Source organism: Nansenia antarctica, assembly GCF_963989245.1.
Source record: "Nansenia antarctica genome assembly, chromosome: 5".
NCBI classification, from domain to species: domain Eukaryota; kingdom Metazoa; phylum Chordata; class Actinopteri; order Argentiniformes; family Microstomatidae; genus Nansenia; species Nansenia antarctica.
Window position 1 is genome coordinate 57236869 of NC_137690.1, and position 72089 is coordinate 57308957.

The window sequence follows — 72089 nt, forward strand, 5'->3', positions numbered from 1 at the left end:
TACCTGTGGGTTGGTGGCTCTGATAGAAATACTCCAGCTTCACTCCAGAGGAAGAGAATGAAGACTCATAAGGCACTGACTTTCCTAAGGCACTGCAGTGATGTCAGATGTCAGGTTGAGTACACGTATTATGCAAATTAAGAAACCATTTAGGCAACATAACATCTTCAAATCTTGTGCATAAGAGTAGTAGAGCAGTTAACATTTCCAAAGTTGCTAAAGTACCCTCTGTTTGCCTTCCATATGATGACCTTGATCTCATTGAATCACATTTAAGGGTCATCCAAATACGATTTTCTGTATCTATTTTTTCACAAAAGCTCTCTACAGGAATAACCGTGCTGTGACTCACTCAAGGCGACCCCATTACAGATCGTAAAATAGCAGGATATCATTTTGAAAGGGCATGCCTTTTTTCAAGACAAGGCCTGTCCCCTCTTGAAGGAGATTAAAGATGGTTTTTTTCATCACTGTTTTTTGAATAAAATCCAAGGGTCACTTTTACCAGCTGTTTATACAACCCTGTCACGCTGCCAGATTCGTGCACATTCTGTTTGCCCAGATTTACATATTGGTTGCAGAAGATACCAATTCTATCATCTCATCAAGTCGCTGCTTCAGGAATTAGTCCTGAAGCAGCGACATGATAAGATTATAGAATTTGTATCTTAGAATAATATTCTCATTTCATAAAATATCAGCTTGCATATTCATTGATGGTGTATTTCTTCATTTACTATTTTTGTTTGTAATAGGCAAGGCAAGGCAAGGCAAATTTATTTCTATAGCACATATTCATACAACTTAATGTATAGGCCTACTCATAGTGCTTTGCATGAACACGAGATAAAATAACAATTAATGTGAAAGTGAAAAATAAAATTATATCATAAAATTCAGTACAATTTAAATACAGATACAGTAATAATAAAACATTTTCAGGTTTAAAAAAATTAATTAAGAAAATTATATATATATATATATTATAATATTCTTCTTTAGTGTATTTCCCCTTGCAGTTGCAGAGGTTGTTTGTAATCACACTGTGCCTTTGTTAGCTCATTTCCACACGCTGGACTCTCTGCCAGCCAGACATCAAGAATTCAACACCTAAGGTCATATCCATTGAACATTCACACAGTCTAGTCTCTATCTAATCTATTCTTCTAATCAAAACCCCTCTGAAATGAAGTCGTATCAATCTTTCAATAGTGTCAACACTGCTATCCCCCTAAGGCGAGCTTTTAAGCATTCCTCTCTGCAATATTCAGTTTCTCTTATCCTATAAAGAAAAAAATGGACAAAAAATCAGCCACTGTCAAAATAATTCATGAATATCAATACCCCAATGGTGGCACTGCTTTGAAGTGCCCTTTGAATGCCAGATATTTGTCTCGCCCTCCTGTTGCATACTCAGCACCCTGCGCGGCGCCTGCCTTCATCTGTCTCTCTGATGTACTGACACGCTGACTGCTCTGCTGGAAAAACAAACCTGCACACCGATTAAGACTTAAAGAGCTGTACTGGTCTTTGCCCCTCCTCTCCAATTACTAAATCGGGCGTGCTTAGAATGCAGCTGCACTCTAGACACCTGTTATTAAACCTCAATTGAGGTACTACTGTTTCCTTTAGTACTGTTTTACTTTTGGAGACCCAGAGGTCCCAGAATGACATATAAAGAGCACTCGTTATGCATAAACACTGTTTCCGAGTCACCAAAGGCCCCCATTACTAAAACAGCTTCTGTGGGTTTTAAGAACAAAGAAAATCAATCAGTGATCTAACCAAGTAAGAGACATTTTCCTATGTTTGAGATGGGATTACTGTTAACTTCAGCCATAGTATGATGTGGTTTCCTATGAGCTCTGGGAGGGTGCAGACATCCTCAAAAGGCTCCCTTAGGAGCAACTGTCTGTTCATTATGCAGGGTAGCGACACATGCCTAAGTGCTGTGCATATTTACACAAACTGTTTTCTTTGCAGAAATAAACAACAGATGACGATTATAGAGAGAGTAGTATGTACCTTCGGATTAGAATGAATGTGGGTGTCATTGAGAACCACTGACAACGGTAGGATTGTGTCTTTAGATTGAGGCTTTGATCTTGGTTACATTCAGTCCTCCTTGAGGTCCATTTCTCAATATAACAGAATCAACAGCGTGAACAAAGTCTTGAACACGCTGAAATGGCTGACCTATGTCACGCTGTAGTATCTTGCACTACCTCCTCGCCTCCTCGCCTGTTGGCTTGTTCTGTGTACCGTGTCATTAATAAACTGTGGCCATGAATAACACTAGGCATGCTTGCCAGGGACCAGATGCTGGGGCTGTCGACTAAAAGAAGATGGAGGGAGGAACCGGCGTAAAAGTATAAAAAAGAGAGGGAAAAACATAAACATGATTAATACTAATTAGCTGTTTCTATTTTCGTGGACTCTTTAAGTAATCATTAACCAGAGGAATGTTTACTGTTTACTCTCATAAATAACCCTGCTGTTAGAGCATGATAAAGATTCCCTCAGGGGGATTTGGGTGGCCTTTATAATGTTGAGGTGGCTCAAGGCAGTGTATGCATATTCCGATATTCAAATTTCACAGGTGCAGGGATTGCTTCAGGTGTTTCGTGGCATGTAGGGTGACTGCACTCTGTGTAATAACATTACTTAATAGACTTATAATGAATACATACAGTACTGTGGGTGAAAGTGGTTGACTACTCTCAAAGAGCCAACCAGTGGACAGGCATATCAGTACCATCAGTAAGATGGCATGGTAATTACCGTTTTGATGATCGTGGAAATAGGGCTGCTATGCTTCCGTCATAAATGTAATATCTGTCAATGGATGAGTGTGATTCATCAACACAGGTTGAGTGTGTAGATTGTGCTTTCTTATCACACCACACAATAACTGAGGATAAGATCTAATCGGATCAGGCAGTCGGCAGGCAACAAGCAGTCGGCAAGTATCAAGTCGCACAAATTTTGTTTTTAGCATGTTCATTGCGTGCACAAAAAAAAGCATGTGTACGCATGTTTGACGCAGATTTTGGGATTTATTTAAATACCAACTTGCCGTGAAAATGTGTGGTCCTCCACACACACTCTGATCCATGCGTAGGCCTATGCACAGAAACTGGAGACATGAGCAACTGCGACTTCGATGGTAAAAGGATGAAATTTAAACGAAATTGAAACGCTTTGAAATTGCTACCATTGTGTAAAATGAATTGAGATATTACCTCTCACGTATTATATATAAACATATATAGGATATATCCTAACTGTACATATTGTATTGATATCCATGTTAACTGTATCTTCGCCCTTGTCCTGTACATATCACACTCTACATATATCTTTATTGCCATTCATGCACATATATTTCAATATTCAAATTCATTGCACGTATAGGCCTACTAACTTTATACTAATTTACTAATACTCCCTGTAATGCCATAAACCATGCACTGTCCGATACATTTATGGCTTTTGCACTATGCTCTATCTGCAACTAGATGCTGAACTACGTTTCGTTCGTTCTTTGCTGTTAGCCAACAAGCTAGGTAGTGCGATGGAGCACAGTCAGAAACCAGTTTGTTTCTTTGTTTTGGTTCAGGGCGATTTTCTCCGCTAGTTGAGTTGAGGTGTACCAACATTCATATAAGCATATCTTCGTCAAATGTATGACACATCATTTGAAAGCTTAAAACCTGCGCTTTCATAATCTGTATAAATAATTTTAAAAAAATAACTTTTCAACTTGCCGACTTGTTACTCCTTTCACCAGCCCTGTCACTGCATTTCTTATACTGTATTACAGTATAAGCTGTTTCAAGGTTACGGATGCATCTCCGCTAAACAAATGTCCAAGTAAACAAGGATGGGGTGTGTCGTTTATGTATATTACGATGGCCCAGAGTGGCAAAAACAGTCTTTGCCCCACTGGGCCACCGTAGGGTAAGTGGATGTATTGTATGTGCATGTAATTGCCATGAGTGAATGCAAAATATATCTTCAAGGGTCAAGTTATTTTGAGCCTCACCTACAGTCTATAGATTTGACTTTCCTCTCCTCTCCAAAAAGTGCAAGGCTCTGTTTTGATTGTGTTGTCCTTAAAACTAAAGTGTAAAATGGCAAGAAAAAGAGCCTGGAGTGATTTTGACTGAGAGAGAGCAGAGCTAACGGGCCATTAAGCAGAAAAGGATTCTTTTGATGTGAGTGAAGGGAAAGAGGCGAGGGCGGTAGAGAGGAGAGAACAGAGGGAAGGTGAAAACATTAGCAGAAAAGCAATCATCTCCTTGACATCATCTACTTTAGGATTATACCCACAGAACAAAGAGTGGCTTGGATCACTTCAGACGCTGATCTGATTTTGGATCTTTGATCGGCTGCTTGGTTTGATCTGTTGATGAGTTTCAAGTAAGTCATGGAACATTCTCTCCAAATCAGAATATGCACTCATTATGTACTCTCTCTCTCTCTCTCACAGATCACATAGTACTAACAGTACAGTATATGTTGTACTGTGGGCTAGTGAATACTGTATACTGTAATACTACCTATTGTACAGTGAATGTGATGGGGTTATATGGGGTCTTACAATATGTTGTTATACCGTACAAACAGATAATACACCTGATAATAAAGAATACTGCATGTTGTTGATACAATACTGCTGCAGACTCAGACTCAGTAAATATTTAAACATCTACATAAGCCTGTCTGAGAGGCTCAACTCCATAGGCTGCTTTCTGATGAGCTCTGCTCAGTTGCACCATAGATGGTTTATTCTATTCCCTTTGGTTTAAAAATGATTCATTGCTGGCTTAGAAATTATAGACGGGGAAGACTCTACTCATTGCTAATACTCTTAACTGCTTGTGTTTTCAAACAACCCAGTGGATACGGTTGGTGTGTTTTAATGGGAGAAAAGACCACAACAGAAGTGAGGTATCCTGTCAGTACTCATCTGCTCAGCAGTAACGTGGATGTGGTGATTGATATACACTATATACATTCGATATTTCAGTGCACCAAAAGTAATGGAACAATTGGCTTGACAGGTGTTTCTGGTGTCTGGTAGTCAGATGTGTTGTGTCTGAGAATGTGTACAAAGGATTGTCGAATAATAGCTGAGAACCTATACTTTAATCTCTAGTAATTTTTGTATGTAAAATCTTCTTTTGGATGGATTTTTATGGCGAAACAAAATCTCTCTGCAGAACTGCTCCCGTTGATGGGTTTTCTTTGCATGTTGGAGGATCATTGTGTGATTGCAGCATATAGCTGGTCTGCATAGGAGCACAGGGAATCAAGAGTGAAGGATCAAATTAAATGTGGGTTCCATAAAGAAAGAGCAGAGCGAGAGAAGAGGGGGAGAGACTGAGAGGGTGCAGGGGAAGGATGCATCACAGTCAGAGACAGAGAAAGAGAATAATGGAATGAACGGGCAAGCAATAATGAGAAATAAAATAATGTTCACCAAAATGTCACCTCTCAGATAGAGATCCTTGAACATTACTGCCATGTCTATGAAATGCAAATTAGCTCACAGCTAAATCTGGCATATTTACTGTCACCATACTTACTGTATATAATATGTATACATATATAATATGTATACATAGGGCCTATAACTTGTATAAGTGACTGTTCATTAATGTGCACTGTCCTGACTAAATGAACTATCTATCTATCTATCTATCTATCTAAAGCCTTCAAACCCACCAATTTTAGACCCAGGTATTCTCATCAAGGAACTGGAATATCCCCTTGAGTGTAAGTTGTATGGCAATGTATAGGGAAAAACTTCAGTCTTCCTGACTGACTGGTAATTTTACTAATAGGATAAGGAGTGAACACCCCTCACCCAAGAGCACATGTTATGGGACAAAAATGTAACGTATATGACTGCAAATGGCCCCTGGCCCGAGCAGAGATTACTTTTCTTGCGATGACTGATGATGATTCACTTACTTTGTTGTAAGTCGCTTTGGATAAAGGCGTCTGCTAAATGCCAAAAATGTAAATGTAAAAATGGGCCAGTATGGAGGACATTATGATGCTGCAGGTCCAGCTTTACTGTAAGTGAAATACTGCATGACCTCAGGAATAGAGAACATGACAGACATTCCCTGTCACTCAATGCAGTCTTCGCACAAACTGAGGGCTGTCTGTGGTGAAATTGATCAACTCAAGTGCAGAACCAATTATATTAGATGTGTGTGGGTAGCCACATTTCATTCCCGGTTATCAATAACTATGATTATGATTGGAGTAAGACAATACAAGCAATATCCATTCACAACATGACAGTTTTCAACCCAGATTTTTCTGATCTCTTCCTTTGTAAGGAAAATAATGATTGGATTCTGTCTGCAACTCTGTCTGCACAACTGACAGGATGTGAGATAAGCCGTTAGACAAACTCCGTGGTGGAATCAGCACCACATGTCCTTACCGGCGAACAAATAAGTCCTCAGATCCCCTCGCTTTCATCTGCCTGTTGTATTGTTTTCCATGCTGCAAGTTTCATATGAATGCAGAACTCTAGGATGGAACAGTTTGCTTGTGGGGGTTTTCTGAAACGTGATGTTGTCTGAGAGGAAAACATGTTTTGATGACAAACAATTTGATGGGTGTAACTACTCCTCTGAAATTCTCAGAATCTCACTAAAATAGAGTAGATAGAAAATACTATCAGACATTCTGCTGAACTTGATTTACTTCAAAATAAGTAGGGGTGGAGTGGGTGGGGTTTGTTGGAGTTGGGGTACAAATCAAACATTTCATTTTGAAGGCATGAAGGGATCCACGAATGTCCCAACAATACAAATAAAAAGCTTAATTCTGAAGGTATTTGGAATTCTAAATGCATCACAACCAAGATGAAGTACTGATCCATTTGTCCCCTGAATCCACACTTCGCCCTCCAAATATGAGATGCAAATTAGTGGGGGAGCAGTTCATTATCTTTAATCCTTCATCTTAATTTGGGGGGAAATCGTGTTTGCTGAACAATGAAATGCTGATTAACGCCCCAGACAAAAGAGTCTGTGATTGACAGGATTGTATTTAAACAAAGCCGGGCGGTTAATCGCTTCTCTCTGCACAAGGGCACAGAGCCTGGTATTTGTTCTCTATCTCTAATTAAACAGAATTACATCCAATATCTCAGTGTAAAAGCCGGGGCGTGTTTCCGCCCTCTTCCCAAATACAAACTGCTAAGTAATTGAAGGGAAACGAGAGTTCACGTAGGAGAGGGCGGGAGCAGGGAGGACATATGGCGTGACTCAGCATGTGGTTGTCTCCATTAGTAACTGTGTTTTTAAAAGCAATACAGTTCCGTTTAACAGTGAGAGAGAGGTGTGGAAAGTGGACATGGACAGCTGAAGAGGTGGTTTTATTCACTGCCCACACATTATTTGCAATTTGGCAGACAAATTGCAGGGACCACTGTTTCACCCTTGATTTACCAATTATTTCAGTTGAATAATATTATTGCTTCATTGCCTGCTTCCTCATACAGAAATATTTCATGGATTTACATGACTCTGCAAACAATATTGCAAAAATTGATTTTCAAAGGAATCATTTGTATCACTGATCTGACAGCGCCAGCTGTAGCGTCAGCCTCATCTCCTCAGCCTCCATCGGGGAGGCGAGACAGAGAAGGGCCACACGGCTCAGTATTTACTTTTGGTATTGTTGTCATCAGTGCGAGCTATATTCTGGTATGCTTTATAATCCTTTGATGTAATGTTTTCTGCTATAATGTGACATCTTTCTGTAGAGCACACAGCAACCAATCCAATCTGGAGTACCCTACATACTACCCTACATACTCAAGCTGTCTTGACCTTGATGTTGCCAGAGGACTCTGGAACTGCCAGACAGCAGTGCGGAAAGCAGTGGCTATCACAGCCTTTGCCTCCTTTATGTCCCTCCATTTCCAAGCTCTCACTCAGACCCTTTGGCCGAGGGGGTGGCATAAGGGTGGATTACATGCTGTTTCTGTTACTTTCCCTGTCAAAGCTCATATTGTTGTTATCTATCGCCCCCCAGGTCACCTTGATGACTTCCTAAATGAGATGGATGTCCTTCTCAGTTTCCTCCCTGAGGACGGCACAGCGATCACTCTCCTAGGTGACTTCAACATCAAGTCAGAGAAGTTTCACTCTTCTGGCTTTCATAACCTTCTCACCTCTTTTGACCTTACCCTTCCTCACTCTCCTTCGACTCATAAAGCAGGCAATCAGCTTGACCGTCACCAGATCCTGCTCTACCTCCAAACTTACTGTTACCTTCTGGTTTCTGACCATCATTTTGTATCCTTCTCCTTTCCCCCAATTCCATCCCCTCCCACTCAAACCCTACCCATACTGTTACGACCCGCTGCAACCTGCGAACCCTCTCTTCCACCTCTCTCTTTTACGCTGTTTTATCCTCCCAAACCTATACAGAATACTTCTCCCTTCTGTCTACTGATTCTGCCTCCTCCATCCATTTGAATATCTCTGTCCACTCACCACTAGGTCAACACAGTCCTCTCCATCTGCACTGTGGCTGTCTGAATCCCCGCAAGCTAGTAGAACAGGGCTTCAGGCAGCTGAGAGGAAATGGAGAAAAACTGACCATCCTGATGGCCTAACCTTTTATCACTCTTTCCTCCTTAAATCCTCCTCCTCTCTGCCATTCTACATGGCTCTTCTCAGTGTTGGAGCCCCAGTGGTGCAATGAGCTTCCCACCTCTATCAGGACGGTCACTAATAATGAATTATAATTGGTTTATTGCCACTCAATCAATTTGTCAGTCAATTGTTGGAATTTGGTATCTAGGCAAGGGGTCAACCATAGACAGTGACCCTGGAGCAATTAGGGGATCAGTGCCTTGCTCAATGACATTTCAACACGTGGCCAGGTGGGGTTTGAACCTCCGAACTGCCGATCATGTGATCATTAGACGCCAGCTCTACCTCCTGAGCGTTCCGTACTCAAGACGCATCTGTTGAGGCTAGGCTACACCTAGGCTCCTTCTCTTCAAACATGTACAAATGTACTTATTGTAAGCCGCTTTAGATAAAAGCATTTGTTAATTGACTTACCGTATTAAGAAACAATATTGGTAAATATTGGTAAATAAGCGTAACCCTATTTAAGCTGTTGCATATCAACATCAATAAGAGACCAAATCCAAATAAAGTGTCACCTAAAGCAGTTAGGAGGATACATAAGAGGGTTAAAGCCCCCCCCCCCCCCCGTAGTATGTTGTATGAAGTTGATAATGAGCTACGTATGCAATATAGGAAAGCTAACTAATGAGGTGAAACAACAGCGGTCAACACATTGAAGCATTTTAAAACCGAATACAGAGGAACAGAGGGAGAGACTGGGAGCCACACAAACAACCCCCGCCCGGTGTGGCTCTGATGCTACGATAGCCATCTCAAAAACAAGCTGGCATTCTTGCAATTTACCACAACATTAGCTTCATTACTACACAAAGGAAGTAATGACATTGATAATTAGATTGTTTAGAACAGGCAAAGTGGCTGCCAGAAGCGGTGTTCTAAGAGGCTGCAGCCGCCATCATACAGGGATGTGTGGCGATGGGAGGTGTTGTGGCTGGGTGACAAGAGCCTCCAGACTGACACAACGAGACAGCTTTGTCAGGCTGATATCACAGCTCGACAAGACCATTGTTCCCTCACCTTGATTGTCTCAGGAGGGCTGTCTTGACAATCTGTCACAAATGAGCCACATGGAATTTGTACGCTGATGTATACTTATGTTATGCTATCATCAGCATTTTTTACAATAAGGAAATCAATACCTGAAAATAGATAAAGAGATAATGGAGCTGTTCTTGTTTGCATGCTGATGACAGGTTTAGAGAGACTGAAATTAGACAAGAATGCAATGACGATAACACATGTTAGATTGTACTGGTCGGATCCTGGGGCCTCATTTATAAAGCGTACGCAAATGAAACAGGAAAAAAGTATTGAAATACTAACTGAAATTAATGCAATACTTTGTGGAGAAGCCTTTGTTTGTAATGACAGCTTCAAGGCGCTTTCTGTATGAAGTAACTAATCGCCCGATTTTGGCCCATTCCTCTACACAGATTGTCTTTAAATGTTGAAGATTGCGGGGGGCCCTCTTGTGAATCTGGATCTTCAGATGCTTCCACAAATGTTCAATTGGGTTTAAGTCAGGTGATTGACTGGGCAATTCCAAGAAGTAGATTTTCTTTCTCTGAAACCAATTGCTGTATGCTTTGGATCGTTGTCCTGCTGGAAGGTCCACCCACGTCTCATCCTTAGCATCCTGGTGGATGGCAGCAGGTTCATCTCAAGAATCTCTCTGTACATGGCTCCATTCATTGTTCCTTCAATGATATCAAGTCTGCCAGTACCATGAGAGGAGAAACAGTCCCACACCATGATACCACCTCCAAACTTCACTGTTGGTATAATGTTATTCGGGTGATGTGCAGTGCCATTTCTCATCCAAACATGATGTGTTGTGTGACAGCTAAAAAATGTTGGTCTCATCTGACCAGAGTACATGCTCCCAGTAGTTCACTGGCTTGTCCAAATGTTGTTTGGCAAACCTTAAACAAGCTTCAAAATGTCTTTTTTTCAGTAGTCTTGCAGGCTGAGCCATGGCGGTGGAGTGCATTGCCTACTGTCCTTTCTGTCACAGTTGTACCTGATGCCTCCATGTCTTTCTGGAGCTCTTTCCTAGTGGTCCTTGGCTCTTTGGCTACTCTTCTAAGTATCCCTCTGCGAGGAGCTCCTGTGCATGGCCGGTGATTGGTGGAGTGATGTTGCTTCCACTTACGGATAATGCCCCCAATGGTGCTAACTGGAAGATTCAGAAATTGTGAAATACGTCTGTAGCCAATTCCATTTTCACGTTTTGCTTAGTGTGTTCAATACTTTTTTCCTGTTTCATTCCACTTTATTACACATAACTTTATTTACATAATGGACTTTAATGTTTAGATTTTAGGTCTGGATTGTTTGAGTTAATACCAAAGTCTGGTGCAAATTTCACTTGAATAGGCTCATTGGAAATACATTTACTGGAGAAAATATTGATGTGTTCAATACTTATTTCCTCCACTGTATATAGACGAGAGAAGAGTTTCATATTGTTATGTATTCGTTGCGCGGAACTGTTGCGCAGAAATTGACTGGGTGAATTTAAAAAAAATTGCCGTTCTGTCGGGCGTTTCACTGACCTATAGGCAACTATGGGAGTTAAAAAGGGTGGGGCAAGATGCTCGTTCACATGTGCAAAATTTAGGGTTGATTGGGATTTATAAAGGGAAGCAGGCGCGGGACTAGCGGTGCACAGATTCCACTCGCGTGCGCACCGTTTTCTAAATCAGAATCTTGGTGTGCGTAAATGTTCTTGCTTTGGGTACATACGCAAGCTGTTTAGTTCTACGCAAAGCTTTATAAATGAGGCCCCTGACCTCTATATTTGACAGCTACTATTTCCATTTTCACTTATTCAGTGATATACGACTAGACGGAATACAGTTTTTTTTTATAAAGGACTGCAAAAATAAATGCTGAGCGGCAACACAACAAATATGTATTTCTGGCCATACTGTTTAATGTTTTGGATGATTACCTCCATTCCAGCACCAGTCAGTGCTGACACGTTGGCCAGTGCATCTCTTTTTCCATGCTGAGAATGGAAAGACTTAGAGGGGGCTAAGGGACCCAGATGTACTGAGAGGCAAATGGGCTGTGATGTGATGTGATGAGCCGACGACAACAACAAGTGCTGAGGAGGCAACGACCGACAGACAGAGACTCCTCTGGGACTGACGGTGCATTAGTACATCCTTAACAGTGAAAGTGCCCTCTGTCTCTCTATAGTAAGAGACAGATAAGCCTTTGAAGCACTGTGTTCCATCCTGTGACTCAGACACCTCATCGTTGTGTCATGGATCAGAGGTTAAGCTCTACTCCTCTTTAATACCAGGGGGAGACTTTATATCTGCACCTGGGGGTGTGTATGCTGAGACTGTGCGCGTCTTTGTTTTTCTCCAAGAGTGAAACTTGTACTGATCCTTGATCTGTGATTCTTCGCTTCATAAAAGCATTCTAGATTTAAACAAATTATCTTAGGTTCCGGAGGCAATCAGATTCAAAGAAACAATGTAATGGCAATTATGAATCATTTATATGTTTCTGACTTTCAAGTAAAGCACAATTTCACATCTCCAGAAATGATTTATTGTTGATGAAGATAATGAACTAGAAACAAGAAAGTAATGCAGGGCCGCTGCTGGCCAGAGACTGGATGCTTCGGTTCCATCTGCCCAATGGAAGCATAGAGAACAGGGCATAACTGTGATGATCTTCCTGGCCTTCCTCTTACATCTATCAGAGTACATGACATGGACGACAGCGAGCTCATAGCCCATGATGGGCTGGGCCATTTTCACCACCCTCATGAGGATCTGGGGAGGGATATGACGAATTTCCTCAGCCACCTGAGGAAAAAAGAGACACTGGTGCTGTCTTGATAACTGTATGGGAGTGGTGTGACTATATTAGTGATTTGTTGACATTAAGAGAGAGATTATTATCTCTGCACCAATCAGCCAGGACATGGAAATGGACTGCACTTATATAGCACCTTATTCCAAAGCACTTTACAATGGCCTCTCATTCACCCATTTACACACACACACACACACATCACGCATACACCAATCTACCATGCAATGGGAGCAATTTGGGCTTCGGTGTCTTGCCCAAGGACACCTCGACACGTGGCCAGCCAGAGATCGAACCGCTGAACTGCCGACCTTGCGATCATTAGACACCGGCTCTACGTCCTGAGCCACAGCCGCCTCTAATTGATCTCATCTATCTAATTTATCCATCAAATCCATCATTTGTGCCATCAACTAACTTGATGATGGTTTTGGAGCTACAGTATGCATGGCCACGCAGTTCTGTGTGAACAGGGAGTAGAGCAGGGGACTGAGTACACAGCCCTGGAGAGCCCCCGTGTTGAGTCAGAGTGGAGGAGGTGATTCTACCTATCGTCACTTTCTAGGGAATGCCCGTCAGGAAGTCCAGGAGGTGGGAGGTGTTGAGACCCATGTCCTTGAGTTTAGTGACGAGCTTAGAGGGGACTATGGGGTTGAATGTTGAGCTGTAGTCGATAAACAGCATTCTCACATAGGTGCCCTTCTTGTCCAGATGAGATAGAGCATTGTGTAGGGTGAGGTCAATGGCGTCAACAGTAGCTCTATTGGGTCGATATGCAAATTGGAGAGGTGCTTCATAAAGCCTGTGTTTATGTATTCTTTTGTTATTTAATTTGTTAAACTGGGATCAGCTGTTTCTATATTTTTGTGAACAGGTATTTTTTGTTGCCCAAGAAAACTGCTAGGATATTATATATATATATATATAACAAGGTACCCAGTACATTCTCTACAGAAATCTTAGCTGCAGAAGAAAAGGGATATGTTAACAAGTGCTCCCCTGAAATGGATATTGATTTTATGCTCATGTGAAATAAGTATAGACTGTGTTCATAATTTGGAAGTCCAACCTTTAGATTTAATCTGTTCAACAGGCACACAATCAATACATTTCATCTCCTTCAGCTCTCCGTTGTATAATGCCTACTCTCATTTCAGACATACTTTATTTCACCTATGCTTATAGTCTGTGCAGTGAAAACCTGCAAAATCATAACTTGTCGACTCACCACTCTTTGTCGCTGTAGTATGTAAAAATATAACATAACAATATAACATCAAACTTACATCTGAAACAAATGGTTTAGAAATGATTGCAGTTTGCTGAAGTGAAGGTGTTGTCACCTAACACTTCACCTAAATAAAACGTCTCTATTTTGTTCAAGCATCAGGTATGATAATGACCTTGATACACATAACAGACAGCCATTTCATCTCCCCCAAAACACCACATCCGTCTGAAGCATGCCTTCATGTGTCATTTCTGGCTGGCAGCCACTTTACAATTCTGTACACAGCATTCGGAATGAATGGCACAATGTTATAAAAGGGAAATCAAGGCAGGCCATTTAGTCACAAAGGAGTGTTATTTGCAGTACACATTGTGACAGCAGTGACAGCAGCTGGTGAAACCGGGAACAAGTCGTTTATGTAAATAAATGTCAATGTTGTTGAAAATCAATGACACACTCGCTAGTCAACTAACACAGCTTGTTTTGTGAGTCTGCTAACATTGTAAAGTAGTGTTATAGTTAACTAGATAGTAGAGGGGATTACTCACCGAATCCATTGCAATGCAATGCTTTTGGCTTGAATAGCGAGTGTGTTTACACTATAAAATATTAATACTGTGATCTGCATTGCTGTCTGATCTGTCACTGACCTATAGAAAACAAGAACCATCTGGTTTATGACCATGCCAATTCAAATGTTATTGATTTACCTGTCCTGTCTCATTCTCTTCTCTCTCCCTCCCAACCCAAATGCATGTTCATTTGCTCTCTCCTGGGGAGATTTCCTCTCAGTGTATATCAGTTTTCACTATGTGTTCTACTGAGCAGTCATCTCTGTTCAATCCCTGTTGGTCTGTGACGAGCCTCCTGACACCGCTGGGAGTGACAGAGATAATGAGATGGACGGACAGGCTAGTCTGTGACTGCAGCACCCCCTGTCACACCTGATGGCCTGCTGCTGAGAGATGGCTATCCAGGCCTGACCCCTGCCACCACGTCTCTTTGAAAGATGTAGGAGTGGCTGATGCTCCGTCTCCCATAGACCCCCTTCATTCTATGCGGATCATGGGGTTACACATGGGGAGATGGGTGTTCAACTCACATGGTTAGTCCAGCCAGCCAAGGCCCCTCGATGATTGCACTGATGAATGGCATCCATCAAACATAAGGGTTCTGGCTCCCGTTTACAGGCAACTCTGTCACTTGTCAATTACGATTATTAATCTGTTATTACCCTCCCCCCAACTCTAGACGCCCAGCTTGTCAGTCTCCAAATCAAATTAACTCAGAATAAGTGATGGTGTGTCTTGATCCATTTCTCCAAGGACCAGAACCACACTCGTCATCCTCCCTGCTATTGGCTCAGCTGAAGAAGGAGGGATATTTGAATCGATGAGTATGTGTATTGGTTCTGACAGGCTGGGCCTTTTGTTTAGGAGGGTGAGACAACAAACCATTATTGATTGTTTGGTATTCTGATGGTTTAAATGACATTGTTTTTCAGACTCCACACGCTCTCTCTCTCCACACTGTTTGGCTGGTCTACGGGTAGGGCATGGTACACTGAAAAGGTGAATCTTCACTTCATCTGGTCAAGCAGTACCCATTAGAGTAAGAATAATAGTTTGGACGATGACATTATCTCATCTTTTTCTGAATTACCCTGGGTCAATACTGAGAGGCTAGTCTCCTTCCTTGAAGGTTAACATTCTTCTTAAATAGGTGTCTCCACTAGTGTTTCTGAGACATGCATAATTAAGTTACTGTTGGTTTGACCTACAGCGAGGAGTGCTCTGTTTTCTATTCAACATCTCCATTCCCACATCTCAACATGCCAACCCCCCCCCCCCCCCCATCCTGGTACTCTCTCAGATGTGCACTTTGTAAGCCCGTCACTCCACTGCTTCCCCTTCAAACGTCCCCGTTGTCCCATGAGCCCTCAGCCCCAGCATCCCCGTCCCTAGCCGTCTCATTAATGAACTGTAAATACTCTGTCCGTGCGGCAGAATTGATTCACTCGAGCGAGCTTGACGTTGGGAGGTGAGGTGGGAGCTAGGATAACAAGATGTATGTGCCAGGAAAGAAGCGCAGCTTTTTGCAGCTTTTTTTTTTTTTTTGCTGCATCAGTTTAATTTATGACTCGACGGAGGCGATTACACCAAAAAGCTGGCTAGCTTCCCAGGCAGAGCAATATGCACCTCATGAATATATGAATATGTCAGTGCTTATCTATTTATAGATGTCTATCTGTTTACCTGTCTACAAGTTTTCTGTCTTTATTTCCTTTTTGTTAGCTTTGGTTTCTGTGTGTCCATCAATCTTATTAATCGGTAAACAGACAACACACGTGCCTGCATATCTCTGACAGCATGTCATATGTAAAATAGGCAAGCAGTCTGAAGCCTGCTGTCTGCACTGTTTTGTCAAGGCTGGAGCCTTGACAGGACTCAAATAGAGTGCAAAAGGGCCTTTTTGTCGATCTGTGTTTTCTGTTGGACTCTGTGAGTCAGAATTTTAAAGTGAGAGTAGTGTAAAGGCTTGATGAGATTGCCCCCTAAGGCACAATATTGTCAAGAACTATATCTCTATGCCAAGCTTTTTCAATCATTTGAGCAAATGAAGTGATACATACAAAATTAGTCTCCAAAAGTCTGTCTGCATCTCATGCAATGAGAACATAATATTTGATAACCCATTTTGGACAGCTTTGTAGCACTTTGTTCAGGAAAAGACTTTGTCAAGATAAGATAATGTTTCTGTGGGGTAGCTATACTGCGGAACAAGATCCAGCAATTTTCCGGATATTATTTTCTTGTGGGAGAGACAATATTGGACATAGAAATTGGATTTGTGAGAGTGAGTTTCTACAGATTCAACCTTTTGTCTTTATTGCTATGACCTGATATCTTCTTTCTTCTTGCTAACAGATACTAGATTCCTGGAAAGTCAATATTACATGGTGAATGCGACACACGGTATCTCTCTCTTTGACCCCTGAATCAGTTTATAAACTAAGGACAATATTGGGAAGGATCACAATTGGTAATACACAGTACACGGTCAGGGTTTGGGTGGAAACCATCCCATTCTATAAAGGCAGCACAGTCCGTGAGAAGACACTGTGTACTGAATCATTTTGTGAAAAGTTTCATTACATTTGGTTGTGCAAGTTTAGTCAGACCCTGTGTCATTAACCCCTCAGCAACTGTATGGGAATGTACACCCATTCCTCACCACAGAAGCAGCAAACCACTGGTCCAGGCACTTGTCATCTCCAACCTAGACTACTGCAATTCACTTCTAGCAGTGCTCCCTGCCTCTGCCATCAAATCTCTGCAGCTCACCCAGAACGCTGCAGCCCGTCTAGTGTTTCAATCTCCCCAGATTCTCCCATGTCTCCTCCGCACCCTTCACCGGCTCCCAGTAGCAGCTTGCATCAAATTCAAGACCCTGGTGCTCACCTACAGAGCGTTAAAGGGAACATCCCCAAACGATGGTCAGTACTCATACCTGGCCTGGATCTTCCACCTCTGCTGGCCGCTTGGCACCGCCATCTCTATGAGGACATAGTGACTGAAAATAGAGTGAGACTGAAATACAATCATAAACATCAGTTCTCTTTCAATCTTGAAATAAACTCATTTTCTCGGCTGATAACAACATCATTAATTTTTATTACGAGCCACTTTCACTTCGCATGAATTACAGTAGGCATTAACGTGTTCGAGTGCAGCTCACATGCCTGTAATAACACCGCATAACCAGTAGGTAATGTGCGTACGTCAAGTCAGCATTAATGACAATTTTTTAATCTCTCTCTCTCTCTCTCTCTCTCTATATATATATATATATATATATATATATATATATATATATATATATATTGGCATTTAATGGCACTTTGGCCCCATCCTGCAAGGTAATTAATCGCCTCAATTGATTAACGTCCACCGGTTTTTAATCGTTATTTTACTGCATCTGTTGTAATCAAGTGCCACTTCCCTGCTCCTCCACACATATCACCTTGTTTCTCTGAGCCTTTACTTGCAAACATACTGTATAATATGTTGATGACAGATGTATACTATCTGACATGGTTCTACATACAGTAGGTTTCAAGGTTATCAAGTGAATACTGCTATAAATTGTTTTAAACATTTGAAGTGTAATGTCCCTAATGTATTTCCATTAATACCAAGACAATGAAAGCTTGTCACTTCTGTGAGATGATAGCGAGGGGAGGGATTATAATTCATACAAAAGAATAATAGTATTTTCCAGTCCGGCATGTACTGAGCCTGCTACAGTACATACAGTATGAGAGCTTTGTTAGAGAACAGTGCAAGTCTCTGAGAGAACGTATCTCCTAGCTTTAATAAAAACCATTATGTGATTTTGGGTATTTAAGTTAGAAACTATATTAGAAAACAATCCAGTTGATGTATGCTGGGGTCCTCTGAGGGTGTGCGGTAGGAATGAAAAGCATTGCTTGGATACACATAGTGTAAGACCAGGAGTGGTGTTGAAGAGGCAGTAAAGAGCTGTGAAGGGGTAAACATTGATGTGGTGAGTGGGAGAAACACCTTGGGGAAATCCCCAGGCAAAGGAGGCTCTCATAACCAGTCATTTCTTGTCACCTGCAAATCAAACTGAAAATGTGTTTGTTTCTATTGAGTGAGGGGAAATACAATAGTTCTAACTGAACAACAAAGTTGTGACATACAATGTTTAATTGTGAACATCATCTATATAGAGTCATCTGTCTCACAACTAAAGAACCCTGACGGAGCTATTCTGAGATGGCAAAAACAATTGCAGACATCAATTGGAAAATCTCTCTGTCACTTCTTATGTCTCTCAAACCCACTCTTTCCCTTTTACTTTCCTCATTCTCTCACTCTCTCTCTCTCTCTCTCTCTCTCTCTCTCTCTCTCTCTCTCTCTCTCTCTCTCTCTCTCTCTCTCTCTCTCGCTCACGTCCCCCCACTGCCTCCCATAGGGTCCTGCACTGCAGCTCTGGGTCTTTGTGATTCGGGTTGTGAAGCCATAACGCATCTCCGACCTTTACATTCTCTCCTGCTGTTCCACTGGGATGTGCAGCAGCCCCTTAATAAGGATGTCTGCTCTGCTACTGATAGGGGTCCCTCATGGGCGCTGATGGAGCCATGGGTGGAGAGTGCAGCACACAATGGTGGAGAATGGCTCTGCAGACATGAGCTGGCAGACCTGAACTCTCCAAACAGACACATCTCTGTGTCCCTGACTCAGATCATTCTGCTAGGTTGTTGTTGTTATTGTTATATATATATATATATATATATATATTACGAGCCACTATATATATATATATATATACACAGGTAATACAGGTATACAGGTAATAGCCCTAACACCCCAGTGCATATCCACTGGGGTATTAGGGCTATTACCTGTATACCTGTATAAATTACCTGTATACTAATTATTTATAAAGTTAATATTCAGCACCTTATTGAAAGTGGGAATTTTAAGAAAAACATACTATTTGTTCCACATGATTACTCATGAGTAATATTGATGAGTAATATGTTCCACTGAGTCATTGAAGTTTATACTGTAGCTTGCAAGAGCAAAGTGTGCAGAATCTGACATTATAACTTTATGTTAATGTTTGAACTTTGAATGTGTGCTTGATCTCCAGCTTTAAGGTCAATGCAGCATGTTATTGACCATCCAAAGCTTGGTATTTGTAGAATTTACCCTGCTAGAATGTAACATGCTATTTAAATGGCCTGTGCAATTGTATTTGGGAAATGGTAATTGTATGATTGTATTTTGAGTGCCTTGAAAAAGGCTGTTTTGCCTATCATAATCTCGCTGCTGGTATAACTATGCATAATGAAATCCCAGACATACTTACAGTATTTCTAATCAGGTATCAAATACCATTTTAGGAGTCGAACTGAGAAATCCAGCCATCAAACCTTTTCAAACTGGGAGATGGCTGGACAACATAGCTGCCTATTTAGCTAGGGAAATTGCTTTTAACAATAAAAAATCCTTGCTTATCACAAAGTTTCTTCCACTATCCTTAATTGAAAAACATGCTACAGGCAATATGTTATTGACGATTGATTTACTATGTTATTGTCTTCTGTTTACGAATTGCACACCAATTCTCAGCTGCAACACTGACCAGCAGTCTCACTGTCACAGCACCAAACTCTGAAATCTTCTGAAAAACCTGGCACTGGAGTAACAGGATTCAGGAATAGCAGTGCCAAAAGTTAAATGTGAAATATAATTCCATGTATGTTCCCAATAGTGCCATTGGTAGCTCAAAGAGATCCACCAGTAGGCTATGAGTTTTTTTGTAGGCTTTCCAGATTTTCTGATTTTGGCAATGGTTTATAGATTATCTCGTTTAATGTTTTTCCTTGCCCATTGATACAAACCTATTAAGACCAAAGTAAAATATACAGATAACTGTATATTATGTATATATATATGATATACTATGTTCTAAAGTATAGGCTACATCTCTATTAAGCACAAACAGATTGCAAAAAGTCTATTTATGTACCTCTAGTTTATTTGTATTGATTATCAGGAAATATACATATGTGTAACCTATGTGGTGAGGGAGTGAAGGGGTGCTATGATTATCTTGCATGTGATTATGTTTTACTTTTCTGCTGTTACTTTATCTTGTCACTCATTGTCTGTAAATGAGGGGAACCTCAGTGGACCTTCGAGTTTAAATAAAGGTTGTATGAAAAATAAATCTTTATTTTGCAATAAAATCGGTAATATTATCAGTTTATACTGTAACCTAATCAACCAGATGCAAACCTAGATAGGCTACTCTTTTGGAAGCAGTACACTAAAAGGTCTATTACCTCTCTAAAGAGTAAGTATTGGGCTGTTTGAGAGAAGGTGTGAATCTTACAACATGCCCAGTGCTGAGTGTAACCTATGTTGTTTGAAGAACAGTATTCCAACAATGTTACTGTAGCAGCAGTCAAAACTGAGTGTGAAAAACCCTGGATTTTAGGTCTGATTTTGGAATCATGGTGCTCAATTGAAATCTCTTGGCAACTCAAACATATCTAACTTAAAACATAGTTTTTTGTATTGAATCGATTTCACCTTTCAAGATTGATTATATCACATGTATGGGTTATTCAACTGTGACTGACGTTTATTTCATTTACGTTTTTCAAGAGAATAATCAGCAGCCTGAAATCAAATGCATGCACATTTACATTTACATTAGTTGGTGTAGTACTAGTTCAAGTTCACCTTTCTTTCTGCAAACTTGAGTCATAAAAATGGCGGATAAAAAAAGAAAGAAAATTGTATGAGAAAAAGAATTGATTTTGAAATGTTCAACTTCTCCAATTTCCTTTGAACAGCTTGCATTTCCAGGCATTTATACACAATCACAGTCCTTATCCCACACTTCAAAAAACTGAAAAGAGATCAATCTGAAACCTCCCAACTACCAAACACAGCAGGTGAGGCTTTACCACAATGGACGAATTTAGTCAGCTATGAAATGTCATCCTGCCAGCTCTATGCAATTCCAGTACATTACTCTACCAATGGCATTTAATGTCAAAGGCCCTGCTTCAACTACTTTGTTCATTTTGTATTCAGGCAGCCATCATCTGTTCTCAACCAGCCTAGTAAGTCTATCAGTAGTAGACTAATACTGTTGTTCGTCATCACAGCCAAGAATATGTTTTGTTGGAAGTGTAGTTTGTAGATGAGTTGCCATTGTGTTCAAAGGCCAAGGCTGCCTCTTAGTTAAACTGTATCATAGCATCTCCTAAAAGTGGTGACAAACAACTATTTGTCAGCAAAGGCACTTTGTGAGGTATGAAATAAAGAGAGAAAAGAGATTACTTTTAGGCAAGAGTTTAACTAGTTTATTAATGGAACGGAATCAACCTAATGGAATGTTGACAAGGAACATTTTCAATCAAGGGATAGGCCCATATTAACAATCTGAAACACTATCTATTTTTTTTTTTTTAAACAATGAATGTAGAGGTAGGATTCATGGCAATTGATAGCTAGCAATCGTCATCAATGGTCGATATGAGGAGAGAACCATGATGTCTAGCTAAAGTAAGGTATTATAAGCATGTATTTGAATTAAGTAGTATGACGTTTCCGTCACCATCTTCATATTAACTTCAAGTATAGTGGGAGCTGCTTCATCACAATACTATGTCATACTGGCTACAGGATTTCTGCCTGTGTGAATGGCCAGAGCTCTAGACACACTTCAAACCCAAAATGGTTTATTTTGGGTTTGAAGTGTGTCTAGAGCTCTGGCCATTCACACAGGCAGAAACATGGATAGAACATCGTTCCAAGGAGCCCAAAAATAATATAATCTTACAAATTGGTGAATCTTGAATCTGTCCTTTAAGCAGTAGTGTATTTGCAATAAAGCTTGTGTTCCCCGTTATCAATTTTTCGTTTCCACATAAGTAGGCTGGGGTGCAGTATGTTACTATTTGGTGTGGGCCCCTCTCCAGGCTCAGCATTTGAGCTGTTTTAACCTTTCTATCTATATATCTATATCTCTGTATATATATACGTATATATATCTCTGCAGTGACGCACTGGATCCTTTGACTGAGCTTTATTTTCATATAGAGCAGATATCATCTGTCTCAATGAATATGAAATGAATATGAAATGAATATGAAAGCCAATGATTCTGTGTCATAAACATATTTTTGTACTTTATACGGTCACCTTGCTTGAACTCATCAAACCACCTGCGAAGAGAAAGATTTAATCTCTTCTCTGTGGCCTCACCTCATTAAATCTGAAATGGAGAACAAGAGGTTCTACGTACGGTTAACATCAAAATAATGAGTCTTTTTAAATTGCCTATCACAATCTTCAACTATCAGAGTTATTCAGGCGGCAGCAATTCATTGTAGTTCAATCAGACAAATTGAAAGAGTCATTAATTCTTTGTGTCTCTTACCTCTCCACACTGCTCTGCTTCAGATTTCGAAGGCTGTAGTCCAGTACGTTTTCCCTTTAACTAACTCTACCCTGGGTTCAACTACTTCTAGTACTGGTAGGTTAGTTTTGATTTCAAGAAAGAGAGGAAGAAACTGGCATGTTCATTCACAGTTAGATGCTTGGAATAATTTACTGTATCCTTCACTTGTCCCTACTCTCTTTCATCCTGTAATAGCATGACATCACCCTCAAACTGAAGATGAATTCAGATTCACACTCCAGATTGAATCCTCTTTTGGGTCAGTTCTTCTAGGCACAAATGGTTATTCGTTTCTAATGTTAGCTAACTACCTAGGGTAGTCAATAATCAACTAGGTACAGTAGATCATTGATCATTTTGTATTCCAGTATTTATAAGCATGATCATTTAAGAAACATTTGTGAACATTTACTGTGTTAAGCATTGATAAGCAGGTGCACCCATGTGCAAGGGCTTATTCAGGAAAAGTGCAAAGCAACATAGTTTTACCTTTTAAATCTTTCATTTTCCCTTGAAAAAAAGTGTGAGGGAAAACATGTGAGGTCCTCAGAGTTACAGCATGATGCAGGGGTAACAAGCACTTGTATATAGAGTATACAATACATACCCTAGGGAAATATACTATCCCATGGTGCAGACTTTAAAGGACAGATTCTATATCCTGAGCAATGTTCAAGTCATGCTATACTTATTATAATAAGTCTTTTCATATACTGTACTGTATGTGTAAGCATGAAATCCTAAGAGAGGACACACAGGTGTTATTTGACATAGTATATTAAAGTCTGTCCCTTTTGTGTCCCTCTTTCAGGTCTACTACAATAAACTGTCCCTTATTTCACCCTCAGTCATAACTCTTATCTATGTTGTTAGTGCTGTTCTCTATCACATCCTCGCTTTGTTTTACTCCCATGAAAGAGTGTGCCGCAGCGAGATAGGTAAAAACTATTATGCTAAACTTCTGTTCATTTGAATATGTCAACACGCTTGCATAATTACACAAATCATAGAAGCAGTACAATTATTAGCAAACAAGCTTCAAAAATACATTCTCTTGGATCCGCTCTTCTTTCGAATCTCATATAGCTTTGCGGAAATCCCATTGGGAGACGTTTCACACTGAAAGCAGAGCCAGAAATTACCGAGACAGTGTCTGTGAGACGACATTACCTCAGAGAGAGAGAGAGAGAGAGAGAGAGAGAGAGAGAGAGAGAGAGAGAGAGAGAGAGAGAGAGAGAGAGAGAGAGAGAGAGAGAGAGAGAGAGAGAGAGAGAGAGAGAGAGAGAGAGAGAGAGAGAGAGAGAGAGAGAGAGAGAGAGAGAGAGAGAGAGAGAGAGAGAGAGAGAGAGAGAGAGAGAGAGAGAGAGAGAGAGAGAGAGAGAGAGAGGACTCTTGATTTCCTGGCCATGCTATCATTATCAGGTTCCCACACAGAGAAAAGCCTTAACCATGCACACACACCTGGTCCCAGGATGGATGTTCCACTGAAGGCAGGAGAAAATTGATCTGCGGCTCCAGAAGGAGTGTTGTGGCGGGAGCAGCCGATACTATCAGGTGTCATGACTAATTGGCTCTGATGGGATGTTGATGCATTGTAATCGTTAAACACACAAATCCTATTCGAGCAGCGTGCAGCCAAGGCAGTAGCTTCCGTTGGAGGCTCTGCCATTTCCTTTGCTGCATAACACATGATACAAATCTATGATCAATAAAAAAAAATAGCAACTTAATTCAGTGGTCACACCAGAGCTGTTTGTATGTATATGTACTGTATAATGTTACAGGGTGTGTTCATTTGATCCTCTCATTTAATAGTACTTCATCTAGTGATCGAGTTTTGGCCGCTGCTGCCACAGTTATTGCATTTGTGTTGATACTTCAATTAGATATTCTTAATGTAAATATGAGGTGTTGTATGTTTTAGGGGTGGGAACATACAGTATGCTAGGCTATATACTGTACAGTATACTAGTGCTCATGTAGTGGTCTGTGTGTGAGAGATGCTTATGTATGAGACGTACAGTATGTTCAGTAATGAGCAGTCAGAACAGTCTGTGTGTAGTGCTTTCGTGAGCTTAGAATTATAAGGTTCTATCTCCGTTTAGGGTAGTTCAGAGATATTGAGCGTCAAAGTTTTTACAGTCAATTATGTTTTGTGAGATGGAACCTTTGTATTTTAGGAATTACTAACTCAAAAATGTAAACATTTAAAAAAATAACACCACACAGGCATTAGTAAACACCTAATGGATCAGATTATCAATTTTTACAAAAATGGAGATAGAACCTTATTATTCTAACGTCACGCTTTGTCCTTAGGGTGACGTGCAGCAACAGTAAATGAATACAGTCTCATCACCTCATCTTCTGTGTTGTCTACAGGGCCCTCCATTCATCCGTCACTTTGAGACATAATTTCACCTTGATAACATCACTTTCTGAACATAATAATAATAATAATAATAATAATAATAATAATAATAATAATTGTGTTGTTGTGTTGTTATGCCCAATGAATCTCAAGGACGTTGAGGGAGAGAGAGTGTCAAAGTTGGAGTTGTATTGTGTTTTAATTTCCTTATTGGGGGGGATTGTGTGTATTAAGGGCAAGGAGCTACTCACTATTCTTCTCTAGCACCTGGTCCATCTGAGAGAATCTGTGTCATCATCACGTTTAGACAACATCTCCTTGACGACTTCTTGTGGCAATTTAGTCAGGAAATTGTTTTGTGTTTGTTTATGAACCATGCAGTCCCTGGTGAGATTAATCTGCGTGAGGAGAAAATACAGAGGAAGGTCGTATGCAATGCAGACAGTGGTTGTTGTTGTTATATAATATACACGATTCACTGTTCTTTACTGATTTCAGGTTAAAGTAGAGATAACCCAGCTTTTATTTGCTGAGAAGCATTTTTTTCTTTTGTCTCTGCACTCCAAAAGTTTGGATTTTAAATCAAACAATTACTATAAGGTTAAAAGAAGTGGAAAAGTAGAGATTATCAGCTTTGTATTTGAGTACATATTGGTTTCATCATTCAGATATTACACCACTTTCTATGCATATACCCTTCAGAGTACAACCTTCTAGACGCTGGGTATCTTCTCTAGTGATGCTCTGCCAGGCCTATACTATGGCCATCATCAGTTGTTTTAGATCTTCTTTTTGCCTAAAATCTTATCATCAGAAAATGTAATGTATGTTCAATTGGATTTAAATCTGAAGATTGAAAGTCAAGACCTTTCCACCTTTTGGCTCTGGAAAAACTCCCTAATTGCTATGGCAGTATGTTTTGGGTGTACACAATGCCATTGCCATCAAATAAAAGTTGACAATCTCTACTTTAGCTCATAGTAAATGTTTGAAGGTTAACTTGTGTGGAGCCAAGAAAAAACATGCTTCACTGTCCCATTACTTGTGACAGCAGCTGGTGTCAGCATTGTCGAACATCAATGACACACGATCTAGGTAGTAGTGGGGAATACTCACTGAATCCATTGCATTGCAATATTTTGGCTTGACTAGCGAGTCATTGTGTCATTGATTTTCAACAATGTTGACATTTATTGACATTTTTCAGAATAAAAGCCCAAACATTCGGTCAGTTGCCGACTCGTTCCCGGTTTTACCAGCTGCTGTCACATACTGTGTATATTCACTCTCCTCTATTTTTCCATTCCAGATAAATCAGAGGAATACTAATCAACCTGGGGATTGACCTGCAGAGGATAACATTGGAAATTACGTTTACCTTCAACAAAGCTCCGGTGCTCAAGGACCCTCAGAGCCTCCTCTCGCTGTTTGATTATTCCCTCATCCGTTCAGGGATCTGCTCGTGGTTGTTGGCCTGCATTGTTAGCCAGTAAAAAATTGATGATAGGGTCTAATCTTCTCAGGGATTTCTCCTCACACTTCATATTTTTCAACTGTTCCCAGATTCATTGGATTGACCTTTAAACAGTCTGGCTGCATCAGTCAAGGAGTGCCTTAGTCTGGCTAATTCTCTCCTCCAAGCAATTCTACCTTACCATTCAGTGTCAAACACTTTATGATAGAAAGCAATATATTGCATACATGTAGCTCTGTCACAACAACAATGTAGAACTGTATAGCCCAACACAGGCTCCTAGCAAAACGTTTAGGCAGAAATTATAGTATGGCCACCATAGCGTACACATCTGCACATTACTACTGTATAGTGTAAAATCTGTAGGCCTATATTTCCATGAAGCACTATTTTAAAAACAAACACAACTGCCTAGTACTTTGACTTACAGGGCAGTTAGGCAGCAACAGGCATTAACTTAGGTGGTAAAGGTAAGGGTAAGGGTAAGGCGTTAGCCAACTAAAAGCAAGTCGAAGTAAAAATTGCTGACGTTCAGGTTGCAAGTCTCTACACACTCCCCCACTCCACAGCATCTTTACAAAGCATTCTTCCTTTTGTGCCTTCCTGTCGGTTTCTATTGCCTGATATGTGAATGCACACGTTTAGCCGGTAACTACTAACGCGTGCTAACCTCGTCCCCAGTCTATTGTGCATATAAGCCTAGAATAAGAACAACTCAAAGCTGGCATTAGTGTGAGTCAATTTACTGAGTAAATGATTGATTATTATTTGATTTCAGCTAATCACGCAGCTGTAAGGCATAGCTGTGAATCAGAAAATGTGTGGTGTGCAAGCACTGGGGGGGAAATGCTGTGGGGTAATCCCTTCACACATTTGAAGCGGAAGTGTCTGGGAAGGAGACTAATTGTGTGCAGTCACATATCCTATAGGTGACCAGCCTGGTATAGCCTGTAGTGGTGAACTTGAAACAGTGCTATCTCTAGCTGCACATCAATTGCTTCTGCTGACAGTGGGCCAGGTCTTGTGCCATAGCAACTGTATGTTATCTTAGCTGCAGTGAAACACATTGCTTTATTATCTCTAGCTATCTTGTCATTCAACAGCCATGTTGACCGCTGTTATGATGAATGTCCTGAGCAGGTCATGAATTAAATAATAATCCACATATTTGTATTAAATACATATATATATATACACAGTCATATTCATCGTCTGATTATAAAGGTTTGTGTTTTGAGAACATGTGAAGTGTTTCTCTAGCCAGTTTCTCTAGGTGTATTATCAGCCATTCTCAGTTGCCATGGCATTCCTGCTTGTCATGATTGATTGAGTTGGAACAGGTCAATACTGCCCACAGCAAACACACACTGGTGGGAGATGGGAGAGAAGAAATGTGCCAGGCAATTCAATGACCTTCAAATCACCTGATAAATCATAACATGGAATCAATGGATTAGATTAGCAGAAAACAAGGGAGGAAATTGGGAAAAGGGAAAAGGAAAAGAAAGAGGAAAGAAGTATTTAGAAGCCACACATTTGAATTGACTGAGGACATCTTGAATGTGTCCCACCGCTCATCCGTGATCAGACTTAGCTGGGGTTCTGCAGCTGTATCTGCACACTCAAATCTGTGCCAAAACTATATTTATTGCGAGCTTTCGGTCTCCAGGCTATCGGACAATGTAAACAACAGTATGACAAGTTTGTATGACGCAGTTTGACGACACTGAAGAGACGCGCAATGCATTTTGGGGATTTAGTACCCCAGTAGTGTCCAGCCATGGCATACTCAAATATTTCCAAAATCTAGTATACATACTAGATATCTTGCATACTGTACAGTGTGAACGCTCTCGAATACTCAAATCTACGTCATATCTATGCATATGAGTAGTATGCTAGTATGCCATTTCGAACACAGCCATGGAGGTTTCTGCTCTGGCTAGTAGCCTAGCAACAGCCTACTAACAGTTCCTCAATAAACAAGCCACTGAGTAACATTAATATTAAAACCTTGTCCATGATTCTTGTTCATTCAGGTGGGTTAAACAAACTGTATAAACGCCATAATACTGTTGGTTCAAATGTAACATATTAATGAACATAATATGTTGTGTCAATACAAATATGTTCTAATATCTTATTTTTGTGAAAAACCCGACCTAACGTCACCCTGCGATTGTGAAGCTAACACTAACAAGATAGTTAGCTAACGTTAAAGGGAACACAGGTGAGGTCTTAAAATACTAGTGTTTTTAACAGTGCAAGGAGATTGAACCAGATCTGCCTGCTTGGATAGCTGTAGATTACTACCTACATACTGTAGTTGTCTCCTTTATTCATTACATTAATATCATAAAGGTCGAATAAAATTGTATAGAAACAACTCACCAAAATTGACTATCGCACAACTGATTTGAAAAAGAATCCACCGAGGTGGGGAAACCCCCCTCAACCCCCCCACTCAGTACCACGCCATACCTTGGCGTTTGCTGAAATTACGCCACTGTATTAGTGCATAATATGTCTATTTTATGGAAAATATATAATCCCAGGTGTGACTCCACAGTGAAAACAAAATAATCCATGTTTACTGTCTCCCCTCCCCTGTCTCCCCTGTCTCCCCTCCCCTGTCTCCCCTGTCTCCCCTCCCCGCCCCCCTCCCCTCTCTGGAAGAGCTGTACAACACACGCTGCCTCAGGAAGGCCTCCAAGATCTCCAGGGACCCATCCCACCCTGGGTACGAACACTTTGTTCGGCTGCCCTCGGACAGGCGGTTCAGGACCATGTTCGCAAGGACAAACAGACTGAAGCTCAGCTTCTACCCCAGGGCCATTCAGGCCCTGAACACAGCAAAGACCTAGGTTCTAGGCCCTGGACAATCTAGACAATTTGATGGCAGCTACTAGATTGAAATCAAGTGCAATACTGAAACACAACTGTGAACATTTCAAACCTGCAAACTGCGACACTTTAAAATGAATGTGCAATAACACTATGTGCAATATGACAACCCTCGGGTACATAAGGTTCAGAGATAGGAAATGTTAGAATAGGTATAGCATAGCATAGAGTACAGCACAGTGTTTTATTAGTGTAGTATAGTATAGTGGATAGTGTACATAGCCTTTATTTATGTAAACCAGCTCTTTTCCCTTCTTGTTTTTAGTTTTTTTTCCTAGCACCAGGGGAGCCCCCCCTCCCAAATTTCGTTGTTTGGTACCTGTACTATATCAATGACAATAAAGACCATTCATTCATTCATTCATTCATTCATTCATTCATTCATTCATTTTAGTTTGTGATAACAATTACCTAGATAAACTACCCTGTATATCTCCAATGAGGACTGGAAATAGAGAATGCTTACAATACAGTGATACAAGTAATTAATGATAATTATAACATACCTACTGTATAATCCTATGCTATTAACTCACATCATGATATATGATTATCCTTTTCTTTTCGATTTGAAAAACTCTAAATTAATGACATGAAAACCCTCTTTGGCTTAATTAACAGCCAATGATAGAAGAATGATAGGTGACTACCGGGAATATAATTATGTGAAATTAGCTGCCATTGAAATAGGTGGAGGATTACAAACATTTGTAGATATGAATGTGCATGCACATTTTTTGTACAGTATTGGCTGCAGATTTAATTTAAACAATATTTTCAGATCTGATAGGAAGGGAAGGGGGGGGGGGTAACTGAGAGGAGGAGGTGTGGTTATTAGGTGGTTGAGGTTGACAGCCCCCCTTCGCTCAATTTTCTGTGGGCGTGTAACCTGCATGTTGCTCATTGGCTATCTACTGCCTGAATTGGAAGCAATTATTTGTCAGTGCTGGAAACCGACCTAAACAACTGAAGCTTTGTGTGCAAAAAGGTTTCTAACATGTAATTTGATGATTTCTCCTGTTTGACTTTACAGCCTTGTCTCCCTTTTGTTTGGGGAATGAGGGGATTTGATTGTAACTTCAGGTTTAGGAGAAGCTTGTACTGTTTATATCCAGTCCCGCAACTGAGCCCTTGGTGACAGACATGGCTTTAACAACACAGAGATAGCAGGTAGTGTTGGGAGATAATGAGCTTGGCAATGGCGTAGGGTACCGTATCTGTGACAGGGTTTTCTGTCACAGTATGAATGCACAGCTGCTGGTAAAGCATTCGGTTCATGTTGGCATATTTCCATGTTCATATCCATGAACATTTCCAAAGTAAATAATGACTGCATTTCAACCACACCGGTCCTTTTAGTAGTTTCAAGGTCATGTAAGATATTTGCTGGATGAAAACAAAAATGATATAGTCATTGTTTCTGTTATAAGTAGTGTGCATTGAGGAACGGGAGGGACACAGGAGGAGACACTGAATTCAGTCATTGCAATTCCCATTGCAGTTAAAAGAGGACACAATCCTGCTATGGTGCCTTTAACTTTAATCCTGTTGCTCCAATACTTTAAACTCAAATTCAAATAAACTTGAATTAGGGGTTCATTTTAAACAGACACTTTAGGTAGTCAAAATACGCAGCATAATAATAATAATAATAATAATAATAATAATAATAATAATAATAATAATAATAACAATAATAATAATAATAATGGCACCGAAACATCTTGGCACTCTTGCTTTTCTGTTTAATGTGATTATGAGATGTAATCAGAAGCTACTCAAGAAATATCATTATCACAGACAGCTCCTTCTTACTGCTAGTCAAGCTAATACATACAACGGATAGATCCGGTCCATTGTCTCTATTGGTCAGTTTGCGTTCCAGCCGTGCTGATATCCATGACATACGCACGGCTAAATGGAATGTTGACACATCTTTTCATATTACTCCGGGTTTGTATATATTACCGTTATTGAAGTTACATTATTACCGTTGCTTAGCAACCGACAAACAACTGTTCAGCAGATGAATACACTTACAATAAAACATAGTTCCATTAAAATACATTAATTAAACGTTTGTCTTGACCTTTCTTCTGTGAAATATTGATAGATATGGTAACCGTTGTATAAAAGCATTATGGAACTCGAAGCCGTGGTATATCGTGGATATCGGCACAGCTAGGGAGTGTAACGGCACTCCACTTCGCGTCGTGCCTAACCACCCCGCTAGCTGTGCCGATATCCATGATATACCACGGCTTCGAGTTCCATAACGCTTAAGTATTGCATATCAAGGAAATACTGTAGATAGATTCCATTTAAAACATTTACTTTTTTGATAAATAGCTTACCTTTCATATAATTTAATCCGGTGCTTTAGCGGAAAAAAAAAAAAAATGGCCACCAGAATCTGACATCTGACACAGAGCTACCATTGTCCACTAATTGTCTACCCACCGGAATTCCATATTGGCTAAAATGGCAGCGTGTTTTTTGTGACAAAACAGAATTGACATTGCTTGGGCACAAAGACGAAAAGTCTAAAAGAGTCAATCAAAGAAAAGAGAGGAAAGGGAGTAAAAAAGAAAGTTTGGGAGACAACTAAACTTCCATTTAAGTTCTCTGATTTTCTCAACATTCAACAAACAAGCACAAGGTGTACAAGAAAGGGTATGAAGTCGGAAAGGAGATCTATATCACAAAAGATCAGTCTGTGCTGTCAAAGGTCTCTCACAGCTCTTTAATTGGTGCTATTCACCAATGTGTAAACATGTGTACAATGGCAGCTCTGTTAAGGATTTTAGCATGAAAATAGGATGGCACAGGTGGGTACTCCAATTATCAGTCCACACTGCAAAAAGTCAGCTCTCAAAAATGGGGGAAATATTACTTTAAAATGATCTGCCAGCAGAACAGGAAAGAACTTAAAACAAGTAAGAATCTGCGATGTTTACCCTAGATAATGTGATTCTATTGGGACTGTGACCTACCCCCTCGTCTTGTCCGGTTTGTTTATTTGTTATACATTATATGTCAAAACGAATCAAATGGGATACCTTGCCCTATCGTCTTAAAATAAGGCTATATACCTTGGAATTTACAAGAAAGAATGAATCTCATTTCTTTTCGGTTCTTTATTGAGGACTCAATAGTATATAGTATAAAAGTAATTTCTCTTTGGTGTGTGTGCGTATGCATAGTGGCTGAGACTACTTCAACATGTTCAGTGGTTAAAACAAAGCATTCGATTGGTACACAGACTTACGCATAGTAGCATGCATGTACGCACGCACACACACACACACACACACACACACACACACACACACACACACACACACACACACACACACACACACACACACACACACACACACACACACACACACACACACACACACACACACACACACACACACACACACACACACAGTTCCAATATGTTTTTTTGGGGGGTACAAATAAAATTATCCCTCTATGTTAGAAAACCCATTTAAATCCTCATGAAAAGAGATAAACACTTTGTAAGGCCCTTCAGAATATTCTATTCTTTCAACAAAAGTATTTTTTGTACAAAACCGAAAAACATCAACAAACTTTTACAACTGATTCAAAAGGTCCCTCTCTCATGTGTTGATCACTCTGAAGCTGATGAGACATATTTGAAAAACTGAACGGAGTCTGGAAAGCCAATTTATTTCTGTCTGATTGCAATTTCTTTTGTTTATAGCATCAAAATAATCTTCACTCCAGATGAAAAGGAGTCTAATTATTTGAAGCTTGTTTGAAAGTGATAATGAAATTCTGTTGTACAGATAAATCACCAATGATGGTTATGAGAAAAAGAGGGCACTGCCAGGCCTGTAAATATCTCCTTGTTTCTGATGCCAAAGGGATTTTCACATTCTTTTCCTTATACAAATATACATTTGTGACCAAAATACATCCTATGTATAAAGTAGGGTGCATCACGTAGTCTAACCTTTAATTGATGTTTGGTTTCAAGTCTTGGTTATCCATCCACACGCCAACCCCAATCTATTACACACCAACCCCAATTTATTAAACAGTAAGCCCATCATCGTGTTGTAGCCCTCTGCAGGTTGCTATTGGTGAATATTTTCATGGAAACATGCTTAGCTGGTAACTACTATTGTGTATCGCACATATGGGTATTCCGACTATAAACCTCAGGCTCATTATATTCGGCTACTGTGAGCAAGTGAGCAACTGTGAGTCAGATGATCAAATGTGTTCACTAACTATTGTAATAAACCTCCTTGGTGGGGTAGACCAAACCGGTCTACTGTCAGACCACAAGCACAGAGGACAGACAATGACTTTAAATACAAAAAATACACTTTATTTTACAGGGCAATTATTAAGACAGCACAGGTTGGGTAAGCTAGGAAACCATTCTGGGTACTGTAGGCCACTAGACTCAGGCACTCCCCCTATCTCATAGGCTATAGGTGTAGTGAGTCATGCTCCATAAAGCCACACATTAGAGCACACGCTTAAAGTCACACGTTAGAGCACACGCTTTCTAGAGCCACGGCACGCCACACAATGATTCACGCACGCATAAGGTGGTCAACACAGGACCCAGTGATCACACATCGATTACTCTAGGCTAATTACTTGGCCTGTGCCCAAACCCTAGTCTACCCCCCCTTCCCAGTGAGCAATAGACGTCTTTTCAACCTCGCGTCTACAATATAAACCAATATAGACCAGCTATATTACGGCTATATTTTCTACTTATCTTAAATGCATGAAAACCGTTATTAAACCCCTCTAAACTGTCAGAATACGTCCCAGACGTCATGTAGTATGAGATTCCATGTAGTCTAGCATAGTTATTCATGCGGAAGTGGTGGTTTAAATTGCGTCTATACGTCGCTGTCCTTTAACCCAGATAAATGCGGTCTGTGTCTAAACCTGTTTTAGTCTAGCAGCACGTTGAGTTTAAATTAATACCCTAAACGCCTGTAGATTGTCAAAATATGTACCAGACCGTCATTTAGTCTGAGATTCCATGTAGTCCAGCATAGTTATTCATGCGGAAGTGGTGGTTTAAATTGCGTCTATACGTCGCTGTCCTTTAACCCAGATAAATGCGGTCTGTGTCTAAACCTGTTTTAGTCTAGCAGCACGTTGAGTTTAAATTAATACCCTAAACGCCTGTAGATTATCAAAATATGTACCAGACCGTCATTTAGTCTGAGATTCCATGTATAGCATAGTTATTCATGCGGAAGTGGTGGTTTAAATTGCGTCTATATGTCGCTGTCCTTTAACCCAGATAAATGCGGTCTGTGTCTAAACCTGTTTTAGTCTAGCAGCACGTTGAGTTTAAATTAATATCCTAAACGCCTGTAGATTGTCAAAATATGTACCAGACCGTCATTTAGTCTGAGATTCCATGTATAGCATAGTTATTCATGCGGAAGTGGTGGTTTAAATTGCGTCTATACGTCGCTGTCCTTTAACCCAGATAAATGCGGTCTGTGTCTAAACATATTTTCTACTTATCTCAAATGCATTAAAACCGTTATTAAACCCATTCTATTGTCCTTACGCTCTACTCTATGACTATGAGGCTGGGAAGACAAATCGGCAACACACTACATGAACTGAATTGAGATTATATAGAAAAATAGTCATAGTACCTGGTGTTGATGACTGCAGAGGAGAGTCTATCATTGTAGAGTCATCAGTGGCTTTTCAAACAAAGATCAAAGCACATGAACAACTTTAAACAGGAACAAGTGGCACAGAATGAGAGGAAAGACCAGTTATATTTAAAAAATACAAACGCATTGCTTACAGGCATATTCTTCTTTGTCCTTTTCTTTTAATTCAAAGAGGTCCATAGAAACTGATCGTTAAAAGGAAATATCGTTAAAATGTGCTTTCTTAAATACAAAAAACGTCACATAATAATCGCATTACGTTTTGCTACATGTAACCGGTTGGTTATTATTTCCAGTTTGCGGTTAATGTAATTTTGGTTAACAAATGCTTTCTTTCGCTACGATTGGAGACGGGTTACCACGTGACCATGGGACTTATTGAATTTCCCGGTTGGAACAGTGAAGAGTAGTATTTTTGGGATGTTTTGTACATTGGCACTACATTATTATTGTTAAAACACTATTCCACTAATACCATTATTATTATATAGTGGAATGCCTATAGAAACTATTGTTGTGGTTAAACCGTGACCTACATTGACGTGCCAGAGAATGACTACCCTCCCTCGAAACCATCGCGGGTATCGCTTCTCGGCCTTTTGGCTAAGATCAAGTGTATCTGTTCTTATCAGTTTAATATCTGATACGTCCCCTACCCGGGGACGTTATATTAAACTGATTTTTGGAGCAGGGAGATGGAATAGGGGCTTGCTCCGTCCACACCACGCATCGACCTGGTATTGCAGTACCTCCAGTAACATAATATTTCAACGGCATTTCAAGGTCTAAATATAGGCGAAATTGGAAATTGAAACAACGTCTATGTTTAGACGTTGAAATGCCGTTGAAACATAGACAGGGAAACAGCGTCTATGTTTCAACGGCATTTCAACGTCTAAACATAGACGTTTTTTAAATTTCCAAAATGGCTGATATTTAGCCTCGATTTCGCCTAGACGTCTACGGGCCATTTAGACGTTGTTTAGACGTCTAATCAACGTAAAATTGCTCACTGGGTTGTCGGCCCTAGCTGACAACCCGCTGTAATTAAAATACTAGTATAACACTTATTTATATTATTAACAATTCATAGGCCTAGACAAAGACAACAAACATGTGTAAACAGATTAAAATGGCACATAACTTGCCGGTTTTCCAAGACCCCCCCCCCCTGGGGTCGGAGCAGTTGACTGCGACCGTCCGAAGTGACTGGAGCGGGTGAGTCGTTGTCTAGGGGAAGACCCTCGGCGGCGCAGGAACACAGGGAGAGTGCGGCGACTGGCCAAACACTCCCGTCATACGGGAGCAGCTGGGCCACACTCCTGATCAGCCCACGTCCCTAACTAACTTGAAAACCCCCTAAACCCCCCTGTCTAGCTGGCTCTTCTGTGCCGGTGCCCCTAACTGGTACACGAACACGCCACCCCCCAGGATGAGTGTGAGTCCTGTAACGTGGGTGTGAGACACCCAGACCGCAGCGCACCAGTTCTCCTTGCCTGTCTCCCGGCTCTGACTTAAATGTCCTGCAGAGTCTCTGATAGAGACACCGTGGGACACCATCTGACAGAGACACCGTGGGAACAGTGCAAGTCACATGAAATCTGACTTTTTTAAAATCCGACCTGGGTCGCGTTCAGAGGTGGTATTATATCGGATACATGTCTGATATTTAGCAACGCGCCCCCGTCTGAACTGTCAAGTCGCGTTTAATGCGACTTTTACGTCACTCTAGCAGGGTTGCCAGATGGGATTGACAATTTACAGCCTAACCAGCCCATAACGGCTAAATCTAGTAGCCCATTCGTCGGTAACCCGCCCCATCTGGCAACCCTGCACTCTAGACGCAATTGCTCATATTATATCTTGCTCATATCTTTACCGGCTTTCGCTGCACAAAAACTTGAAAATGAAACCGGTTGTAATGTTATCATGTTATCCTATATATGTTATCATGTTATCATATATATTATATATCATAAATCTAGATATACTTGCAGTATACATAGTAGACCTGTATCCTACAAAGAGACTTATATTTAGATTTAGTAATCTAAAAATTAATTAGATCCTTATACTTTCTTTTATTTATTTTTTTGTTTCTTTTTATTTTACTACTCGATCTTTTCAGTTTGTAAAGCGTCTTTGCGTGTCTAGAAAAGCGCTATATAAGTCTAATGTATTATTATTATTATTATTATTATTATCCATGGTTACTTCTGTAAATAGTGCACTGCGCGTGACATCCTGACATTATTGTTATTGTCCTTCTGCGCATGCCGGTCTGGTCAGGGCCGTGGAATGTTCACACTAGTCAATGTAGGTCAAATATAGGTCACATGTGAACTGCCAAACCCAAAAATCGGATCTGTGTAAAAATTCGGAATTGAGCATCAAGACCTGCCGTGTGAACGTAGCCTAAGATATGGAGCCTCACTTCACCGTATGATAGAGAATTTAGACATAATAAAATATGATTTGGGACATAAGCCTGTCTCTTCATAAAGAACACATTTGCCTCAAAGACCCATAACATCAAATTTTTCCTCACACTAAGGTGAGTGTCTTGCAAGCATTTGGGCTTACTACTCAGGAGTCTCAAGGAGTGATGACTGTCTTGGTGATTTTAACCTACACCAGTGTTCTGGAAATCAAACCAAACTTTTTTGGCCAGTTAATTGTTCACTATTTTTGTAAAAGGGTACTTACAGTGTCTTAACATTTGGGTGAACTTTTCTTTTTCAGATATTTTTCCACATATATTCTGTAGTGTATGCCACTTAAAATGTAGAGTTTTCCCTGATTGAACTTGAATGTGTCAAACACTGTTTAATGTTTATTAGAACCAGATTTTCTAATCTGCAAGATATGCTGGTAGTGTTCAAATGTGTGACACAAGCCATTCTTTACAGGGCTTTTAAGCACTCTGTAGAAACTACATGGTATGATGAATATTAGGTGTTGCTAAAGATATCAAACATAATCCCATAAACATGACAAGGGATCAGTCTGGGAGAGTTAGCAGAGTTGTGGGGTTGTGTGAAAGTGCAATACCACATCTAACTTACTCTTCAAAAGTCTTCCCATGCCAGGTCTACATTTTCTTGAATTAGCCATCAGCCACCAATCTTACTATAGCTGGAATCATAACATTGCAGTCTGTTTTGGTAATAGCATTTTCAGGGACAGCTGTTTAGCCGTGTATGCATCTCTGAGCAGCCTTGCCTGTGGATTTATATTGCAGAGGTAAACAGATTTTTTATGACTAGCGATATTATTTTATGAACATAGTCTGTTTCCTTTCTTGGCTGTTGACAGTGGGTCCCTTGGGAATTAAATAGCTCAAAGGGTACATGATTCTTTATGGGAGAATGTGGTTTAAATGGCAAGGTGGCAAATCTTTTGCTTCGTTAAAATAGTGCACCGATCAATGTGGCACAGTTGATTAGCTGACAGGCTTAATTTCCCACACGTCTGGGAACAGACTGAAATACTGAGGGAGACCTGAAGCTTCTTGTAAATGTAATTGGATGCTCAGGGAATGAAGCCTAAAAACATATTAAATCCAGCCTTTGACACAGATGGCATTTTCCAATAGCTACCTCAGTCAAATTGTATACAAGGTTTGGCATAGGAGTGATACTCAAACTGTCCATTAAGCAGTTTGCTCTATGGATAATGTGCAGTCATAGTTTTACATTTCACATTTCACATGATCTGAACTGTAAGCAACAACATTTTGTCAAGAGATTTTGTATGGATTGTTGCACAATTCCTTATGTTATGTTTTGCTAAAGTATATTGCTTCTGGAACTTTGTATTATCATTTTCCAGGATAGCATTTCTGAGATTCTTCTAGATAGTCTGGGTAATTCTTTAAGAGGGAGCATTAACCAAAGCACATAGTGTTTAAGATAACAACCTGGGCAAAAGTATAACTTTTTAATATTATAAAAAAATATTAATATGTTTATATTTGTAATATAACCTACTGTATCATGATACTGTAATATAAATATATGATAGGTACAGTACCTAGGCAATGGAAAAAGTCAATATATAGGTTGTATTCTTTTGAGAAGACAACAGAGTGAGTGTGTAAAATCCATCTCAACTCTCACTCATAACCCACGAAATTAGCAATTAACAACAGGGATTGTACTTGAAAGGGATAATTCACAGTCCAATGCCAATACATTCGATGGAAAGGAAAATCTCAAAACACTCAAAATAACTTATCTCTCTTTGTGAAAGATGAAAACAAGGATTTCTAACACCTCTACTTATCATTCTTATTCATTTCCTGTTCCTTCATTTCCAATTCATCAAAGGCAGGACTCAGGATTGATTGTTTTACAATATTGTACTGAGCCCCCAGGCTATTGACACCTTTCAAGTTGGCAACTCAGCATCAGATATTGACAGGAACAAGTCGATGCCTGTTCACGTTGACTCCCTAAACCACAGAGCCTGCCACAAAATGTTTGTGTTATTTATTTATTTTAATAAATAACCATTAAATGACATGTTGTGTGTGTGTGTGTGTGTGTGTGTGTGTGTGTGTGTATCTGTGTGTGTTGATCAAAAACTCCCAATTAGAGATACCTCCAATGTTTCATCTGATCATAGCAGGTGACATACCCTAGTTAGTCTTAAATATTCATATATTATGTGTTGGACTTGTTTAGACACATTTGACATTCTATGGCCTTGGTGCTTTAGATCATACACAGTTTTTTCTTCTATTGCCCCCAGGCTACTCTTTGTGGTTTTGTATCAGAGAGAGAGCCCTCCAAGATACCCACTGACTCTGGCTTCCACCACAGCACGACTGATTACTCAGACCTCACACTCAAGGTCAACTACTCCTGTCATCTACAGTATGAAATAGACGATCAAAAAGGACGAAAAATTCAGCTGGACAACGATCACTGTCACATTATGGTTGGATTAGCCTGTGTTTGGTGTTAGCTTCTAATAGGATTCCTTTACACCACCATGCAAAACGGAATGTAATCTTGATAAGGAAAAACTACTCACAGTCACGACCAAAGGTAAATGTAGTCAACAAGCCATTTATGTCTGAAAGCCGACAACCGTAATGCTAATTTGCTCAATATGGCAGAAGTGTGCTTCGGTAATATTTGATCAGCCTTTGTTTCTTTTGTTGTTGCCATTATAACGTTAAGTACCTACATGTCAATGCTAGGTGCACTGTATTGTCACAGTGGAGTATTATTTGACAGAGAAGACAAAAGAAGAGAAAATGGTGAAAGGATTTGTTCTTTTTTCTTTTGCATCGACTTTCTTCAAAAACCAACATGTCCTTCAAATACCATCGCAGGTTTGTGCTTTCTCACTCTTTAATTTTCACGGTTCTCTTGTGTGTACAGACTGGGTCAAACAGCCTGGCCCCAGAGCTACAGGAGAGGGATGGAGAGGAGAAACCTTAATGACGTCTTTCACAACCCATTAAGGGCAATCATCAGCGCACAAGGTATCCTGTCAGCAGAGCTGGAGGCCAAGGGCTGCTGATGAAAGGGAAGGGCTTCAGCTGGTTTGAAAGATGCTGCAAAAATGTGCTTGTCTGGTAAAAAGAGGAGCAATGAATGTAACCCTGACAGTGGGTGTATAGTATAGGTTCATCCACTGAAAGCAGCTGGTATTGTCAACACAGATGAACAGCCATAGAGGACGTTGTTTGTTGGATTATACTGTCTAAATACCAATGTACTGTATGACCAAGGTCTTTAAAACCATAGAGATGGAATGGAATGGAATGGAATGGAATGGACTTTTGTCATTGCTACAGTACAGGTACCAAACAACGACATTTAGGAGGGGTGGCTCCCCTGGTGTTAGGAAAGGGGAAAAAAAAAGCATTTTAGAAAAAGCATAAAATCACAAGAAGGTAAGGAGCTGGTTTACATAAATAAAGGCTATGTACACAATCCACTGTACTATACTGCACAGATAGTCAACTAGGGTTGTCATATTGCACAAAAGTATTTTTTCACGTTATTTTAAAGTGTCACAGTTTGCAGGCTTGAAATGTACATGTTTGTGCCTCAGCACTAGCTGCCATACAATCCGTCCGGACTGTCCTGGGCCCAGAACTTAGGCCTTTGCTGTGTTCAGGGCCTTGACGGCCCTGTGGTAGAAGCAGTTCTTCAGTCTGTTTGTCTTAGCGGCCGGGGTCCTGTACCTCCTTTTCGAGGGCAGCCTGATAAAGTGTACGTGCCCAGGGTGGGTCGGGTCCCTGGAGATCTTGGAGGCCTTCCTGAGACAGCGTGTGTTGTACAGCTCTTCCAGAGAGGGGAGGGGGGCGCCGGTGATCTTCTGTGCTGTTCTCACGACTCTCTGTAGCGCGTTTCTCTCCGCTGTTGTGCAGCTGTGGAACCAGTTGCAGATGCCGTAGGTGAGGATGCTCTCCACTGCGCCGTGGTAGAAGGCCACCAGTATCTCCTGCTTGTTGTGTTCTTTCCTGAGGCATCTCAGGGTGTATAGCCGCTGTTGTGCCCTCTTGATGGTGCCTTTTGTGTTGTCCTTCCAGGCCAGGTCATCCCGCATGTGATGTCCCAGGAATCGGAGGGTTGAGACTCTCTCCACGCTCTCTCCGTCGATGAGCAGGGGCTGGATCTCGGACTTTTTCCTCCTGAAGTCTACGATGAATTCCTGGGTCTTTGACTTGTTTAGCAGCAGGTTGTTAACCTTGCACAGCTTGCTCAGTTGCTCTACCTCATCCCTGTACGCCGCCTCGTCCCCCCCCCGAGATACATCCCACCACGGTGGTGTCGTCTGCAAACTTTACGATGTAGTTGCTGGGGTGGACGGGGGTGAAGTCGTGGGTGTAGAGGTTGTAGAGGATGGGGCTTAGCACGCAGCCCTGGGGGGACCCAGTGCTGAGGCTGAGGGCTGTGGAGGTGTGGGGGCCCACCCGCACCCTCTGGGGGCGGTCGGTCAGAAAGTCCTTGATCCACGCACATATAGAGTGTGATAGACCCAGGTCTAGTAGTTTGGTCACTAGCCTGTCTGGAAGGATGGTGTTGAAGGCGGAGCTGAAGTCCACGAAGAGCAGTCTCGCGTAGCTGTTTCCCCTCTCCAGATTATGATATCACATAATATGATTTATTCAGCAGGTTGACAGTGTCTTATTACGAACTCAGTTGACATGGATTTGTCTTGAGCCAACCAATTGCCAACTAATGTTTGCATCCAGCTTTTGAGAACTTATGGCTCTGCAATAGCTCATCATGAAGCTCAGCTTCTACCCCAGGGCCATTCAGGCCCTGAACACAGCAAAGACCTAGGTTCTAGGCCCTGGACAATCTAGACAAATTGATGGCAGCTACTAGATTGAAATCAAGTGTAATACTGAAACACAACTGTGTACATTTCAAACCTGCAAACTGCGACACTTTAAATGAATGTGCAATAACACTATGTGCAATATGACAACCCTAGGGTACATAAGGTTCAGAGAATAGGAAATGTTAGAATAGGTATAGCATAGCATAGAGTACAGCACAGTGTTTTATTTGTATAGTATAGTATAGTGGATAGTGTACATAGCCTGTATTTATGTAAACCAGCTCTTTTCCCTTCTTTTTTTTTTCTAGCACCAGGGGAGCCCCCCCTCCCAAATTTCGTTGTTTGGTACCTGTACTATATCAATGACAATAAAGACCATTCATTCATTCATTCATTCATTCATTCATTCATTCATTCATGATATAGGTTAATTATTTGAACCTTATGCCCAAGTTTGTAAAATACCCAGTTGTATCTGAATGACACCCAACTTTACAGAGTAGTAGTTTTATTTCTTTTGTTCCCTGGCATAATAGAATAGTTTTTAGTTTTTTTAAATGAGACCTATCATGTACAGTGCCCTCTGTAATTATTAGGACAGTGGAGCTTATTTTGGCTCTATACTAGGGATGGGAATCGACAAGATGTTATTATCCATTCTGCTTATCGGTCTGATTCTTTAACGATTCCCTTATCGATTCCTGAAAAATCTTGTGTGTAGAAAAAAAAGGAGGCCTACACAGGTTTTCAGCATCAACGCAGCTGTTTTATTATCTCCTGAGTCTCTGAACACAGTTCTACACTGTCTGCCTAATATCATCTGGAAGTGGTAAAATGAATTACAATGCTTCTTTTCTTAAAAGGATATAACTTGACTGATAACAATAATTCAACAATTCTTCTTTATCCAAATAGGCATGTATACCTAGTAACATTTGAATAAATTACAATTGTAATACTTAAAAAGTGAATAAGCTTGAACCAAAAAACGTATGAAATTGCTTATTATGAAAAAGAAAAAAAGAAAAATCAAATTTTGTTGAAAAGAAAGCTTTTTTTTTTTTTAGGATTTACAAGGTTTCAGGGTTGGTGAGTGGTCACACTTTTCACCAGCACACATCACAAATATACAATTCAACTGGCAATAAACATATTTTCAGTTGTGTCATGAATTGGAAGAGTAACTTCCGTAATATATTCAACTTCAAGTGATATACTATAGAACTTCCCAGCTAGCAGGGAATGTTCCCACAACATTGGCTAACATTCCCTACAAGTTCTGCTAATGTTTTAAAGAAAACGTTTTCATCTAATGTTCAAAGAGCATTTTAAGGATGTTTACCATTTCAAATAATGTTCCTATAACGTTAAATGTTAACAAAGTAAGAACGTTTTAGGTGCAACATTCTGAGGATGTTTTGGGGACATTGTTTAGGTAACAGATTATAGAATGTTCTTTTATAAAATGTTCCCACAATGTTACACGATAACAAAGGAAGGACATTTTCAAAGCAACATTTGGATAATGTTTTCAGGATGTTATTGATGCCTCAGATCACAAAACGTTTTTTCTAGAATGTTCCTGTAATGTGATATGTAAACAAAGGAAGAACGTTTTACCTGCAACATTCCATGGATGTTTTGGGGACATTGTTTAGGTAACAGATTATAGAATGTTCTTTTATAAAATGTTCCCACAATGTTACATGATGTTACACGATAACGCAAAATGTTACCTGTGTTGTTAGTTACCTGTGTTGTTAGTTACCTGTGTTGTTAGTTACCTGTGTTGTTAGTTACCTGTGTTGTTAGTTACCTGTGTTGTTAGTTACCTGTGTTGTTAGTTACCTTTGTTGTTAGTTACCTTTGTTGTTAGTTACCTGTGTTGTTAGTTACCTTTGTTGTTAGTTACCTTTGTTGTTAGTTACCTGTGTTGTTAGTTACCTTTGTTGTTAGTTACCTGTGTTGTTAGTTACCTGTGTTGTTAGTTACCTGTGTTGTTAGTTACCTGTGTTGTTAGTTACCTTTGTTGTTAGTTACCTGTGTTGTTAGTTACCTGTGTTGTTAGTTACCTTTGTTGTTAGTTACCTGTGTTGTTAGTTACCTGTGTTGTTAGTTACCTGTGTTGTTAGTTACCTTTGTTGTTAGTTACCTGTGTTGTTAGTTACCTGTGTTGTTAGTTACCTGTGTTGTTAGTTACCTTTGTTGTTAGTTACCTGTGTTGTTAGTTACCTTTGTTGTTAGTTACCTTTGTTGTTAGTTACCTTTGTTGTTAGTTACCTGTGTTGTTAGTTACCTGTGTTGTTAGTTACCTGTGTTGTTAGTTACCTGTGTTGTTAGTTACCTTTGTTGTTAGTTACCTGTGTTGTTAGTTACCTGTGTTGTTAGTTACCTTTGTTGTTAGTTACCTGTGTTGTTAGTTACCTGTGTTGTTAGTTACCTGTGTTGTTAGTTACCTTTGTTGTTAGTTACCTGTGTTGTTAGTTACCTGTGTTGTTAGTTACCTGTGTTGTTAGTTACCTTTGTTGTTAGTTACCTGGGCCATATTCCACTAACGGTGGCTTAATATAGCTGCGCTATAATTAAATGCGGCGCTCAGGGACCTCGAGATTGGTATTCAAGCCTCAGGTGATTCCTCGAATGAGGATCAGCCTTGTGTCATCAGTGTTCACAGAAGACAGGCTTACAAATCTTCGATATGGGCGCGTGCACGCAGACATAAAAAGCCCTGAAGTGTCGATCTGTCGAAATGAAGATACTCCACTCTGCAGGGGTACTACATTTGCGCAGCATTCCGAATTATTGATTTTTATGAAGACGGAAAAATAAGATGTAAAATAGTGCAATACTGCCGCAATTAACAAGGCGAGGGAAATGGTTTGGCAAGAAATTGCTGACCGATTAAATGCGTAGGTCATACTAGCCCCAGTTATTGTTATATGTTCATATTTTAATAAATGAATATTACTACTGTGGTGATATCCGCAGCAGGCTACAAACCATCATATCGCCACAATGGCCTAGTGGTATTGACTGCTGCCATAGGATTTATTCGTCATTTTATATCAGTGGTTCGAATCCCTCTTTAGACGCACTTTTTACTGCATTTCGTTGTCTGAATCTAATCTAAAATCTCATCTAAAAAAGTATTGTAGGCTATAAAATTATGGTGCAGGCTAATTTACAAGAACTGACACGATTACAATGGTGTTTGAAACCTTTGCATGAAATCTTCGGTTAAATGTAAAAAAAAATAAAAAATGAATGACTCAGTCAAGTCTCGAACTCGCAACCTTTGGAACTCGAGTCCGCAGCCTTAACCACTACGCCATCCAGACCACTATGATGAAGGCAATGCAAGTTGAGACAATTACTTCTTTTTTTTTTTACACTCTTTCTCTAGATCTATCGATCTATCTATCACACTTTCAAAATATCAAGTTATCTATCACACAATCAAACTATCTATCGATCGATCACACTTTCAAAATATCAAATTATCTATCTATCACACAGTCAAACTATCTAATCAAACTATCTAATCTATCTATCTCGTGTGAAGTGGGAACTAATATTTCCTAAAAGACACATGAGGAACTTTCGTTCAGGGTTTAGTTTCCGCCTGTGAGCCTTTTTTGACGCACGGATGACTATAGCCTGTGTTTTAGCCTGGTCGGGACCAGGCTAATTATATCTGACTCAGAAGGAGCTCAACCAAGCAGCGAATTATTTGAGCCACTTTGATGGCACCGAACGCAAGCTAACATTTTCGAGGCTTAGAACTTTATCGAGGCTTAGAACTTTATCGAGCTTTGTGGAATATGGCCCTGTGTTGTTAGTTACCTGTGTTGTTAGTTACCTTTGTTGTTAGTTACCTTTGTTGTTAGTTACCTGTGTTGTTAGTTACCTTTGTTGTTAGTTACCTTTGTTGTTAGTTACCTGTGTTGTTAGTTACCTGTGTTGTTAGTTACCTGTGTTGTTAGTTACCTGTGTTGTTAGTTACCTTTGTTGTTAGTTACCTTTGTTGTTAGTTACCTGTGTTGTTAGTTACCTTTGTTGTTAGTTACCTTTGTTGTTAGTTACCTTTGTTGTTAGTTACCTGTGTTGTTAGTTACCTTTGTTGTTAGTTACCTGTGTTGTTAGTTACCTGTGTTGTTAGTTACCTGTGTTGTTAGTTACCTGTGTTGTTAGTTACCTTTGTTGTTAGTTACCTTTGTTGTTAGTTACCTGTGTTGTAAGTTACCTGTGTTGTTAGTTACCTGTGTTGTTAGTTACATTTGTTGTTAGTTACCTTTGTTGTTAGTTACCTGTGTTGTTAGTTACCTGTGTTGTTAGTTACCTTTGTTGTTAGTTACTTGTGTTGTTAGTTACCTGTGTTGTTAGTTACCTGTGTTGTTAGTTACCTGTGTTGTTAGTTACCTGTGTTGTTAGTTACCTGTGTTGTTAGTTACCTTTGTTGTTAGTTACCTGTGTTGTTAGTTACCTGTGTTGTTAGTTACCTTTGTTGTTAGTTACCTGTGTTGTTAGTTACCTGTGTTGTTAGTTACCTTTGTTGTTAGTTACCTGTGTTGTTAGTTACCTTTGTAGTTAGTTACCTGTGTTGTTAGTTACCTGTGTTGTTAGTTACCTGTGTTGTTAGTTACCTGTGTTGTTAGTTACCTGTGTTGTTAGTTACCTTTGTTGTTAGTTACCTGTGTTGTTAGTTACCTGTGTTGTTAGTTACCTGTGTTGTTAGTTACCTGTGTTGTTAGTTACCTGTGTTGTTAGTTACCTTTGTTGTTAGTTACCTTTGTTGTTAGTTACCTGTGTTGTTAGTTAGCTTTGTTGTTACCCAGCTAGCAGGGAATGTTCCCACAACATTGGCTAACATTCCCTACAAGTTCTGCTAATGTTTTAAAGAAAACGTTTTCATCTAATGTTCAAAGAGCATTTTAAGGATGTTTACCATTTTAAATAATGTTCCTATAACGTTAAATGTTAACAAAGTAAGAACGTTTTAGGTGCAACATTCTGAGGATGTTTTGGGGACATTGTTTAGGTAACAGATTATAGAATGTTCTTTTATAAAATGTTCCCACAATGTTACACGATAACAAAGGAAGGACATTTTCAAAGCAACATTTGGATAATGTTTTCAGGATGTTATTGATGCCTCAGATCACAAAACGTTTTTTCTAGAATGTTCCTGTAATGTGATATGTAAACAAAGGAAGAACGTTTTACCTGCAACATTCCATGGATGTTTTGGGGACATTGTTTAGGTAACAGATTATAGAATGTTCTTTTATAAAATGTTCCCACAATGTTACACGATAACAAAGGAAGGACATTTTCAAAGCAACATTTGGATAATGTTTTCAGGATGTTATTGATGCCTCAGATCACAAAACGTTTTTTCTAGAATGTTCCTGTAATGTGATATGTAAACAAAGGAAGAACGTTTTACCTGCAACATTCCATGGATGTTTTGGGGACATTGTTTAGGTAACAGATTATAGAATGTTCTTTTACAAAATGTTCTCACAATGTTACATGATGTTACACGATAACGCAAAATGTACTTCCGGATCCACACTGTTGCGCTCTATACAAATGAGCATGTCATTTATTATGTAATAAGAAACGCATAGATAGCATATTGAAATAGGTTTTCTTAACCCTTGTGTGATGTTCACTTTTTGGACCCTTTCGTACTGTTCGGGTCCAGTTGACCCGGGACATCATTGGGGTTTTAAAAGCACTTGCCCTGACACGGTGCTCCTAGTCCCAAGGGTGACCCGTACAAGGGGGTATACTCAGGGTGCAAGACACCCTTTGCAAGCCCCAAAATAGCCCATAATATTATAGGGCGCCTCCTGTGGGCACAAACAGGTACTGTACCCAATAATGCACAATTGGTACTGTGTACACATTCAAAAGTGCATATCTTTTGTTCTGGTGGATCTAGGGGGGCTGCCCTTTGGAGAGGCTGGAGCAGAGGATGCTTAGTAACAAAGTGTCAGACCCCTGGGAATAGGTGGGGGCGAACAACAGCATGATGAGTAGTAGCGTTTTTATGCACATGATGCCCCTAACTTTGAAAATGCAAAATCCACTATAATAAAGACCTGGGTGTCATAAATCATACTTATCTAGGAAAAATGTTAATAAAACAATGTTTTCATTGCTGTTTATTATTTTGAATTTATATTCTCAATTGACTTTCACATGCATCTAATTATAATCAACCCAGCTAGCAATTTTGGGTTCTAAAATTTTTCAAAGAAGGTTACCTAGAACGTTCTCGTAATGTTTTGAGTGGGAAGTTTTCTTTAAGTTCCCAGAATGTTCTAGGATAACGTTCTCTAAAAACATTTTTAAAATGTTGTGTGATAACCTTCTTAAAATGTTAAGTGACAACATTGCTGGAACATTATGCCCTAATGTTCTTGAAAACGTTTTCAGCGGGAAGTTTTCTTCAAGTTCCCAGAATGTTCTAGGATAACGTTCTCTAAAAACATTTTTAAAATGTTGTGTGATAACCTTCTTAAAATGTTAAGTGACAGCATTGCTAGAACATTATGCCCTAATGTTCTTGAAAACGTTTTCAGTGGGAAGTTCCCAGAATGTTTTAGGATAATGTTCGGTAATAACCTTCTTAAAATGTGAGTTGACAATATTGCTAGAACATTACACCTTATGTTCTCAAAACATTTTCAGCTTAAGTTTTTTGTTTGTCCCCAGAATGTTTTAGGATAACGTGCTCTAAAAACCATTCTAAAAACGTTTGCTTATATAACCTTCTTAAAACCCTGTTAAAACATTATGCCCAAACATTCAGAAAATGTTTTTGGGATGTTATTAAAAATTCAAGTTTCAGACTTGCACCAATAACCGAGGAGGCTGAGGACGTGGCAGACCAATCAAACGACTCTGATTAGATTTCACGCCTGACTAATGTTCAGTTCACCTCCGTGATCGGGCACAGGTCGACGGTTTTAGTTGAAGACAGCACAAGGGAACGGGACACTGTGGATTAAACGGTAAGGTTACAATAACTGTTTTTAATTGATTAACGTTACTTTGTATGGATACATTTACTTTCTTGACCACAAACTAACCGTTAATGCGAATAACTTCAAGCGTGTGTGTTGTCAGACAAATTGGTGAACATCGGATTTTACCAGCCACTCAATAGATTAACATCATTGTTGTTGGTTTTTTGGCTGGTGAGTGAAGCAAATCTACCAGCCCAAAAGTTTGGGACAGGTTTGGGAGCTAGCTAGCTAGCTAGCAAGCTATAGCAATCTAGCTAGCACAATTACTAGCATTCTACATGTCTATTTTACATGGATATTACTTGGTTATTTCCAGTAATTACTGCATAATTAACGGCCTGTAATTTAAAGGGCTACCAAAAAGACTTCTGATGAATCAGAAACTATTCTGATTTTAAATACTATTTTTGTTAGAATGCAGGTGGATAATACAGGTGGACCATCCATGACTGAGGACAGTGATACAGGTGGACCATCTGTGACTGAGGACAGAGTTCAGAGTAAGGATGTGTCCAGGGATGATGTTTAAGAATGTGTCCAAGTGCAGCAGCAGCACTTGAGGGGAGCAGAAGCCCCACACTGTTCGAGGACTAAATCAAGAACTACAACACTTTGGGAATGCCTGTCTGTCATGAGGATATGTACTGTCAGAGATATGTACTGTTGCAGTGATGATAGGTTCTGACTTCCATGTTTTCAGTATGTACAGTATATGATGTTTTGCTTTTTATTTTATTTTAAATATGTTCTCAAATGAAGCTGTCTCACCTCTGTTGTTAATGTTAATAAATAATGATACATTATGTTGAAAGACTTGAATATTGATGTTATCAAACTTTTACATGTGTTAATACGTTTAGCTAAAAACATTTTAAGAATGTTTGGGCATAATGTTTTAACAGGGTTTTCAGTAAACATTTTAAGAAGGTTATAAGCAAACGTTTTTAGAATGGTTTTTAGAGCACGTTATCCTAAAACATTCTGGGAACAAACAAAAAACTTAAGCTGAAAATATTTTGAGAACACAAGGTGTAATGTTCTAGCAATATTGTCAACTCACATTTTAAGAAGGTTATTACCAAACATTTGTAGAATGTTTTTTGAGAACATTATCCTAAAACATTCTGGGAACTTAAAGAAAACTTCCCGCTGAAAACGTTTTCAAGAACATTAGTGTCACAGCTCCGCCCCTGGCTCATCAGCCGTCTATCAGTGGTGCCAGGTGTGGCCGATTAAGACCGCGACTGGCTCCTACTTAAGCTCTGCTCCTGCTTCCAGTCAACGCCAGATCGTAGCCATTTATGGATTCCCTGCCTGCCGACCTCCTGCCTGCCTAATACTATTCCTCCTGCCTGACCCCCTGCCTGCCTGACCCCCTGCCTGTCTGCCGACCACTCCGCCTGTCTACCGACCACTCCGCCTGCCTGACCCCCAGCCTGTCTACCGACCACTCCGCCTGCCTGACCCCCTGCCTGTCTGCCGACCACTCCGCCTGCCTGACCCCCTGCCTGTCTGACTACCTGCCTACCTACCTGACCCCCTGCCTGTTCTACCTACCTCCAGCCTGATCCCCCTGACACCCCAACCCTACAATAAATCACTATTATTGTTGTACTACCTGTTCTCCGTTGTCTGCTTCTGGGTTCCGCCCTCTGGTCGTGACAATTAGGGCATAATGTTCTAGCAATGTTGTCACTTAACATTTTAAGAAGGTTATCACACAACATTTTAAAAATGTTTTTAGAGAACATTATCCTAGAACATTCTGGGAACTTAAAAAAAACTTCCCGCTGAAAACGTTTTCAAGAACATTAGGGCATAATGTTCTAGCAATGTTGTCACTTAACATTTTAAGAAGGTTATCACACAACATTTTAAAAATGTTTTTAGAGAACATTATCCTAGAACATTCTGGGAACTTAAAGAAAACTTCACGCTGAAAACGTTTTCAAGAACATTAGGGCATAATGTTCTAGCAATGTTGTCACTTAACATTTTAAGAAGGTTATCACACAACATTTTAAAAATATTTTTAGAGAACGTTATCCTAGAACATTCTGGGAACTTGAAGAAAACTTCCCGCTGAAAATGTTTTCAAGAACATTAGGGCATAATGTTCCAGCAGTGGCGGCTGGTGCTAAACATTTTGGGTGGGGCACAGGTTATGGGGGCATGCTCCACGGGGAAGAATATCAACTTTAAAATCTGGATTTACAGTCGATTTTAGCATGAGAATAGCTCTACCCCCCTGTACAGACCTCGCCATCCCCTCTACCCCCCTGTACAGACCTCTTCATCCCCTCTACCCACCTCTACAGACCTCTTCATCCCCTCTACCCCCCTGTACAGACCTCTTCATCCCCTCTACCCACCTCTACAGACCTCTTCATCACCTCTACCCACCTCTACATCTCCTCTACCCACCTCTACAGACCTCTCCATCCCCTCTACCCCCTGTACAGACCTCTCCATCCCCTCTACCCTCCTCTACAGACCTCTTCATCCCCTCTACCCCCCTGTACATACCTCCTCATCCCCCCTACCCCCCTGTACAGACCTCTTCATCCCCTCTACCCCTCTGTACATACCTCCTCATCCCCCCTACCCCCCTGTACAGACCTCTCCATCCCCTCTACCCCCCCTGTACAGACCTCTTCATCCCCTCTACCCCCCTGTACAGACCTCTTCATCCCCTCTACCCCCCTGTACATACCTCCTCATCCCTCCTACCCCCCTGTACAGACCTCTCCATCCCCTCTACCCCCCTGTACAGACCTCTTCATCCCCTCTACCCCCCTGTACAGACCTCTTCATCCCCTCTACCCCCCTGTACAGACCTCTTCATCCCCCCTACCCACCTCTACAGACCTCTTCATCCCCCCTACCCCCCTGTACAGACCTCTTCATCCCCCCTACCCACCTCTACATACCTCCTCATCCCCCCTACCCCCCTGTACAGACCTCTCCATCCCCTCTACCCCCCTGTACAGACCTCTTCATCCCCCCTACCCACCTCTACATACCTCCTCATCCCCCCTACCCCCCTGTACAGACCTCTCCATCCCCTCTACCCCCCTGTACAGACCTCTTCATCCCCCCTACCCCCCTGTACAGACCTCTTCATCCCCTCTAGTGAGTGTGTGAGTGTGAGTGTGTGTGTGTGTGTGTGTGTGTGTGCGTGTGTGCGTGCGTGTGTGCGTGTGTGCGTGTGTGTGTGTGTGTGTGTGTGTGTGTGTGCGTGTGCTGAATACATAAACAAACAAGCTAAAAGACGACAATAGAAAACATACCATGCTGACGATATTACTAAATGTTTGAAGTAGCTTTTATCTTAGCTGACTCTCTTACCTTCAGGTCGAGTTTGTGTATTCTGGCTTCGCAAAACACCAACAGTAGCAGCCTAACAGCCGCGGAGATTGCGACCACAAACGAAGTTTGACTTCGGTAATAGGTCCAGTTGTAATATCCTCAAGTTGGGAACAAAAGATGCCTCCTTCTAATCCATTTGTTCAATTTGTTTACAGAAAGAAATCCTCCTAAATCCTCGGTTATACGATTTTCCAATTTCCCCTGCCTTTGTATAAACTTGCTTTATAATTAAATTTGGTCTGGGTGGTCCTAATTCCTTTACTGTTAATTTCTCCTGGTTGCTACGACGGCTGAACGGTGTTTCTTTTAAAGATTCAACCGAGTTGTTCAGAACATTACTAGCCGCCATAGCGATGGTGAAGCAGGCGAACGAACGTCCGTATGACATGACGTAAGCACGTACGATTCTTTGTGCATGTCCCAAAACCCCATAGACAAATGACCGAATGGCCTGAAGTTACCAAAATAGATTTTACATGCAAGTCTACGAGAACAGCCTAGTGCAATTTCGCGTAGAGTGAAAGTTGCCCCGAAAGGGGCGGGACTTGAAGCTGATTGGAACATACTCCACAGAACACTAGCTGATTGGACTATGATATACGCCACAGAACACTAGCTGATTGGACTATGATATTCAGAAGCAACACTGTCTAGAAGTCATAGAAAAAAAATCTCTCTCTTCTCCCTTTGGTGGGGCATTGTCCAATTGCCCCTAATGAACCAGCCTCCCCTGTGTTCCAGCAATGTTGTCACTTAACATTTTAAGAAGGTTATCACACAACATTTTTAAAATGTTTTTAGAGAACGTTATCCTAGAACATTCTGGGAACTTAAAGAAAACTTCCCGCTGAAAACATTACGAGAACGTTCTAGGTAACATTCTTTGAACATTTTTAGAACCAAAAATTGCTAGCTGGGTTACTGCAAGATATGAATAACATTATGCACAATTCCTTGACCTCACTTGAGACAAAGAAATGTTAACATATTGATAGCACTATCTGGCACGGAGACCAAAGTATCAATGGGCGCGTTATTATTCAGTGGCACCGACGTGCAGGTCGTCCACCATTTAGAATCAGAATTTGACTTTGTTTGTCACATTTTAAATAGATAACATGCTACTTCTCTCAGCTTCCTCAAACAAAATTTGCAAACGGATACCAGGCATTGTGGCATAGCCTGAGCGGTTGAAGACTGTCCTTGTTGCAACTAAATAAAACGTTACACTCCGATACTACACCGCAGAGTTTGACATCATGACGCATGAGTTTTTGCAACACGCTACTGTCGGAAACATGCCGGCATCGATAAAAGGAATAGATAACCTTGGAGGTTACCTTGATACGATTCCATTGGATTTAACTATTTGGAACCGGTTCTCAACAGAATAAAAGTCTGGGGGAAAAAAAAAAAGTCCCCCAAAAATATTTCAGAATATACTTTTTTGGGGGGGGACTTATATTCTGAAATATTTTGGGGGGACTTTTATTCTGAATTTTTTTGGGGGGGACTTTTATTCTGAAATATTTTTGGGGGGACTTAAAATGCTTTTGTAATGAACAGTAATGTTATGTGGAATCAAAAATAATGATTCATTCACAAACGGCACATCATCAAACTGCACATGTTGTATGTTGTAGATTAGAATAATACTGTGGATTCAAATGATTTCACTACCCTACTTCGTTCTGTGCAGTATTTGTATACAGGATGACTTCAACAAGTACAGTACACTATTCATGAGAGTCTATAAGTGGAAAGCATGCAAGCCCACACTATTGAAGTGTCCACACATCTGACCTGAAATGTATCTTACAGAAAAAACGAGGTGAGAGGTTCTGAGAGATGAGAGTCACCAGCACTTCAGGTATTTGTCATTGTCATTCTATTACTATGATTACTACAATACTATGATGGCTGCACATCCCTGGTTAATGTGATCACGCTATAACCTTTGCACTACAGATGTTTACAATACTACCTAACTGAACATAGCTCATAACTGTATATACCTCTAAACTAAAATGATGTTTACAATACTACCTCTGCACATACTGTATATTGCATAGTTATCTATCACTACCATTCTTGTTTTATCTATATTGTAACGGATCAGGGGCAGACCTAGGGTCTGACAACCCCCACCTTTTAAGCGATTTATAGTGTTGAGGAGCAAACCAAAGTCACCCAGACAATACCCGGAGGCCAGGAACAGTACAAAATAAACTTTAATAGAATAAATAGTAAATGCTAGCAAAAGAGTCTTTAGCCTAGTCTTTAGTCCCCAGGCTAATCTTGTTCCCCCTGTCCCTGTTGAAGGATTCCCTTCCTGCCGACCACCTGCCTGCCTGACAACCTGCCTGCCTGCCTGACCACCCTGCCTGTCTACCGACCATTCTACCTGCCTGATCCCCTGCCTGTCTGCCGGCCATTCTACCTGCCTGATCCCCTGCCTGTCTACCGACCATTCTACCTGCCTGATCCCCTGCCTGTCTACCTACCATTCTACCTGCCTGATCCCCTGCCTGTCTACCGACCATTCTACCTGCCTGACCCCCCACCTGCCTGCCAACCAATCTACCTGCCTGACCCCCTGCCTGTCTGCCGACCATTCTACCTGCCTGACCCCCAGACTGCCTGACGGCTCGCCTGCCTATCCCCATCAGTTCTTGTTGAACTCTTACCTGTTCTCCTGTGTCTGTGTTTGGGTCCCACCTCTGGTCGTGACACAATTGCCATTTTGTTTTCTCTTGCTGCTGTAATGTCGACTGAAACTGAAGCCATAAGAATTTTACTCTCTTGTACTTGTATAATGGGATGTGATAAACTTTTGGCACACATGGCAAAAAAAATCATGAATCTTGAATTATTATTATTATTTAGCAATTTAAACATTTGCCCTGCAAATGTGTTTACTGGGGGTTAGCTGACAACCCTACATGACAGGTAGATAATGACAGGTAGTGTAATGGGGGAGTGGTTGTCCTGGGGGAGTATTTGGGGGTGGAGTTAAGCAGCTATTGTTCCCACCCATTACCTCCCTGTGAAAAGTGGCTGTGAAAACTTTGATGCTGAATTTCTGTTTGTTGATTTGGGGGGTATCAACATTCAAATATGCATACCTTCTTCAACTTCAGATTTCAATGTATGACACATGATTTGAAAGCTTATCGTCTACCCTTTCATCTGGAAAAATAATACTGGTGCAATGATAATGTCTAGTTTCTAGTAGAGATCTGTTACTGAAATTCAGCTTTCAGAGTGTGATGTCATTTTCTGAGAAGCTGAAACTTTTGGAAGGGTCACAGTCTGAGGGATGTTATTATGTTTTGACAGAAATGGAGAGTCCAAGAATATGCCTGTGCATGCCACAGTAGAGAAATGAAATGACACACAGTATGCAGCATTTCAAGTATCAAGTTTCAAGTTGAGTTGTTAGGTCACATTACACAAGTGTAACAGAGTACAATTCTTAGGCTTCGGATCCTGACATTGCGTTATAGCACAAGACATAATAAAGTAGTAAAGGACATAAGAGACACAACATAATAATAGTACAAGATAAGGTGGCATTAGTATTTTATACTATTTTTTAATACATATTTATTATGTATTGTAATATTACAAGTAAGACAAGACAGGTTGCACTAGTGGTGTCGCTAGGGATAATAGAGTTCACAGTAGTAAGGTGGCTTGAGCTTAGGGTTGCTGTAGTCCATGCTCAAGGGGTGAGCACGGGGAAGATAGTCAATTGACTACAGTGGGCTTGTGCAAGAGTCTGATCACCTGGGGGAAGCATTTGAATATCTCTTTGGTCACCAAGCACCTCAACTCATTCTGGGCTTGGCTGATCATCAACGAATCATTCAACCAAAAACTTATTCTGTGACATATTTCTGCGTAATTCATGAACCTGAAGTTGGAGCTATCTAAAAAATGTAATTGCTTCCTTTGCAGCAAAAACTATTTATTTCAGTGTATAACATAAACGACCATGTTTACTTCTGTTGGTACAACGAGGCCGATGTCATCTTAATGCACCAATGGTTTGTAATTTCCTTATTACATTACAGGCCTTCAAGTGTGAGGCCTGTAATGTAATAATAACTTACTTCATCCTATGTATCCTCACAGCAATTCATCTCTTCTGAAATGGCCGCTTGTAGAGATGACTGATTGTAAACAGACTGTTTTATCTATAAACCATCTTTTCAGATACATGTATTCAGTAAAGGTATGTGTATCATGGTTAACAAAGACGCTACTATTTCAGTAGTGAAATTAATTATATACTCTATGCATGGCATATCTCCCAAACACTCACACTCAATGAAACTACTGTAGTATATGGTAACACATTTCTAATTATTCAACACAACCTGGTAACCTGGTAAACAACCTGGTAACCACCTACAGCAAAAACTGGTTCATAATAGTGCTATTTCAGTGAATTATTGAGTAGTTACTGTGTAATTACAGTATTACCACTTCCCCACTGTAATATTCGTATGAAAGTGCAGCACAGGGATGCTCAAGCCGAGGGAGTGGTTCTTCAGCAACTGGTCAAAGGGCCGGAATATTTATTATAAATGATTTACTACGAGTTGACACGGATAGAATTGCACTCATACATAATTCAATGTTTCATTCTCACTAATATCATCATGGTATCATATCCTAATACGTTTTTTGTCAGCAGTTTTGTCAAGCAACACAAGCAATTGAAGAAAAAAGTGAGAATATCGCATCATTTGATGTGCTAACCCTGTCTGGAACATTATACAGTAAGAAATAACTCTTGATGGGGGTGACACTAGAAGTCCCGGCCCGTCATTACTAATCAAAGTATCCAGAGTGAGGTCCGGACACGTCTGTTTGTTAATTATCGATTGTCGATTGTTCGATATTCACTTAGCGCTTGCCAAATAGGGAGCTTGCAACCAGGAGCTAGTTATTAACACGTTATAAATACACTTATTGCAATGGTTGTACAGCGGTTATAGGTACAGTTGGGAAAGTTATTTCCTGAATTGTGGGGATGATTTGGCTGGCACGAAACCCATTCACCACATCTTCATATACAGTAAAATGTGAAGATCTCCCAAATGTTCTCCCAAAGATCTCCCATGTTTTTTGCCCCCTACCCCATACTTGAAATCCTGATATCCTTGTCCACAGGTTTTTCATTTAACCATGTTAACCTTGCAGGATCCCAGATGTTATTTGTTGATATATCTATCCACTATGTAACCATTCTCTGTGTCCCCCAACGTGTGGTTTGTCAAAGCCTCTATAATATTTGGATTTTTCCAAAATAGGACAAAGAGTTATTTTTCTCTCCTCGAGTATTGTCCTATAAACGGTTTAAATGCTAGTCATGCTGAACTGTGACCAGAGAACCTTTTATGCTGTAACACTCAGAGTGATCTGGGCATTGTGTCCCAGTAGCAGCCGTTAAATCCCACCCTACCGACCTTGACCATCATTGCCTCAGACTATGATTCCTAGCACTGTGTTGCCTGTGTCTCTTTCATTCTACCATTGTACTATTTGGACAACATAGGGCAGTCACTGGACCATTTTTCTAATATTACAGTATTAGACAATTATTATGAAATAATAATGCACTGTCCTTTTGTTATATTTGGGCAAACCTTGTGGTGTTTCTATTAAACAGCAATCGCTGTTGTCCAGATATGAGTAAATACCAGAAATTAAACAATACATGAAGGGTCTTGGTTTCTATCTGATTAGGGTAGTCATGATGGTAATTGTAGGACAGAGGCATAGATAGATAGAGTACAATATTTGAGTAATTACATCCATATACACGGTGTAAACACTAGCAATTACAATTTTCCAACTGTGCAACTACTGAACAACCATTGCAAAGGTTTTCATTTATAAAGCATTGGTGTACATAGTGTAAAAAAACAAGAAAAGAACATATTCAAATATAAAGCACCGATGCTTGATCACAAGAAAACAGAAAACAAATCTGAAGCAATAATGACATGTAATGTCTATAGTTAAACAAATAAAAGTGAACACAAAATCTTACATTATTTCATATGCTCCACCATTCAAACCACATTTAAAAACAAATATCGGTGTTGTCTCCTAGGTTTTAACAAGCATAGAGTTATGCACGAAAGTGTTCCAAATGTCTGTAATCAGGGTGAAATGGTCTGTGTCCCTGTGTGTGGATCTTGTGCTCTTATCATCAATCAGATACACATAGGCTACTGTAGACTACACACACACACACACACACACACACACACACACAAACACACACACACACACACACACACACACACACACACACACACACACACACACACACACACAGGTGAAGAAATACACACAGGTGGCTTGAGTAAAACAAATGTATTAAGCCTGCATTTAGACATACAGGTGTGATGAAGGGTATGTCTTCTTCACAGGCAGGTCATGTAATCGCTTTGATCGTGCAAAAAACTGTTAATGTCTGTCGGTCTATGTTGCTGATATCACCATTACAGTTTAAATGGGTAAGCCATTCATAACTGTAAGATAAGTTTTGATTCACCATAAAGCCACGGTGAGGTGCTTGGGAGCAGGCCTCAGGACGTGACTTGGAGATATTAGCTATATTTCCCAAAAAAAAGGTGAGGTAGCCGTGACAATTTTTTCAGTAATTATTACATTTTAACAATGCTATTATTTAGGAAAGGTCAGGGAAGGAGAGGGTCACATTACAGCAGTGGACCTTATTGTTAAAGTCTTAGAAAATGTAACTTCACAGCTATTGAAGTTGAAGTCACCCCACAGTAGAAAAACATAGCAGATAAGGTGGGTGAACAAGACCCCAAGACCACATTAAACTCTACATCTTAAGGTGCCATTTTGTCTCCTTCATGTATGCTTTCTTATCGGCCCTATTTTTCAGGTTTTCTGCTAGAAATGACATGCCCAAAGTGAATATAGAATATCTCCACAATCACAAGGGCCTTCATAATGATCTTGGTATCAAATGAAAGCTAACACCTGTGGGGTGACTGTAGAAGTGCCAGACTCAAAATATATGTTACTGTGTCAGAGTAAATAGAGCTAGAACATTGTGAAAAATCTCTAATTCAATTGCCTAAAAAACCAACAGCTTTTAGAGTGAATATCAGCTTGGAAACCTGACTGAATAAGCCCAAATCATCTAGGAATCAGTACTCCAGGGTCTAATGAGTACTTGTGCCAAATTAGATGCTAGTAATGTGAGCCAATGCAACTTTGTACCTGTTTTAGTACAGGTATGTTTAGGCGGACAACCAAATTGTGCCATTTGGAGACATTTTGTCACCATCAGTGTATCAGTCTTTCTCATGTATCAAGACTGTAAAATTTATTATATTTCATTGACATATCACTATAGGTATAAATTGCATCCAAATCCAACTGTTAAGACTCTGTTTCCAACCAGCAGGGCCCTCCTGCACGCTTGTCTGTGCGCCCCTATGGCGCACCCGTGTCTTTTTCACACCAGCTCAGATTACGCAGTAAAATTTCTCCAGAACCCATTGGTCAAAATGTCATGATTGACCCCTCATTTGAAGCGTCAGAGACAATAGAATCGAGCAGAGGCGGAAAAAAAGACTTTCAAGGACCAATGATATGGAAATTCGGGGGTTGAAACCAAGCATGCTTTGGACGTTTAGAATGGAATCTAATGAATCGTTTGCGACATCGATGAACATTATTGATAAAGGTAAGTTCTTTATATCTGTTATATTAAACATAGACCCGATTCTTGCCTCACTGGTGGGGCGGTGGAGAAAAAGTTTATTGTAACCACCAACTGTAATCTTATGACCAATGACCTTCAGAATCACCGCTGTCTAACTATTGTGGAATGAGAAGGACATGGATCCCTGTTTTTAATCCTGAAGCTAAATATGAGTGTGTAGTGCCGGAGGAAAAAGGAAAGACGTAGGCAACGTAATGATAACTGTTTAATCAAAATAACAACTTGTACTCTCAGTACAGGACCAGAAAATAGATCACCAAAACTGTTGTGTCTAAACAGGAAGTTGCAACGTTAATAATCCTCCCCTCTGCCCCTAGTGCCAGAACTGGTTCCCTCCCACTACACAACCAACAGTAAGAGGAGAACATGAACCCATAATGTAGTCACTACACCAGCCCCCCCAGTGTTCACCTCAATATTGGAAATCCTCACGGCGAGGAGGGCGTATGGCCCGGCCCCTACGATCGTAGGTAAAGTCAGGAGGTGCGGGAGGAGGTGTGACATCGCCCATCACGTCCTCCTGCAGGGAAGGACGGGGGGCAGTGACGACCGGGGGCTCGCGAGCTGCGGGGGGTTGTCGGGGTCGGAGGGGGGAATGGCCAGGGCGCGGCAGGGGAGGTAGGACTGGAGGCCGGCCTCTGCGCGGTGGCAGGGCCAAGTCCAGGGGCAGTTCAAGGTCCAAGTGGGCCGGTTTGAGGCGATCAACGGACACACACTCAGGCCTACCCCCCATGTCAACCATGAAGTTCTTGGCTCCGGCCTCGATGACACGGAAAGGCCCGTCATAAGGAGGACGTAGTGGAGTCCTGTGGCCATCATGACGAATGAAAACGAACCTCGCTGAGTGCAGCTCCGGGGGCACCCTCGAAGTAGGGACACCATGCTGCGTAGTCGGGACCGGGACGAAGGTCCTGGCGCTGTCCAGCAGGGAGGCGCGCTGAGCGGCGGCGGACCAGGGCTCCGTTGACTTGGGAATGAAGTCACCGGGGACCCGCAGCGGCTGTCCAAACACCAGCTCAGCGGACGACGACTGGAGGTCCTCCTTAGGCGCTGTCCTGAGCCCCAGCATGACCCACGGCAGCTTGTCAAGCCAGTCGCTGTCCGTGAGGCTGGCTCGAAGGGCGGCCTTCATGGATCGATGGAAACGCTCACAGAGCCCGTTCGCCTGCGGGTGATAGGCGGTTGTGCGGTGGAGCTTGACCCCCAGATTCTCCGCCACCGCTGCCCACAGCTCTGAAGTAAACTGTGAGCCACGGTCAGAGGAGAGATCAGCAGGGGTGCCGTAGCGGGAGACCCACACCGCGATGAACGCCCGGGCCAGGTCGGGGGCTGTCGTTGAGGAGAGCGGAGAGAGGAGAACTGCCTCCGGCCAGCGAGTCGTCCTGTCCACCATGGTAAAGAGATAGGTGTATCCGTGCGAGGGGGGCAGCGGCCCTACCAGGTCCACGTTTACATGATCGAACCTCCGCTCAGGCACAGAGAACTGCTCCAGGGGGGCCTTGACGTGTCGATGCACCTTGGCGCGCTGGCAGGCGATGCACGTGTCTACCCAGGCCCTCACATCCCTCTTGAGCCCATGCCAGACGAATTTCTCTGACACCAGCCGTGAGGACGGTTTCCTACCAGGGTGAGACAAGCCGTGTATCGCCTCGAAGGCGGGGCGCCTCCAGTTGGCGGGGACCACCGGTCGTGGCTGACCCATGGAGACGTCGCACAGGAGCGTGGCCCCTGCGTCACCGAAAACCACCTCTTCTAGGCGCAGTCCTGTGTCTGACAACTTGAGAGCCTGGACGGCGGGGTCGGCGGCCTGGTCTGCAGCCATGCGCGCGTAGTCCAAACCCAGTTGGACCGCACCAACCACCGCCCTGGAGAGACAATCCGCGACCTGGTTGGACTTCCCAGCAACGTGCTGGATGTCTGTGGTGAACTCGGATATGTAGGCGAGCTGGCGCTGTTGGCGGTCGGACCACGGCTCCGCCACCTTGGACATGGCGTGCGTGAGTGGCTTGTGGTCCACGTAGGCCGTAAACTCGCGGCCCTCCAGTAAAAAACGGAAGTGTCTGACAGCAAGCCACAGCCCGAGGAGCTCCCTGTCGAATGTGCTGTACCTTTGCTCTCTGGGAGACAGCTGGCGGCTGAAGAATGCAAGAGGCTGCCAGGCGTCCCCAACCCACTGTTCGTACACCGCTCCCACAGCAAAGTCAGAGGCGTCCGTGGTGAGAGCAGTGGGTGCCGAGGGCGAGGGGTGGGCCAACATGGCAGCGCGGGCCAGGGCCGCCTTGGTGTCCTGAAAGGCTTTGACACGCTCCGCCGTCCAGTCCACCGGCTGCTTCAGAGTCTTGCCCTTCTGGGCATCGTACAGAGGCCGCAGGATGTGAGCGATGTGGTGGAGGAAGCGATAGTAGAAGGTTACCATCCCGATGAACCCCTTGAGCTCGCTGATTGTGCTGGGGCGCGGGAAAGCAGCGACAGCTTCCACCTTCGAGGGGAGGGGGGTCACCCCCTCTGCGGAGACCCGGTGCCCGAGAAAGTCGATGGTGTTCCGTCCGAACTCACACTTCGCCGGATTGACAATCAGCCCATGTTGGCTGAGCCGTGTGAAAAGGGCCCGGAGGTGGGACAGGTGCTCCTCCTCCGTGGTGCTTGCGACGAGGATGTCATCCAAGTAGACGAAGAGGAATGGTAGGTCCCGGAGCACCGAGTGCATGAGGCGTTGGAAGGTCTGCGCCGCGTTCTTCAGGCCGAACGGCATCCGCAGAAACTCGAAGAGTCCAAATGGCGTGATTACGGCCGTCTTAGGGACGTCCTCGGGGTGCACCGGCACCTGATGGTACCCCCGTACCAGGTCCACTTTGGAGAAGAAGCGTTTGCCTGCCAGGTTCGCTGAAAAGTCCTGGACATGTGGGACCGGGTAGCGGTCAGGCTTGGACGCGTCGTTGAGGCGGCGGTAGTCCCCACATGGGCGCCACCCGCCGTCTGACTTAGGGACGATGTGCAGGGGAGACGCCCAGGGGCTGCTCGAGCGCCGAACGATGCCCACCTGCTCCATATGCGCAAACTCCGCCCTGGCGATGGCCAGCTTCTCCGGGTTGAGGCGCCTGGCCCTGGCGTGGAGGGGAGGCCCCTCGGTCTCGATGTGGTGCTCCACTCCGTGTTTCACCGTGGGCGCGGAGAAGGTGGGCTTGGTAAGGTCGGGGAATTCGGCGAGCAGCCGAAGGTACTGGTCACTTTCGGCGAGCGTATTGGACCACCCGCTGTAGACCGCCTCCCCCTGCGTACAGGCGAAGGAAGCGAAAGTCTGTGAGTTGACCAGGCGCCTGTTCCCCACGTCCACCAACAGGTTGTGGGCGCACAGAAAATCCGCACCAAGGAGGGGAAATGTGACAGCCGCTATGACAAAATCCCACGAAAAGCATTGCCCTCCGAAGCACACGTCCACCGCCCTAGTGCCATAAGAGCAGATAGGTGTGCCGTCCGCGCCTGCCAACTGCGGACCACGCTCCTCCTTCGCCACATCCGATCTCTCTGCCGGAATGATGCTCCACTGGGCACCTGTGTCACAAAGGAAACTGCGACCAGAGGCGGTGTCTTGTATGAAGAGCAGCCTGTTGGTGACGCCAGCGCTCAGGGCCACTACTGAGTGCCGGCCCCGCCGTTTCCCGTCGGTCCGAAGGTGCAGGGTGAGCGGCACCGTTTGGCCTTGGCGCCAAAAGTGGCGTGGTAGAAACAATGGCCCGCAGCGTTACCCTGCTGGCCAGAAGGTCTGGCGTCATCCTTCGCTCTCCTGCGACGGTCGGGTGGCGGGGCGGCCGCGGGAGCGAGCAGGTCGGGGGACCGTTGAGGCATGGCCAAGACGAACCGGTCCGCCTCCCTGGCCAGGGCGCGGGGCTCCATGATGGCGGTGTTGGCCAGCGCCATCCTAACTTGAGCTGGCAATGTGCGCATGAACAGCTCTGTGAAGAGGATCATGGGGTCTTCTGTACCGAGCAGGTTTAGCATCCTCTCCATGCGCGCAGAAGGCCTCTCGTCACCCAAGTCCGACATGGCAAATAGGCGACGCACCCTCTCCGCAGTGGACAGTTCAAATGTCTCTAGAAGCAGGGCCTTGAGGCGCTCATATTTGTTCGTCGTCGGGGGAGCAGACAAAAAACCTACCACTCGAGCTGCGGTGGAGCTGCCCAACATTGCCACAGCATGGTTGTACCGGTCGTCGTCGTCATCGATGTCACTTTTGTTGAAATGTGCCTCTACAATAGCAAACCATGCAGCAGGCGTTGAGTCCCAGAACTCTGGTAGCTTGAGAGTGGGAGTGTGCGCACCACGCGTTACCCTGACAGGGGATGGTGATGGCTGCCGCTGGTTTGAACGTCTTCCTCGCCCGGACATTTTGCAGGATTGTAATGTTCGTTCGCTGGTTTTTGTACACAATTACGTTAACAAAAATCCACGTCGGGGTCACCAGTGTAGTGCCGGAGGAAAAAGGAAAGACGTAGGCAACGTAATGATAACTGTTTAATCAAAATAACAACTTGTACTCTCAGTACAGGACCAGAAAATAGATCACCAAAACTGTTGTGTCTAAACAGGAAGTTGCAACGTTAATAATCCTCCCCTCTGCCCCTAGTGCCAGAACTGGTTCCCTCCCACTACACAACCAACAGTAAGAGGAGAACATGAACCCATAATGTAGTCACTACAAGTGTCAAATTAAATGGTTGTGCTCTCATTAAAAACCTGAGTTCAAACACCTTACCTCAGGACAAAGGGTGAAACGCAGCCAAACTCGAGACTACTAAAACGTTTTCTTGAGGTAGGCCTTTTTGTAATTTGGGCAAAATGGCTCCAAGTCAGGTGTGCAATCCTGTTGAGATTTTGTAGCTGGCGATACCATGTTTCCCCATTGAAACCCATGTTAAACTTTATATTCCATATTGCCAAATAGTTTTCTGCCTAATGTCACACATCTGTAAGGGTGTAGAGCCTTACTAGTGGGGGAGTTCTACTGTACATGAGATGGTCTATGAGATGTTTTCAAGTAAACTTAATAAACTGGTGACCATTAAAACCCATGTGAGTGAGCAGTATCACACGGTTTTTAGGTTTCTAAATATCGACTTTTCTGAACACTGTGAGTTGGTTGGTGTTTCAAATTACTTCAATTATGTCAGCTAAAAGTGATAATCATATAAGATAATATTGGCCTTGAACTTCCTATTAGTTGCTAAGACATGTACTGTATAGTTGCTAGTTCCATTCTCAGTAAGGTTCTGTTAAAAATATTTTAACCAGTGGGATTTTTGAAGTTACAAAGTTCAATAGTTTTAAGCAATAGGTATCAGAATGATTATCCATGTTAACATTTGCACTCAAGTGGTTATATTCAGAAGTATAACTAGTATCAATTGAAAAAAGAATGTTCACCTCTATTGAGCATCTTTTTTTGCATTGGAAATCTGACCCAGTCCTATCTTCTGTGTCTGTTAACATTTTGGCATGGTTACATGTGTGTTTGATGTGGGGTGTTGATCCGACATGTGCTTTAATGTATGCTTTCATAGTTCACTGTTTTTTTATCACTGAAATAACAGCCCTCCTCTTTTCAGGCTCAGATGGCAATTCGTTCGACAATTCCTCCATACGTCTCCTCCTCAACGGATAAAGGAAACACAACCTGAAGGCAATGATAAAAGTTTCCCTTTGAACTCTTCCTCGAAAGCACAGTTTGTGTCCTTTCTAAGAAGCAGGTGTTTTAGCTGCTATATAGATGTTTTACTAGAATCTGTATTTTCCTGTGGCTTGTATGGGTTTCTATGGTATGGTCACTACTTGTGGTAATATATCCTTCCTATGCTCTCGCACTCTCTGACTTGAAAATGGATACGCATTTGTTTTCTATCACTCTCATACACGCAAAGTCTGATAGAGGTAGCAGAGGAACTCCATTGTTATTTCTCAAAGTAGTATTGCATGTTGTCCCCTCTCTTCCAAGTCCACATATGCAATGTCGACCACAGGTGAACTGAACCGCTACTGAACTGCTGTTCGTCACTGAACCAGGCAAACCTATGACAAAATGCTGGTTTGCTGCATGTCTTCAGCAATGACAATAAAGACCATTCATTCATTCATTCATTCATTCATTCATTCATTCATTCAGCTCCTGTGCCAATCTTACGGACTCTCTCTGGAAATATACACACCTCACTCCTTCCGCATCAATGCTGCCACCTCAGCAGCGTCAACCTCTGAGGTGTTGACAGCTACCCTGATGAAGTGTAAAAGTAGAATGACCAGGCAGATCTTGATGATCATCTGTTGGTCACAGACATGCTCTAGGAACTAGAAATAAAAATAGCACAGAATCCTGAAGGTGGTGTCTTGACATCCATCGGTCAATCCGGAAACATGTGCACGAAAGCAGTGATGGACATAAACACATACAAGTTCACAAGGTAGAATGTTACAAGATAACATAGTTAATATCTGTCAAGAAGTGCCATCTCTAAAGGGCAATTGCTTAAATAAATCCCTACTCAAATAACTAGTACAGATGAGAATGGCAGCGGAGATGCTGTGCTGATTGCTGTGCTGCATGGGTAATAATTAATAGTTGAGCTCACATAATGCTAGAATCAATGACCTCCATCTGTTCCAGGATGCAAAGGTTGATTTGTCTCTACACTTAAGGAGGTGCAGGGGGACACCGGGAGGGTAATCCTGCTTGTTATTCAGATAATCTGATGTGAGAGTCCCACTCCATCCTAGAGTGATTCATTCAATGAAAACAAAGAAATACCCTCCCAGCACACACCAGTGCACATGAACAACCATAATCAGCAGTACTTCAATAAATAGTAAATGGAGTGTGCTGGGAGTGTTTAAATACTAACGTAAATTTGAGGTATGACAATACATTTACCAACCTCAGTGACTACCCCATTGACAAGAGTGAAGATCCAAAGCAACATCTGAGTGTACAGTAGCACCCTCTACTTTATACTAATCAATTCACACTATTTACAGTATCATATCACCATGAATAGCATAATAGTTTGATGGGAAACATACCCTCAACTTGAAGGATTCCTATAGATAGAGGTGTCTTCTGTAGATCTAACATTTGTTTTTCTCCCTCTACTTTTTTAAATTTATTTTTTATTTTATTTAACCTTTATTTAACCAGGCAGGGCCAATAAGAACTAATTCTTATTTACATTGGCGGCATGGCAATGTATCTCACAATCCAAGAGATGTTTGACAGATACGTCCACTCAGCCCTACAGTACAGTACCTGAAGCCTCACGTGTACAAGTGATACCTTCTGCTGCAACATCGCATGATGCAGGTTTACAAGATGTCCTTACACTACCTTTAAGCCTGTCTAAAAGGCAATACATGCACTGAAGCAGGCCATCAGGAAGGGCCAGTGCAAAGTGCCTGGTGATTTTTGAGGCTGTCGCTTTGAATGGTAATGAACTCTGAAATGTTCTGCCCGCTCGCCTCCAGTCCTCTCTATGCTCTGTTTCCTGTCAGGAATAGGAATGAGGGAGATATGGCTGCTACGGACATCCCATATGGAACAAGATATGGCGGTTGTTCAAGTCAAGTCACTCAATTAGGCACATAGATTATTGTATTTTAAAATGTCTTCACAGGTTTTGTTTTATCTAAATTAGACTTCTCTTTATCCAAATTATACTTCAAAATATACTACACTCCAGGGAAGCCTTTGAGTGGAAGATTAACTGAAACAGAGAGAGTAATCCTGAATTACCAAATTAACATTAACTCGAGCTAACACATGCATTATCATTAAAATGCTGTAGGGTTGCATGATTATGCAGCATTTATACTGTATCAGTATTTTTAGCGCCACTGTCCATCCTGGACAATTGTTGTAAACACTATAATATCTCGACTGTTTTATTTGAAAAGCAAAATAATGAATGCCTGGAATACAGGGTGGTGGTTGTTGTTGTTGTTGTTGTTGTTGTTGTTGTTGTTGTTGTTACTCTTCTTGCATTATATGGATAACTGAAGTGAGACAAAACAAGCAGGTATTTGTATTTTGAGGCTAATTAAATCAGTAAGCATTTAAGCATTCCTTTGTAACCAGCTTTGGGCACAACAGTCATTAACTCTTGCATTTGGCTTTAATGGACTGTTGCTTACAAACACAGAAAAGCCACAAGCTGTGTCATTATTCTTTATCAGCTGTTTTATAATTATCAATTTGGTGGCTTTTACTGAATTAGCTGACTGGAGACCTTTTGTAAAGGGAAATAATTGAAATATATAGTTGCGAGCACCAATGAAACAGGTTCAAGCCTTGTAAGCATCATCATCAAATTGCATCAAGGTCAAGAGCAATAAGATAGGAAATGTAGAGGTGGAAACATAGTTGGTTTTGGTAAGGCTATGATGGCTAAGGAACACTGACACTGGGCATCAAAGGTTATGGCAATTTCAATGTGAATCAAACAAATTGACCAATGTCTACAAGCAACTCATGGTATTTGCTTCCCTCTTCTTGCCACTCTTGCCACCCCACCAGTCCCATTGAAAAAATATTCTTAGAAAACTTGGTAAAGGTCTTCAGGGTGATGTCCTTGATGCCCATGTGCCCAATGCAAATCGAATGAAGAGACCTGTAGTTAGAGCTGTTTCAATAGAGCTATTATATGTGCCATGAGCATGTGTCCTGAATTCCAAAATAATTGGGCTTGCAGTTCATTGTGGTAAATTCATTATGGCAGAAGTTATTCTTCGTGAGGAGGGACCAGTATACCAACTTTCATAACTTTAACTCAAACAGGGCGGTGGAGCTGTGCTTTTAAACTTTAAGAGCTTATTACAGAGCCACCTATAGATCAACTATTCTTCAAAATACTTTTTATTAGTCAGCTGCTTCAGCAAGTCCAACTATTGTTCTGGCTCATACTTATTAGTGGACTTGCATCAACATATCTGGTCATCTGAACAAAAAGGTTCAGTTCAATATTTAGTAAATTTTCACCTTGTTTGTTGAACCCAGCCGTTCTTGTGTTGAACATGATGTGATATCCCTACAATCGTGCAACAGTTGTGTCTCATTTGGTCTGACAGTGTTTGCAGTAGCACCTGTGCCAAACAGGTAAATATCCTTCAATGTTTCATTCTCTGGTGTTTGAGAAAATGTTTATTCCAGGAAAACCTGTTTGATCAGCAGTAGCTCAATATATAAACAACTCTCAAAAAGCAAGACAAGGAAAAAGAAACCTTGAGGGGACCCAACCTCCTCTGGCTTATCAGGTGCTGAGCAAGGTCCATAGTGAGGATGGGACACACACAAACAAGATTAGAGGCTGTGGAAAACTGAACATCTGATATGTTAAACTGTAGGAGAGAATCAGCATAAAAGCAGATAAATAAATAACATCTATGGGACATGGCCATCAGCACTGGGCTGCATGCCTGCACTGGTAGGGCCTACAGCAGAGGCCCCAGCCAACCCAAACCCCTCCACCGCAAGAGCTCTCCCACCACTGAATAGGAAGAAGGACCTGAAATCATCCCCCCAACATGTACCAATTCGGTGGAACACCTGCATCAGGGGGGCCAACAGCAGCCACCCAGGCCGACCCAGCCTCGATCTGACTACTTAACTGGCACAGGGCCCACATACTGTACAATGACTGCATCCAGATCCAGCCCGGGGCAGTCATCACCACTCTGAATCTAATCCTACCTCCAACCATCAATGCAAGCTTCCCCCACATTGCATTGCACTGCATGTTTTCTATCTTAAGTCAGTCTTTTCCCCCGTGGTCTACTTTATCAACAGTCCCAATAAAACGATTCACTGTACTGTACCCAAGTCAGGAAGGTTGTCCTGTGGAGATACCGCTCTTGTGTATGTACCCCAGCTTGATTATGGAGTATGTGTTGACTGTTGACTCATAACTCTTTGGCAAAGAACAGTAATGCGGACTGAAATGGTTTTATTTTTTTTCAGACACACAGCAGGAAAAGAAAATCATTACCGGAATATGAATACAAATAAAGTGTGTGATGTTGAGGACGAGTACACTAAACATCAACTCCACTCTGACACACTCTGCCTATGAAGAGTGAAGTGGATCTGTTTAACGTGGATAGTGAAGTGTTGTCGCCTTCCCTGAGAGGCTGTAACGATGGCTGGACGTCAGGCAGAGTCAGCGGGGAGAATGTCCTGGAATACTAAACACCACCGTCAGTACCGAGTGACAGCTGGCCACAGAGTGAGCAGTGTCAGCTTTCTCCTATCAAAAATCTTCGTGTATTGTATCTGGGTTTCATATTGAGATCCACCTGGATGTACTGTAACTAATCACTTCAGACACTGAGAGATATTTTTTATTAAATCGTTCACCAATTTCACTTCATCCCCCCAAAAAGGACGTACGTCCATACAGTTACAACCGTAACAGCCTCTTCTCGTACACAGAGCAGGCCTCACAAAGTGATGCATCTGTAAAACGGGTCAGCGTGTTATTACGAAAGCTGTCAAACAGCATAGGCCTACAGATGAGCTCTCAGTGCAGCGGTTCACTATTCACACTCTGTGTTTGTCCCAAAGGAACTATCCTCTCCAATCCCAGTAACCATCAGATTACTTTAAATCATCATTTATTACTGAGGCGTTACAGTGTGTGCCTTCTTCAACGTGCATGAAGTGCAAAGACAGGGGGCCACATTTATCAATAATCAATACATGGGTCCCAGTAGAGGATGTGCAAGGCATTATAATCACATTTCTCAATAGGCAAATAGAAACATGTTTCACAAAATTCGTAAAATGTAAAGGTTATACACTAGAGTATAGTCCAACAAAAGACTGTTGAAAATCAATGACACACTCGTTCATCAACTAACACAGCTTGTTTTGTTAGCCTGCTAACATCTCAAGTGTAACTAGGTAGCAGTGGGGATTACTCACCGAATCCATTGCATTGCAGTATTTTGGTTTGACTAGCGAGTTTGTGTCGTGATTTTCAACAAGGTTGAAATGTATTTCTGTGTTTTAAAATAAAAGTCTGAACATTTTGATTGGTTGCCGACTTGGCAAATGACCAGACCACATATGTTTTCTCAGGGCAGTGGTAACAAAAAGACAGATTTGACACACTGATGTACTGAAATCCCTTAATGCTTTAAGCACAAGTACCGGTAATACTTTAAATAATGGTTTAAGACTGTCAAATGGCTACTGTTATTTTATCAGTGTAAAATCCCATTGATTAGTGTAATCTACTGCCTGTTTCACAACGAAGGACACAAAGGAAAACAACATTAAAAAAGCCTTTTGTTGAGGAAGTAAGATGTCACAGAGCATTAACAATCATTACTCTCAGGGGCG